The sequence below is a fragment of the Cupressus sempervirens genome, chromosome 1 (genome assembly GCF_028749045.1).
Source record: "Cupressus sempervirens isolate cs-2001-9-10 chromosome 1, ASM2874904v1, whole genome shotgun sequence".
NCBI lineage: Eukaryota > Viridiplantae > Streptophyta > Pinopsida > Cupressales > Cupressaceae > Cupressus > Cupressus sempervirens.
This window is the reverse complement of record NC_143118.1, coordinates 330,090,154-330,162,242: the sequence shown is the minus strand read 5'-3', so window position 1 is coordinate 330,162,242 and position 72,089 is coordinate 330,090,154. Positions and strand designations below refer to the sequence as shown.

General features: G+C 34.5%; 1 protein-coding gene, 1 long non-coding RNA gene and 1 pseudogene across 2 annotated transcripts; 1 reads left to right on the top strand and 2 right to left on the bottom strand.

Moving 5' to 3' along the window:
- The first annotated feature begins 22,902 nt into the window (after window positions 1–22,902).
- LOC149577510 (LEAF RUST 10 DISEASE-RESISTANCE LOCUS RECEPTOR-LIKE PROTEIN KINASE-like 1.4) lies at window positions 22,903–28,741 on the top strand. The gene is made up of 7 exons (XM_089788084.1): window positions 22,903–23,056; window positions 23,223–23,329; window positions 23,526–23,698; window positions 23,990–24,116; window positions 24,257–24,467; window positions 26,254–26,367; window positions 27,386–28,741. Exons 4-7 carry the CDS (start codon window positions 24,054–24,056, stop codon window positions 28,567–28,569), a joined length of 1,572 nt encoding a protein of 523 aa, XP_089644210.1. The 5' UTR covers window positions 22,903–23,056; window positions 23,223–23,329; window positions 23,526–23,698; window positions 23,990–24,053; the 3' UTR covers window positions 28,570–28,741.
- A 1,922-nt stretch (window positions 28,742–30,663) lies between these two features.
- Window positions 30,664–34,167, bottom strand: LOC149577509 (uncharacterized). The gene is made up of 2 exons (XR_016352931.1): window positions 32,281–34,167; window positions 30,664–31,936 (listed from the first exon to the last, which is right to left on the bottom strand). It is a non-coding gene; the product is annotated as an uncharacterized LOC149577509 (long non-coding RNA).
- A 13,093-nt stretch (window positions 34,168–47,260) lies between these two features.
- Window positions 47,261–48,245, bottom strand: LOC149577508 (13S globulin basic chain-like; annotated as a pseudogene).
- Between the last annotated feature and the right edge of the window lie 23,844 nt (window positions 48,246–72,089).

Sequence of the window (72,089 nt, the reverse complement as noted above, 5' to 3'; positions counted from 1 at the left end):
GTAAAGATATATACTTTACAAAACTCGATAAGGTTATGTAAAGCATAATGGTCAAGCTTGGATACCAAGCATAGCCAACATTTCACTTTTAAATAACCCAATCAGGTTTTTGAAAACCCAATTAGGTTATAAAAATTTTACTTTTTTTGGGGGTTTGTCTACTTTTTTGTACATCATCTTGGTGCAATTACCGATACAATGATTTTATGTGGAAACCCAATTTGGGAAAAACCACTAGTAACATCCTACTCATTCTCACTCTTTTGAAGTGATGCCTTATGAAAGGCCAACCCTATTAAAGGTTACAATGCACACTATTAAATGTGACTTGGTTAAAGGATTTCAATCACCCTGTTAGGAGTGAGCCTTGTTAGAGGACTTTAGATCACTCACTTGGAATGTCACCTGGTTAAAGGATTTAAAAATGATTGTTAGGTCAACCTTAATCCAAAGGATTTACCCTTGACTGGTACAATTATTAGAAGGTAATAATAAGGCTTGATTTGATAACAACTTACAACTCACTTTGCAGATTATAAATCTCTATTTCAGTCCTCCATTCTACTTGGCTTTCACACACTTTAGCTTTGATAGATTTTTCACCCTTCAAGCATCCATACCTTTAAGACTTCTTGTTTTTCTTGACAATAGAAGTCTCTTCTATTTGGTCATTGAATGACGTAATACCCTAGACTCCTTCTCTTGCTTAGGTCCTCACACATGACAATCGTTTCTTTTGACCAACCATCTCTATAAATAGAAAATTAAGATCTTTTTCATTCAACTTCTATCATCCATTTTAGGGTTATGTGGGATTAAGTAGGATTTAATGAATCTTCCTATCTTTTCATTTTATTCCCTTCTAGAAACTTCTCCTTCAATCCTCTTTGAATTTGCCTCAAAGTGATTCATCTTGAATTCAGTGCCACTAGCTCATCAAGGTTATCACATGGTTCACACAATCTAAGAAATCAGCCTTTTCTACTTAGATTCATCAAATTCATCATCTTTCTCATAATGTTGTCACTTGGCAGTAACTTGCATCTAATGCTTGACACATGCTATGTCGTCATCCACCATCAAACCACTTAGCACAAACTAAAGTTTACTAGTGCTCAACATCAAATAAACTTTACTTGGCTTATACTGTATCACTTGGGATACACTAAAATTTGACTTTTCTTGGCTCCAACTAATTTTTTATTCATCTTACACTAACATTGCTTAGCACCTACTGTATAGACTGTTAAGCTTAGCAGACTCAATTCATTTTACTTGTTCTTCTAAACTTAATTAGTGTATCCATCCTTTGCAACCTTAAGTAGATAATCAATCCACTATGTTATCACTGTCTCAACTAATCTTTGCACTCCTTTTTCATAATAACTCAACCTTTCCTCTAGGTGTTATTGTTATCTCATTTGATCAAAACCTCCTCATCAATCAAAAAAATGATAGTACTCAAATCATGTAAGAAATTGTCTTACCAAAAAGTAACAGGTTTGACATCAGTGATAAAATAATGATTGAAACATATTCTCATACTTGTATCAATCTATTTTCAACAATCTCTCTCTTTGGCATTGATGGAAAACCAATTCAACTAGTACAACCAACAATAATACTAAAAAGAAAATAATTTCTTGTATTGAAATCTCTCCCTCTATCAGTAACTTCATCATCTATATGTGTTACAAAATTATCTTTTGATCAACAGACAATCAACTGATCCTTATGACTCCCTCTTGATCACTTCTTATATCTCCCTTAGCATTATCTCCCTCTTACTAGGTAGATGTAATCATTTTCTTCTCTGTAGTAATTATCAAGTACACTATCTTCCTCTAAGTAGATATTCTATGTTCCCTCTATTTGCATAATATTTCCACCAATATCTCCACCAATTATCTCCTACAATCTCCCTCTTTGACAACAATGCCAAAGACTTGTAATCTTAATATGTAGATATGAACATTTTTAGTTTCTCCCTCTACCACCTAGCTTGTGATTGATTTGTAGCTCCAACTCTTTGATTACTTTAGGTAGCTCCTAAAGTAATATCCACTACATCAATGTGTAACATATGTCAATCATCTTGTTTGATGTAGGGCACTTCTCATGCTTCTTAAATAGTCTTGGATAGAGTATCACCCCTAGTTTACCTCTTAGATACTCATGAGCATCCTTAGGTAATGCTTTTGTGAAGATATTAATGATTTACTCTTTTGTATTAACATATTCCATCTTCACCTCTTTATCTTGAACTAACTCTCTTAAGTAATGATACTTGATTGCAATGTGCTTAGTTTCTATGCATCACAAGATTCTTTAATATATTTATAGCACTTGTGTTATCACAATAAAGTATCATAGGTTCTATGATTTCCTCCTTCATACCTTTGAGTAGTTGTTTGATCCATACAATGTTTGTACAATTTACTGCATTAGCAACATATTCAACTTCAGCAGTAGATTGAGATATGTAGTTTTTTTTTCTTGCTAGTCCATGTAACCAACCTTTTTCCTAAGAAAAATGCTCCTCCACTAGTGCTCTTTTTGTCACCAATATTTCTAACCCAATCAGCATCAATGTAGGCTCTCAATTCAATTTTTTTCATTTTTCTTGTTGTATAGACCATAGTCTTATGTTCTTTTCAAATATCTCATTATTCTCTTAACAACCATCAAATGATTCTCCTTGGGATTAGTAGAGAATCTTACAACTATCCCAACAGATAATGCAATATCAAGCCTGCTATGTACTACATATTGTAATTTTCCAATCATAAACCTATACAATGTTTGATTCACCTAAGTTGAATCATCGTTCTTTGATAATTTATTTCATGTCACTATAGGTTTGTTTACTGGCTTGGAATCTTCCAATCCAAAAGTTTTCAATATCTCCTTTACATATTTAGACTAAGTAACATATATACCATATTTCATCTAATGTATTTGCAAACCCACAAAAAACTTGATCTCTCCAAACATAGACATCTCAAATTCTTTCTTCATTTCATTTGCAAAAGCTTTACATAAAATATCTTGACCTCCAAATATGATATCATCAAAAAAAATTTTAGATAGTAAAATACCTTTTCCTTTCTCATTCTTTAAGTACTAATTGTTGTTATCATCATTTCTCTCAAATCCAATCTTCACAAGATAATTGTGAAGCCTTCCATACCATGCTCTTGGTGCTTGTTTCAAACCATATAAAGATTTTTGTAGTCTACATACAACATTTTTTTTGTTAGCATCAACAAATACTTCTGGTTGTTCTATATAAAACTCTTGTTCTAATATGTCATTCATAAATATAGATGTAACATCCATTTGATAAACTTTGAAACCTTTGTATGTAGAGTAAGCAAGCAGATTCCAATCTTGCAACAGGAGTGAATATTTCTCCATAGTCTATCCCTTCTTCTTGTGTAAATCCCTTGAAAACTAATCTTGCCTTATTCCCTGTGACTTAACCATTTTCATCTAACTTGTTTCTATGCACCCACTTGGTGCCAATCACATTTTTATAGTCTGGTCTAAGAACTAGAGTCCATGCCTTATTTTTCTCAATCTATTCAATCTCTTCTTTCATGGATTTAATCCAATTATATCTTCTAAGGCATATTTCACTACTTTAGGTTCATGCATGCTAAGAAAAAATGTATCAATTCTCAACTTGTTCCTTGTCACCGGTCTTGCATCTTTATCTCCAATGATTTGTGCAGTAGGGTGATGTCTCTTGACATACTTTACCATCTTGGTTCTGCTCTATTTTCCTCATTTGGTCTCTCAACTTTTGAATTTCTACGTATGTCTCTATCAAGTAGTTCAACATCTCTTTCATGTATAGTAATTTCAGAATCAGAATGTGCCTCAACTTCATTTTGTAACTCAACACCTGATTGTAGCTCAGTTCTTGAATGAAAATCGACATTCATATATGTGACTTGGCAGTCACTAAAACTTGATGTTGATTTGTAACTTGATTTACAACATCTTCATCAGTAGGCATACCTTCATAAAGTATACAAATGATTTGCATTCCTCTATTTCCTTCATAGGTTCATCCTCATGTACTTCTATATAATCATCAAATTTCACATTTGCACTTTCCACAACTTTGTTAATGTTAGTATTTAAACACTTATAAGCTTTACTTCTTGCGGAATAGCCAAAGAATATAGCTTCTTCACTTTTTTCATCTAGTTTACTAATCTTAAAATCTTTGAGAATATAACACTTGCTTCCAAATACCTTAAAATATTTTACATTGGATGAGTATCCATACCATAGTTCAAAAGGTGTTGAATGAGTACCTTCATTGACTTGCACATGGTTCAAGGTATAGATAGTTGTACTTATAGCCTCTCTATAGTATTTCAAAGCAAGATTCTTCTCCATCATGAGTGTCCTGGCATAGTCCATTACAAATATGTTCCTCCTTTCAACAATTCCAGTTTGTGGAGGGGTCTTAGGGGCAGATGTTTATCTTTTGATTTCTCTATTATTATAAAACATCTCAATCTCATTGATGCAAATTCTCCCCCTCTATCAAATCTCAAACATTTTAGAATTTTACTTGTTTCTGTCTCAACTCTTGATAAGTACCACTTAAACATTTGGAAAGCATCATATTTTTATTTCAAAAAAATAACTATCATCATCCTAGAATAGTCATCAACAAACAACATAATGTACTTATCACCTTTTTAGTTTTGCACATCAATTGGTCCATACTAGCCAGTATGAACAATCTCCAAAATTAATTTAGAGGTATGAGTCATACTCTTAAAACTTGACTTTGTCATCTTTCCTAACAGACATTGTTTGCAAATTATATTGTTAGGTTTCTTCAACTTAGGCCAACTTCTTACTCTTCTCATGTTATTGATACTAACCAAGTTATCAAAATTAATATGACATAACCTCTTGTACCATAACTACACATCATCAAATTCTATAATTAGACAAGTAGCATCATCCATATCAAGATAGAATAGATTACCTCTAGTTTGATCACCTTTTCTAATTAGTTTTCCATCAATATCATATATCTTAGAAATCTTGTTCTCAAGCACACTCAACAAATTATAGTTAAGTCCTTCAACATAATAAGCATTGTCACATATAAAAAATTCTATGAGTTTGATAGAACCTTTTCCTTTTATCAAACAAGGTGCATCATTACCAAACCTTACACTATTTCCATCATAATAATTCAAGGTAATGAACTTACTTTTATATCTAGTCATGTGATATAAATACCCACTATCAATGATCCATCTATCATTCTTGCTCACATAAGACACTAGTTCAATTGCCTCATCCTCATCATAATCATCCTTAATTGCAACATAGACCACTTCATCATCATGATCATCTAATCCATCTTTGGTTTCCTCTTTAGCAATGTGAAGAGCATCCCACATTTTCATTGCACTTTCACAATCCTTTATGTCATTGAACTCAGCATAACTTAGGGTAGAGGCAATCTCCAACATTGTCTACTTGTGTTCTTTCTTCTTTTTTAGATCTTTAATAGTTAGGGCTCCAGTATGATCAACATGCTCAATGATGATGGTAGATTGTGCATGATCTCCAAGACCTCCTAGGTGTAGCTTCATTAGACTTTTTCATGTAGGAAAGTTATCTCTATTAAGCTTGGCTACCTCTCTTTTTGACATCTTGATCTTTAGCTTCCAGTACCTTCAAACGAGTCCTCTTAAGAGATGACTCTAATACCAATTGTTGGAATTCTTTAGAATTATTGAGAGTGGTAAATCAGTCATCTAAGGTCCAGATGTACAAATAAAACTCTTTACAGCTTAGTGAACCCATATCCATAAAATATATTCATCATGCATGCATCAATTAGATCATTCAATCACTTAAACTTGTAGGTTACTGTCAAATCAACTTTACAGAAATCTAAGCATGAAAAATAAAAAATTCAATAACACATTTGACATAATAATTTTACATGGAAACCCAATTTCGGAAAAAAACCAATATCATGCTACTCATTCTCACTCTTCTGAAGTGATGCCCTGTGAAAGGCTAATCCTACTAAACGTTACAATGCACATTGTTAAATGTGACCTAGTTAGAGGATTTCAATCACCTTGTTAGGAGTGAACCTTGTTAGAGGACATAGATCATTCATTTAGAATGTCATCCAGTTAAAGGATTTACAAATGACTATTAGTACCTTAATCCGAAGGATTTACTCTAGACAAGTACAATAATTAGAAAGTAACAATAATGCTTGATCTAATAACAACTTACAACTCACTTTGTAGATTAAAAATCTTTGTTTCAGTTCTCCATTTTTTTTGGCTTTCACACACTTCAGCTCTGATAGCTTGTTCACCCTTCAAGCATCTAGACCTTTAAGCCTTCTTGCTTTGCTTGCCAATATAAATCTCTTTTGTTTGGTCACTGAATGAAACAATACCCTAGACTCCTTGTCTTCCTTAGGTCCTCACACATGAAAACCTTTTCTTCTGACCAACCATCACTATTAATAGAAAATTAAGATCTGTTGTCATTCAACCTCTATCATCCATTTTAGGGATAGGTAGGATTCAATGAATCTACCCATATTTTTATTTTATTCCATTCTATAAACTTATCCTTTAATCCTCTTTGAATTTGCCTCAAAATGGTTCATCTTGAATTTTGTACCACCAACTCATCAAGCTTATCTTCCACATGGTTCACACAATCCAAGAAATCAAACTTGTCAACTTAGATTCATCAAATTCATGATCTTTCTCATAATGTTGTTGCTTGGCATTAACTTGCTTCTAATGCTCGACATCCACTATCAAATCACTCAGCACAAACTAAAGTTTATTGGTGCTCGGCATCAATTAAACTTTACTTGGCCTATACTCTATCACTTAGCATACACTTAAATTTAACTTTTCTCAGTGCTAACTAATTTTCTACTCGGCTTGCACTAACATTGCTCGACACCTACTATGGAGATTGTTAAGCTTAGTAGACTCAATTCATTTTACTTGTTCTTTCAAACTTAATCAATGTATCCATCCTTTGCAACCTTAAGTAGATAATCAATCCACTATGTTATCACTATCTTAGCTGATCTTTGTACTCCTTTTTCATACCATAACTCAACCTTTCCTCTAGGTGCTATTGCTATCTCATTTGATCAAAACCTCCTCATTAATCAAACAAATGATAGTACTAAAATCATCTAATCATCTATCTTACCAGAAAGTAGCAAGTTTGACATCAGTGACAAAACAATGATTGAGACAAACTCTCATTTTTGTATAAATATGTTTTCAACACAACCGACTGCCAACGATGGATCTATATGAAGTTTGGTCATCTGATGGTGAGTCATCTTCCTTAACCAATTTGCAACTTCTTTCCATCAGTGTGTTGATTGATTTGTAGTTGGCCATATTGAATTTCTTCAACATTTCATTGGAATATTGTGTTTCAAACAAGAATAAACCATGTTCAAGCTATGACACTTGCAAACCAAGTAAGAAGGTAAGTTCACCAAAAAGTGACATTTCAAATTTTGATTTCATTATGTTAGAGAAATTTTTTGATAGTTTATCATTGGTGGATCCAAAGATAATATCATCCACATATTTTTCCACTACCAAAATATCATCATTGAAAACTTTAATACATAAAGTGCTATCTACACTACCACAAGTGAAACCATTAGCAGTGAGATGCTTATCTATCCTAGAGTACCAAGCTCTAGGAGCTTGTTTTAAATCATATAAAGTCTTTTTAAGATGATAATCAGGTTTACCAAAAGATTCAAAACTTTTTGCTTGTTCCATATAAACTTGCTCTTCTAAATAGTCGTTTAGGAATGTTGTTTTAACATCCATTTGATAAACTATGTTTTTTTTTTAAAACTAGCATATGCAAGAAAGATTCTACTGGATTCTATTCGTGCAACAGGTACAAAAGTTTCACCAAAGTCAATATCTTCCAATTGAGTATAAGCCTTACATAAAAATCTACCTTTGTTCCTTACTACTTTACCATCTTAATTTAGTTTATTTCGAAACACCCATTTTCCACCTATGACATTTTTATCATCAGGTCTAGGAACAAGTTCTCATATTTTATTTTCCTCAATTTGATTTATTTCATCCTACATAGCTTTTAACCAGCAAGTATCTGTCAATGCTTCAGTCACATTTTTAGTTTCAAAATTTGATATCAAACAAAAATGTTCAACAATATGAGAATGCTCATTTGTTTTGGCTTTTCTTCTACTTAGGATCCCCCTTCTACATCTCCAATAACTTGAGAATCAAGATGTCATTTAGCAATAACTCTAGATGGAGTTTTAGTCATTTTCAAACCAATATTTGTTATTTTAGGAGTTGAACAACTTTCTTGTTCATTTGCATTAGGTGTATCTAAATCAACATCATCTGATTTTTGATCAATAGATAAGGTTTTCATTCTTTGAAAAGAAATGTTTTCAAGATCAATTTTTTTATTGTTGTGTAACAATGAACTTTCATCAAACACCATATTTATAGCTTCTACAATCTTATTCAATCTTTTATTATAGCACTTGAAATCTTTACTATGTGCAGAATACGATCCAAGGAATATTCATTCATTAGATCTTGCATTACATCTTTCTAAAGAATCATTGTCCTTTTTAATGAAACATTTACATCCAAATATTTTAAAGTTCTTTACATTTATTGTTTTACCATGCCAAAATTTAGAAGGAGTGTAAGCAGTCATTATTCTAATCTGAGCCATGTTTAGAATATATATGGTTGTATGAACAACTTCTTTCTAGTATTTGTTGGGCAATTTGGCTTCACTCAACATAGTTATAGCCATTTATTTAACAATTATGTTCTTTCTTTCCATAATAGCATTTTTTTGTGGTGTACAACAGTCGAATACTGCCTCTTAATGCCATGTTTTTCACAATATTCAATAAATTCTTGAGAAGTGAATTCTCCACCTTTGTCTAAATTTAGACATTTCAATTTCAATTTATTTTTTCCCTTTCTACCATTTTTTCTAAAGATTTTGAATCATTCAAAAGCTTCAGACTTGTGTTTCAAAAAGGTTACCTAAACCATTCTTGAATAGTCATCTACAAACAACATAAAATATTTTTCACCATTTAAGGAAGTAGTCTTTAATTGGACCATATAGATTGGTATGAACAAGTTATGGTGGTTTACTAGATGAGTATTCTTTAGTTTTGAAGGATGACCTTGTTTATTTTCCTTTTACACACTCTTCACAAATGTTAACCGGTTTACTGATTAGAGGTACACATGTAACCTTTTTTATTCTTGTTGATCCTAGTAAGATTATCAAAATTTAGATGTCCCAATCTCTTATGCCATAACCAGTTGTCTTCAACTTGACTTACAAGACAAGTATTCACTAGTGATGATTCATGAACTATTGTATCAATCAAATTATAAAGGTTTCCACCTATTCATAAGCCACTAGAAATGACTTTATTTCTTTCATTTTTGATAGAACAACCTTCAACATTGAAGGAAATTGAATATCCACTATCGTAAATATAACTAACACTTAGAATATTATGCTTTAAACCTTCTACAAAATGTACATCATGAATAGGTGTATCCTTTTTCAAAATGATTGATCTACAACCTGTGATATATGCACCTAAATTATCACCAAAATGAGAAAAACCTCCATCAAAATCTTCAAGAGTTTTGAACATGCTTTTGCATCCAATCATGTGGTGTGAACAACCACTATCCAAAACCCAAGTTGTAGATTTGTGGATAAACAACATTGTGTAGCAATTAGAAAATTTTCACTAATTGGTTTCCATATTTGTTTTGGTTTCAAATTTAGTTTACACTAATTTTCATAGTGCCCATAATGAAAGCAATTAAAGCATCTGACTATTTTCTTAATACCATACTCATTCTTACTCAAATTACATTGATATGCCTTATGACCAAAAATATTGCAGTTGGAACAATATCCTTTAAAAGGATATTATGAGCTTTGTTTTGAAGTTTTATTTGTTTCAATATTCAAAATAGATTGATCAACCAGTTTTTGCAAAGAAATTAGTTTCTTTTCTTTTTCATCGACTAGGAGATATTGAGTTTCAATAGACTAATTTGCATTTTCTAATTCAACTTGGAGTCTTTTATTTTGAATTTCATGATTTGAGATCAATTTCTTTAATCTCTTTAGTTCTTGTAAAGATTGAAGAAGTTCTTCCTCAAGATCAACTTCATCATCTGAATCAAGTGAAGATTCTAATTAACTAGATTCTAACTTGGGAATATTTATTATTTTAGCCATAAATAGCCTTTCTTCTTCCTTGTCTTGATCACTTGACTCTTCATTTGAGTATTATGTTGACAAGAGACTCTTCTTTTTTAAAATTTTAAATATTTTATTTTGATTGCAAGTTTTCTTTTTGGAAAAATTTTCATATTTCTCAACCTTATCATTTTTATTAGTATGGGGACATTTCACTGCAAAACATCCTAATTGGCCACAACTAAAACATTTAGGTTTTCCTTCATACTTCTTTTTCAATTTTCTAACCAGCAATGCTTCTAAAGCATTTGACAGATTTGTATCATTTTCATCTTGTTTCTCAACCTTAAAGGCTATCTCTTTTATTGAAGTATTGGTTTGATTGCCAATTCTCATTTCATAAGCAATTAAAGTTCCTTGCAATGGATGTAAGGTTGTTTTTGAGAGATTTTTCTTCTCTTCCAAAGTGGATATTATTGTTTCAAACTTAGGTAAGACAAACCTTATAACTTTTGAAACAATGTCACGTTCTTCAATTTTATCTCCTAAGCTTCTTCTTGCATTTACTACCTCATCTACTCTTAGAAAGTATGTTGCTATGTTTTCATCTTCACTTTTCTTTAGATTATCAAACTGTGTTTTAAGAGTCAACAATTTTGACTCTTTGACCTTTTCATCTCTTTGATAAATGGTTTCTAATATAAACCATATGTCATTTGTAGATTGACAATATACTACTTTAGCAAACACATCTTTAGTAAGACCACATAAAAGAGCATATATTTCCTTTTGTCCAATTCATATGTAAGCTTATCATTTGGATTAGTAGGCACTATTTTTGGAATGGTATATTGATTAACAACAACATCCCACATTCTAACATCTAAGGAATGTACAAAAGATTTCATTATAACTTTCCAAAATACATAGTCATTTCCATCAAATAATGGAGCCCGATTAAGAGAAGCTCCTTTAGCCTGAGCCATTTATACTTTCAAAAATCCTTGGAATAATTTCTATAGGAAGAGCTAGCAAACCTAGGAAGGAGTTCCAAGGTCTGATACCACTTTTTGGAAGTAGTTGTAGTTCTAAGAGGGGGGTGTCAATCAAAACTATGTCTTCAATTACTTTGAGCTCTTTTTACATAAAGAAAAATGCATAAGTAACACTTCATTCATATCATCTTTAAAAAAAAACTTTGCAAGATATTAGAATAAAAAAGATACAACTCACAAAAGATAGAGACATGAGATTTGTGTTGAGAGGGAAACCCTCAAAAATCCTTTCAGTTTTGTTGTAGGGAGAAAAACCACTCCATTTGAATATGATATTTTATTGAGTTAGAACTCCTTTTACAATTGTAGGTACAACTACTTTAGGGCTACAACCTTTCTTTCCATTTCTAAAATTTGGTTCCAATATTACATACATATATAATTGTATGCTTTCAATTTCATACACCTATACATGTAGATAATCTTATAAATGAACTTTCAAATTCATCTCGGATTTTCTAAAAAAAAAAAGTGTCTCTACTACAAAGTATTCAACCTATTTTAGAACATCCATCTTCATTCTCTTAAATAGAGAAGCATTTTAAGTCAAAACGATACCTATCTCAAAATTAGTTACTCAACTATAACTATTTACAAAAAAATGTTTCAAGATAGCATTGTAGAACTTCAAGAAAAACATTATTCTCAACAAATAATTCTCACATTGAAGATCAACAGACATGTTCTCTGAAATTATGTTTACAATTGTCAAAGAAAATTGTTAATTGATGTAGGTACAGAAAACAACATTGGAGCCATAATAATAAAAAATAGTTTTCTTTAACCATTCTAGTCATAATAGACAAACATTTTTCAATCTAAATTTCTATTGATAATGGTCATTTTCTTGTATATAGAAGATGAAATAAAGAGTGTCGAACATTCTCTTTCAAATCTATCATGTTTATTGAGAGCAAACCACAACAAACTACAAAATCCATATATGGCTAAAGGAGAAAATACAAGAACATTTTCAATCTTTCCAAGTAACATTCAATTGCACAAAAACCAACCTTTTCCTTTTCTCTTTTACAATCAGCAATGACCCATAATGAAGAAACTATAGAGAGGATGAATATGCATACCTGAAAAAATATTCTTTTGTACCTTTCAATTTCAAACCCTTTCTGGTTCTTAGCAAATGTACTCTAGCATTAGACATAGAAATTTCATAAACAATTCTTTTAGCATAAGAAAAACAAACCAAATCAGCATGGATGCAAGAATATATGTAACCCATCATTTCAATCTTAGAAACTAAAAATCTTCAAGAAGATTCACCCTCAAAGCATTTTCTCTGTTATTAATGTATGCCAAAAAAAAATCTGAAAACCACAATACCAATTTTTGCAAGAGAAGGCTTTCAAACAAGCTCAACCATGCTCTGATGGTGGCAGCAACCTGATTTAAGGTTAATGACAGATGAAACTTCATTTTACTACCTAAATGAATCAAGAGACTTTTTCCTTAAGTAGGAAAAATTTTCATTTGAAGTCTACCATACCATTTTAACACGTGGAGTCATTATGCCCAATAACACAACTTGAATTTGACTCATGATCACAAACTCAATCATGAGCTAAGTATAATTAACTATCACTCTTATATGATATGTCATGTCAGACTATTTTTCTTTGTGATTCCATTTTACTGCTATTACCAAGGATTTTTAGCGCTAGCATCAAGGACATAATTATTACTAATAGTTACTCCATCAAGATGTTGAATGCAAATATTTTAAATTTTTTTGAATTTTTCCTTGTTCAAATTAGGGGCCAACATGGATATTGGTCAACACTCTATCTAAATCACCCAATAGTTCCTCAAAGAAGAGTTCACGACAAGGTTGTCTACAAGATCTCTATCCTCATAAATGTGTAGAGAAATAACAATAAGCATTAAAAATAATATCTACATTTTCTTGAAATCTATTATTACTTAGCACATGAGATATATTGGTTTCCCAAACTATGTAGTAGTGCCCTCCAAATGACTCTATTCCTAATAGGAACAAATTGCCTAATTTTGTCCATAGTAATAGGAGCATTGAACACCATCAACCTATTTGGGTAGCTAAGTTTGATAGGGGTATCCATGGCAAAGGTGACCAAAATCAAAGGGAACAAGCATATATAAAGGGGAGAAGGTAGCAAGATGAAAAACCTACTTGTAGAAGATAATAAATGCTAAAAAGATGAAGGGAGAAGGAAAAGACATTAATTAGCATATCAACGACAATTCAAGTGTGGAGAAAGGACACAAAACTAGCCCAATCTAGAAAATTGTTTGGCATTAAATAAAATTAGAAGGACGTTAAATAAATGATACAAAAAGAATGATAGTAATATTAGATCATTATAAATTATTTTGAAGAAGACACTAATTTAACAAGAACATCTTATTAATACCATTTGCCCCACCATTTTCCAATTTATCCACTAAAGTATTACCCTCTCTCTATATATTATTGATTGTTATCTCTTTAAATGCTTTAGATACTTCCAATACTTTAGAAAGTAATGTCCCCAATTTCTAATTTGACACTGTCTACTTACAAAAGACATTGATAATGATAGCAGAATCTCCCTCTATTTCCAATTTATTGATTTTTAATTTTGAGCTTAACCATAGACCTTCTAGAAGAGCTCTTATCTCACCCTCATTATCAGATGCACAACCAATAGCTTTAGAGGATTTCTCTATAATGTCTCATGCATGGTTCTTTAAACAACAACAATTACCATTAGCTCTTGGATTACCTCTGGAAGCCCCATCAAAGTAAGTTTAAACCAACCAACTGGAGGTGGGCATCATTTACACCATTTTTTTCTTAATGCTAGCATTTTCGTCATCACCTAAGAAGGGGGAAGTTTGAAACCCAGCCAATTATTCCTCATCTTAAACCATCCCAAAGGGTCATAGGATGAGAGAATTCATTATTCTTAAACAATTGTTCAAGGTTCTATAATCAATGCCTCATCATTATCTTTTTAAAAATCTCCATGTTTCATTCCTTCAATAACTCTCATAATATAATGGATAGGGAAACTATCCAAAGCCATTTGAAGAAGTTATCGGAATTCAATTTGGGGCACGATTGAAAGAAATTTAAGATAGAATTGGGTGAAGCTAACTTAATATTTAGTTTTCTAAAAAAATCCAAACCCAACAAAAGTATGCATAGTCACAATTGAGGAAGTTATGGTTTGTATCTTCTTTAGCATTTTCACATAGCAAACATCTACTTGGCCCTTCAAAGCTCATCCTTTTGGATTTGTTAGTCATTAAGATTTTATTTTGTAAGGATAATCACAAGAAGACTCCTACCTTTGGAATATAGTGAGCATCCCAATATAAGGTTTATGGGATAGAAATCTTAGAATTATTCCTAAGACTACTTAAGTATTTATAGCCACCCTAAGGGTTATACTCACCTATCTTGGATCCATCCCAAACTAAGACAAATTCATGCTAAGTGAAGGAAGTCCTTTTTGATAAAATTCTTTCTAAGATGGTTACTCATGAGGAGGAATATTAAAGTTGTTAATATTTGACATAGATCCCAACACTACTTTCCATAATTTTTCTTGAAAATTCTAGATTTTTCATCTTTATGATAACCTGATAGCCTCCCTAGGAGTCAAACTAGAATCAAGCAATTTTACCATTACCAATTCTCCAAGTAATCTTATCCTGAATTAAAAATCTGCAACCAAGCATGAAATTTCAAAGGCTGGACCCCCTTGGAGGATTTCTAGTTCTTAAAAGACATACTGGGTCCACATTCATCAAGTACATATCATATAAGATTCTAGCCCACTTTAATTTGTGGAATCTAAACATTTTTCAGATTAGTGTAGCCCCCAAGACAATTTCTTGGTCCTTCAAATTCCTCAGACCAAAACCTCCTTCATCCTTGGGCTTGTAAATTTTATCCGAAGCCATTAAAGACATCTTTTTCTTATTTTCAAATCCTTACCATTAGAGGTCCCTAAAAATCTTATTAAAAACATCAATCCTTTTTATAGAGAGACAAATAGTTGATAGGGATACTAGATAGGACTGACTTAAGAAGGGTTATTCTATCAGCTGAAGATAACCATTTACCCTTCCTAGAATTTATCCCAAGTTTAATTTTCTCCAAAAGACTATCCCAGACCATAGAGTTCCTTTTACCCAAGTCTAGAGGAATCCCCTTATCTTTATAGGGGAAGGAGCCAATTTTTATTTTCATAATCTTACACATATCTAATTGAGTAGCAATAGGCATATTGAAGAAGAAAAATTCTTACTTGGAAAGTTTAATCTCTTGCCCCAAGGCCTTCATGTAACTCAAGAGGATATATTTGAAAGATTTATCTCCTCCTAGACTAGCTTGACCATAATGCATTGTATCATCCACAAACTATTGGTATGTGGTTATATCTTTATTGGATCTACAATCCCCAATGATCCCCCCTAAAGCTTCTGACATTAGAATTAAGAGAATGCGAGAGGTGGGGTCTCCCTGTCTAGGTTCCCTAGATGAGAACCTAAAAAATGAGGTGTTGATATAAATTCAAATATCAAATGAATCCAAGATTTAGGGAAGCAAAATACCTCTAAATAGTTGCAAAAGAATCTCCAATCCACCTTGTCATAAGCCTTACTTATATCAAGTTTAATTAGCATTCTTGAATGCTTATCATTTTGTAAAGAATGGATAGCCTCCTAAGCAATAATAATAACATAAAAAAGGGTAAGAACCTATAGCACAATGATAACTTGTGAGCCTCTCATATGGGAGGTCTTGGGTTTGAGTCTATTCGAGATTAACACATAATAATAATTAATTACAATAAATAATAATAAATAATCAAGGCTTTAGTCTATTTCCCATCAAAAGTAAAAAATAATAATACCATCATAAATTGATCTACCCAGGTGAACAACTCTATTTTGTTCCTCGCTTATCAAAGAATGGAGAAGTTTAAGAATTCAAATGGCTAGAGTTTTGGATAACAATTTATAAAGAGTATTGCAAAGAGCAATGCACCCAAAGTCCTTAAAGCCTTCAATTGAGTCTTCCTTAGGGATTAATGCTAGCTAAAATGGTATGGGTGATGTATTTAAGAAGGTTGTCATATTTCGTAACTCCTTTCTGTGCCTTAAATATTTCATCACCTATGAAATGTCAACATTATTGGAAGAAGTAGATAGGGAACCCATCAGGCCTTGGAGCTTTATCAGGATGCAATTGGAAAAGAGTTATCATTACTTTCTCCTTAGAGAACTTGTTATAATATTATTTTTCTCCTTTGAGATAACATTAGGGATGTCGTACAAAAAATGAGTTTTGAAAAAATAAAGATGATCGCTCTAAGGTTATTGAGAATTCTTTCATAAAAGGATACTACTTCATTTACAATATCAAAGGATTTATTCACAACAAATCCATTACTGGCTTTGATTTTAGTGATTTTTTCAAAGGATCTTCTTAGTTTGGTGCTATAGTGAAAAAAATGTATTTCAATCTCCTTGCTAAAGCAAGGTTTCTCCTAATTTCCATTGCCAAATTATTTCTTCTTTGGCTAGAATATTCTCTGGTTGTAATTAGAGGACCTTATCTTTCAAATAGAAAGCTTCATCCATGTCAAATTTCATCATTTTGAGTTGACCGTCCCTAATTCAGATTCAATAGCCAATTTAAGTTTTATAGTTTTGAGTTTTTGGACTACCCTATAAAGTTTAGAGCCTAAAACCTTCATATTATTCCACCAATTCTCTATCATATTAACTAGTGAGTTTTCTTTGAACCACATTTGTTCAAACTTAAAAGGGTTTATGGAGGGGGTATCCTCACCTACAATGTTTAATAGAATAGATTTGTGGTTATACCTTGAGAAGGGGAGGGTTTGTGCCTCAAAATAAGAAATAGAATCTTCCAAGTTACCAAAGATATATAAAAAATCTATCCAATATTTTGGCAATCTAGATAAATCCATTCCTTTAATTATTCCAAGTAAGAGCATTATATTTTTTTTGTAATTTCTAAAAGAGTTGAACTCTTAATCCAATTAGATAATTCAATTGAAGCTTGAGATAATTTAGATAATCCCACTCATTTTTTTTGATGGGTATGTGATAGCAATGAAATCACCCCCTATAATGTTATAGATGTTAAGATCGTGGAGGTAAAGGTCAACCTCCTACCATAGGGATCTTTTTTCATTATTGTAGGTAGGGCCATAAATGTTGATCAATTAAAATTCCAAATTCATCTTAATACCAAAACACTCATCTAATTTCACTTAATGAAAATAGGGTTGATGGAGGTAATGCATGGATTCCAAATAATAGCCATCCCTCTTGAAACTTGTATAGTAGATCTTCCAATCATATCCCTAAATATTAATTTCATTTTAAAGGTATTAAATTCTTCTTGGTTCATTTTAGTTTCTTGTAATAGGAAAATATCTGGTTTATAATTACTAAAGCTATACTTTAGTAAGTGTTGTTTGTTAGGGGCATTAAGGCCCCTAACATTCCATGTAATGACTTCCATTGTCTCATGGGAAGGAACTTCCCCTTCCCTACATGAAATAGTTCATTTATTTTTGCTTGCCCCTTGGCCTCATCCACAACCCTCAATTCATTCAAATATTTCCTTTATATTTTCTCATTGTTTCTTCTAAAATTAGGAGATGCAAGTTTTTCCTTAGATTGGTCAATGTCATTCGTGTTTTCTTCACTTTTTATTTGAACCATATCATTTCTAAGGCATTCCATAATGTAACCCTCTCCTCCTAATTAAAGGAGACACCCAACTATGATTTCCTTTAGATGGTTCAATTCCTCACTCCTTCTTGTGTGAGGCATTAATTAAATCCTCTATTAGTTTCTTCCAAAATGCCTCTCTTTCCTCAAAATTTAAACTTGAAAGGGAGGAATGGATCTTAACTAGATAGTCAGATTTCTCAAAAACTTTCATAGGAGATAGAGGGACTACGAAAGCCTTAGAAGTCAATCTAGGGAAAGTGCCTCTGGCTATAGGGGAGCTTCTCTAGAAATACCAATCAAATCCACTACCCCATCTTCATCCCATGGTAAGGTATCTATAAATACCACCTAGCCCAATATATGCTCATAAATAGAATGATCCCCTAACTCTAGGAGGAGGAGCTCTTGTAGAATGAGAAGGATGTACCATTGGGGACTCTTCTCTCTAAAAAGGGGCCTCCACAATCTCCCCTTCTTTCACTAAAGATTCCAGAGGAAGGTCTAGGGTTTTTGGAGAGCCATCCCTAGGAGAGGAAGGGCCAATTTCATTAAAATCAAATCCCTCTCCTTGAGGATTAAAAGAGATCAGAACATCGTTGTTAGAGTTTTCATACTCGACCTTAATTTTAATAAGATATAATCCTCTCAGATGTTACAAGAGATGCACTAGGGAGGATACCTTAGAAGGTTACCAGTTAATTTACCCAAAAAGACTTCTAGGTGCAAATAAAAAATGCAATGATTTGTGATAAGCCTTAGACTTTACATTTTAGCTTGAGATAAATTCATTTCAACCAAGAGTTTGACATTCGTGGAAGAAATTAAATTTTCTTCTAAACCCTTGTGAATACCTATTGAACCCCCATTTTGTTTTAGAATATCAAGTTGTAAAAGTTCTATAGGAAGATAATTAAATAAAATTCATTTTAAAACTTTCATGTGATCAAAAGAATTAGGGTTAAAATTTGGAGACCATCTTCTATTGTCCATCTAAGAAAATAGGGAGACCATGTAATAATTTTTCCCTAGGATCTAAGTATTTACAATGTAAAATGTAAACATTATTATCAAGGTCCAATATGCTTACTTGATCGCCAAATGATTCTTCCATCCAGTCATCAATCCTAGTTCCTGACGAGTCACAACCACACCATTTTGCAAATAGCTCTTGATTTGTAATGGTTCCATAATCCATTAGTGACTTTATTGCTCAGTATTAGGGTTTGGGGTTCTTGAGTAGGATCACTGGAAATCATAGGAGGGGGTGACTTAGATCCATCCATGGCCCTATCCCTTGGTTGAAGTATATTCTATCAAATAACGATAGGTTTTTGCAGCCCGAGAGGAGCAGGTAGAGAGGGGAGACATGTCGAAGTGCTAGAATGACCCAGAAGAGTAATATTTGTCCATGTTACCAAGGGTGAGATTTTAGTCAGAAGAGCCCATAATTTCTTCCCCGGAGTAGATTTCCTCTTTTGATTTACACAAAATTTATCCAAAACAATTACATTCTCTCTAGCTTGATGCCCCCCATTAGCGAGTTTCCTACATTTGGAAATAGGATGAGCATGCCTCGATCCCAAATGAAACTTAGGGTTTTGTTCAAGAGTTCCCTCTAGATTTTTTTGTTGAGTGCCAATAATGTTTCTTTACTATGTTTTATCTTTATTTTAAATTTAAAAATATAGAAATAAATTATTCAAAAATATATTATTTTGTATCACTTAAAAAAATAGCACCCATAATTGGATGCTTTTTGACCTATTAAGCCCCATTCTGGTGATGTTAAGGTCTAAATGTCATTATACTTGGTATTCCTGACATCCCTATGAAATTTGAGTTGAGTTTACCTAGGACAATGATGGTGTGTCCCTTGGGTTTTGTGCCCACATTTTTCTTGAAGCCTGATATCAAGGTCTTCTTTTGAGCTTTTAAATTTATTGTTAGGTTGGATCAAATTTGAATCCTAAATGGAAGACGTTAAGTATAAAAGGACATATTGTCCCATCACTTAGTAACAATAAACCAAGTGTAAGTTATCTATCAAGCATTCAAGGCAACCAAGTTGTGCAATTCAAGATTTGAAGGAAAACATCTAATTCACTTGATCTTCAATTCTCAATTTCTTCAAGATACATCAAATCAAAGGTATTATTCTCCAATTGATGCAAGTTTCTATCTTATGATGACCAAGTAGGGGAATTATCAATCAAACAAGAAGATTCATCCATCCTTCTCTATGTGGCAATCATAGGTCTAGGCATTTGAGAAAAGAATCTTGATTTTACATCTCATTCCAAGGCCAACTCTTAAAATTTCAAGCACATTTCAAGCATCTTCATGGATTTAACCAATTACTACATCCATTCATGAGGGTTTCATACAAGGTGAATCAACACTTTACCTTTCTACATTACCTTATTTTATGCAATTTCAATCATATTTCAAGGTTAACTCCTAAATTGGGATTTGACCAAGGAAAATTCCTTTCCATAACCTTTTTCTCATTTATGTATGCACGAATAGGTTGGTGAGGTGTGATCCTTGATCGAGTAGTATAGGTGTAGTTACATTATCAAAGAAAGTTTCAACAGAAATTTCTTGGTACATGTTGCTATTGCCAAATTGTCCCAAAAATTCTACTTGTCCCAACCATTTTTCCATGAAATTTTGGAGCAAAAATTTATAGGTCCTATTTGTTTGAATGTGTAGTTCTAAGACTTTGATAGTCAAGAAATTCATGTTCAAAGTACAATTTTCTCCTTCCTATTTCTAGATGTACTTATTCTCTCTTACTTTTCCTTGTACTTACTTTATTAGATTAGAGTCTACTAAGGAATATTAAAACCTCACTACACATAGATCTTGCATTGGCAACCAATCTCCTTTTAATTGTGTTTATTAGATTCACTTTGTGGGGGTTTTGTATTCCAATGTATATAGAATTTGGGTTATACTAGCTTCTATGTTACTTACCACATTTTCCCCTATGTATATTTAATTATTCCTTTTTAAATTTAATTATTACTCAAACTATTTATATTCCTTTTATATCATCTACTTCCATTCTAAATAAATAATTTCATAAATTTAGGCAAGAGCCTATAGAAGTAACTTATGAGCCTCGTGTGCCCCACGTGTGAGCTCTTGGGTTCAAGTCTACTCGAGCTTAACCCATAATAATAATTAATTATAAGAAATATTAATAATTAATCTAGGCTGCGCTCCATTACCTATCCAAAAAAAAAACATAAATTTAATTATACATGTATATATAATTTTCTTAATTATAGTTTTTGCTTTTAGTTCCTATTGTTTTCTTTATTATTTCTATTATGTCATGTATGATAAAAGTATTTTATTTAAAGCTTATATGAGACATTCATTTGATCAAAGGATATTATAAAGTTATTAATTTTTTTGATAGCATAACTAATTAATTTCAATGTTGATAATCTAATAAATTCTAGATTATACATATGATGTGTTTATAAATAGTGACACTTTTTTCTTTAATTAAAAATATTTAACTTACAATCAAACTCATCGACCCATATTTCATGAGTAGTGAAACACATGAACCCATATCCCATAAGAATGAATGAAACACTTAAACACTTATTGGATCTAGGTAATGCTCACAGAGTTGAAGCATTGAGACTTCACAAGAGGTCACCCATACCAATACTACTCCATCTCAAGCGCATTAGATCCACTCTTCTTACGACCCCGGTTGCAAAACCTTTGCCAAGTGGTGTGCCCTTATGAACCATTAGAAAGTCCCTTAAGCTCATCGATTGATAAGTTGGACATATTTTCTACAACAAATCAAATTGTGATATTGCTCTCAAGATTCAACTATGTAGTTTTTTAAGTCAAACTCATTGACCCATGTTTCATGATTAGTGATTCACACAGACCCATCTCTCATGGAATCAATGGAACACATACTACTAATTGGATCCAAGTGATGGTCACAAAGGTGAAGCCCATCCAAATACTACTCCAACTCGAGCATGATTGACTATGGAGTTCCCTCCATGATTAAAGTCACTTTGCTTGTAATCCCATTTGCAAAACCTTCATGGAACATTGTGTCATATGAAACATTCAATTTTATCATGCATATATTTATAAACTTGATATTATGTTGACTTATATAATCATAACATATTACTATGTTTGTAATTGATTTTTAATCTATAAAATTTCTACTAAGAAATTGTAATGCTATGGGATTTTTTTTGCTAGTCTATTTGGTGTTTGGTTACGTCTAAAGATCCATCACTCTTTAAAAAAAATTATAACATTGATATATTTCGAAAAAAAATTATGAAGATTTAATTTCACTTTAATTTTTTTCACCTTTTTATTTCTACCTTACAAAGCAGAAAACATGAGGATGTTTCAGATTATTCAATTAATTATATTGAATTTGATTTTGATTTTTGTAACTAGAACTTTCTATTTTTTACTGTTGGAAAGGTGATTTTTGAAAATTTTTGAAACAGCAATTTTCTGTTTTGTTAACTAAATTTTTTTCCCCTTTCAGAACTGAAAAATCTTACAGAAAAACCAATTGTCATCTCCTAGAATCGTCTTACTTGATTTGGAAGAGTTAAAAAGAAGAATAATAGTAATTCATGTTTAAAGTTAAACAGTTTAGTGCATTAATTATATTAAGAAAACAATAGTTTATCTTTTAGAATTTGGTAATCCTTAAAACTACCCTATATAGATTATAAAGATGCATTGGAATGTGGGGAAATGTAAAATCATTGTCTTTTCTCCTTTCAAACAGTAATAAATTGCTCTTTCTTCTTATTGTTGTTGGCCTTTCTCGTTGATTCTGCTCCTCCTGCTCACGCATTTCAGTGGTGGTACTGCTGACTCTCATCCAATCCAATCAAAGGCAACTAATACAATTTTTCCAATCTATGGTAATACAAACTCATTTGTTTCAATTTCAGCTTTTGGTTTTGTTATAATACTGGGTAAATTTAATGATTAGTGATGAGCTACAGGAGTTTAAAATTATTAAAAAGTGGGTTGAAATATTGTACAAAGAAATGGAAGTATAGTATATTAATGGTAGATTATTTGCAGGGGTTGCTTGGTATAAACAAGACTTTTGGGATTACCTTGGAGGATATGTCACTCAAGTTTCAGAAAGAATATACAGAGAGGGATTGGCATCTGGTAGTTGCTTACAGGTTACACTCACCCTATACGACTCTTTTCTAATTTGTTATATTTCTTATGCTTTTCAAGTAAATTCTTCCTATCTTACATGCTTTTCTAATTTTTCTCATCACAAATGCTGTCATTAACATGTAAAATGCATTGAACTTATGTTTTTATCAATATAAACTTTGTTGACTTGGGACTTTTACTGATTAAAACAAACAGGTGAAGCGCATTGATCAGACTCGTTGCACAGGCAGCATTGTCAATCTGGTGGTGGTAGGTTTGGTTTGTGCAGAACAAATTGAATTTCTTATAAATTTTAATGCTTACAGTCTATTCTTCCCTACTGTTCTCAATTTGCAATTGCCCGCAAGCATTGACATCATATACGAAAGGTTTGCAGGACTCTTGGCCTTATAAATTTATTTTATAAAATGTATGTTATTGTTGTCAAACAATCCATAACAGTATTACATATTTTTTATATTAAGAATTGAACAATAAATTGAAATATGTTTAAAATAGTCCTGTGAAATAGGAAAATGATAGACTAAAATAGTATCATTCCTACTCAGGCTTGAGTTTTTTCATATATGGCAATAACATGTTTTCTTCCCAAACTTTCAAACGAAAACTATTCTAATTTTAATTTGCTCTAAGTCGGAGGTTCTTTTTTGGACAATCAGAGTGCCTTGCCACTATCCTCAGAAAAACATAACCATTTGGGTGGAAAATAGCAGCCATTCTTTCATGCAGCTTGTATTTTGGTATGTCCAAGGCAACATAGATATTGTTGGAATGCAACTTAGGGAGGTAAATACGCCCATTTTTTTAAAATCTATTATCTTCTCTTTATGTATCTATGCATACACATGCTTGTATATTTTGTGTAGGGTTCACTTTTGATCATAATGAAAGCTATTTAATATGTGACTGTGCAATTCTTATTGCAGGAGAAAGAGGTGAGTTGGAGAGACATGACACATAGAAATGGGTCACCTGTGTGGTGGATAAATAGTGTTTCGGAAAAGAATAATTTTGTTGTTCGTTTAAATGTGAGTGATGGTTTCAGTTATGGATGGACCAGTGCTTCAACTGTCATACCAATTTCTGATGCATATGCTTGGAATGCTGGAGTTGAATACGACTCTGGATTTCAGCTTGGTTAGATTTAAAACCTGACACTAATAGCTACATTCATCTAAGAATTTGTTTGTTATAGGCCTTTTTATAACAGTAAATCTTTCTATAAATAATAGTTCTAACTGATTGTCATGAGTAGATTGAATATAAAATAATGCAGAGAATAATGTCTTCTAGGATTGTTTTTAAGATAGTTTTCATCTTTTTTCAAGTGCTTATATTGCTGTACTATTTTCAGTAGTAAAGATTATATGTTTAAGTGTTACTTTTAAATAGTTGTGAGTAATATCTAGATTTTGAGAAATGGTATTTGTATTTAAAATACAAAAGTCAACCCTAAATTTCTAGATAGAAATTTGTGACGGTGATATGGAACAAATTTGTGAAAAGATAGATTTTATAGATTACATGTTAAAAAACAATGAATCAGTCAATATTAAACATTCAAATACTAGTAGTTCAGGATAATGTGAAATAATTATAATAAAAATTACTTTTATTCAAATTCATGAACTGAAAAGTAAAAAGTTATAAAATGATGATAAAAAACACAATGAAAAATGAAAATCCTCGTGACCAAAAAGGGTAAGGCACTTGGTTTAGTTTACCATGACCATAAAATATTCACTTGAGCTTAGTTTACCATTACTGTAAATAATTCATTGTCTTCATTAGTTTGAAGAAGTAATATAAAAAGTCCGTTACAACTAGAAGTCATATAGAGAAGTTACCGAGACTCAATAATGTGAATATTTAGTCTTAGAAATTGCCTTGTTCTCGCTCCTTAACAATTGGTATTTTCTTAAAAGCTCTGAGTCATCCACATATAGATATATTAGATTGTTAGATTTTACATGACCATGCATGGAAGGACATGATGAGAAACATGCGTTGTCATGTGTAGAGAAAGTTGTTTGCTTGAGAGTTGGGTTGGATGAAAATGTTATAAGAGCACACAATTGCTAACTATAATGATGTGCAATATTTCCAAACGGGTTGCATAGCTACAGTTGGTCCATTATCTTATTTTTGAGAATCTATGACCCTTATCATGTTTTCAGTGAGCACTTTGTATGATCCACATATTGATGATATGTTAATCTTGGCACACATGTTGTGGTAGTTCAAACTTACAAACTATATTGTCTTGTGTGCTCCTGATACATTCAGCCTTGAAGAAACCCTTTGAAATCTAGTGTTTAACCATACAATAGGATAAATGCAAGATAAGTTCAAACTTCAAACATATCATTATTAGAATCTAGTCCACTAATATTATTTTTCATAGCAAGGAACGAACTGGTCATATAATTTTTCTAAACGAATCAACATGACAAGAAGAACTCCTTTATAGCTGTTGCAATAAAAATTAACATTACAAATAACAATCTTTCACAGTTTTTGTTTTTTTTTTACAATCTTTCGTAGTTATTGAGAGTGAGATTAACACCAACGAATTATTTTCACACATATGGTAGTGGGAATGGAATAAATCATCTATATTTTAATTTCAAGACTTGTTTGTTCTGTCCCCAAAAAACCCAATTGCACATTCAGGGAATGCAGCAGAAAGATATGTTAGTTTCAGTCAATGTGACACAATATTTGCCAAAATGGGAGTTGATTCTTTGTTTTAGGATTTGCAAGATTTATTAGTCTCAGCGAGTCTGTTACAATTTTTGACAAATGGGTATTATTTCTCTGTTTTGTAAGGATTTAAATTTTTTAATAGCAGTCAGGTACTTCATTGAATTTTTGTGAGAACGTGCTATTTTTCTGTATTGTAAGCATGTGCAATTGCTTGCAGATCTACCTAAAGATGATGCTGCCAGCCTTAGCTTAGATCCAGCGGTTGCTGTGAATCCAAGCATTTTCTCTTCTGGTATCCATCACAGAGACAAATCCTACAGAATCATAATAGGTAAATCCCTCAAATTCCACATTTCCAGTTTCAATGAAATCAATAATATGTAAGAAGCAGTAAGTTTCATAATGCATTCTAGCCTAAAAGAGGTTGCTTTTCTTCCTGAACGACTTATCACAGAAGAAGGTAATGAAGTTCTCCTGCCATGGTTGCGAGAAAATGAAATTCTATGACAGTGAAATTATTCTCAATTTAAAACAGAATATTTTGAAACAAAAATTTATATGAAGTCTTTAATAAAACTCAAGCTTAAATCCTCACTTGCCAAAAGTTCCAGTTAAAAATGTAAAACTATAGGCTTAGAAGTCTCCCTCGATTACTGCGTTTAGACAAAGAAAGTTTTGAGGAAAATCATGAAACTCTCTGTTCAAATTTTGTTTTCGGAATTTGGTTGTGTTTAAAACAAAAAATTTGTCAATGCTTCGGGTCAAATTTAGTGAACCATATATTTTTCATCTCCTAGAGCTCTTTCTTGTTCTAATGATGGTTCACTGGATAAGACCCAAAACAATGGGTGTGACCCAAACAATCAAATTTCAGAAACAAAAATTGAACATCATGGATTGTAGAAACCTGCCAGAACTCTCTGTTGTTCAGTGCAGAAGCACAATATAAGGGCATGTACTGTTGAGGGAAATTGCAGGTGAAATATAAAACATACTAGAGTGCCATGGATGCCACAGCTTCTCTGTTCTCAGCCCAGTGAAACAGAAAATTTTGTATCAGTGTAAATTTTGTAAGAGATATTTAGAAATACGATTCTAAATACTTCTGAAGCTGAATGTCTGCAAACAAATGCTAATTTTGATTCGACATTAATGATTTTCTCATCTGATTTTACAGAGATCTTCTCAGCAATAATTTATACTTAAGCTTTCGTTTCAATTGATATTTAGAAATAGGATTCCAGATACTTCTGAAGCTGAATGTCTGCAAACAAATGCTTACTTTTGACTCCACATTAATGATTTTCTCATCTCTGATTTGACTTTGTTTTGGTTGTTTGGTAGCTCAGGTCTGTCTGTTGTATTAGTATTAATGATAAGCACTGCAAGTATGGCAGTATTTCTGGGTTACAAAAAGGATCCTCCTGCCAAACCAAAGCTTGAGCAGAGTTGTAAGATCCAGCAAATCCAACTGGGCACTTTTGGAAGCAAGAGGAGCTCTCCTCAGATTTTCAGTTATGAGGAACTTCAACAGGCAACTGATAACTTTGATGCAATGAGAGAATTAGGTGATGGAGGGTTTGCTTCTGTGTATTTGGGGAAGCTCTGCGATGGCCAATTAATGGCAGTGAAAAAACTTTTCCATGACAACTACAAAAGGGTGGAGCAGTTCTCCAATGAAATAGAGATTCTTTCTTCATTAAACCATCCCAACCTTGTGCTCTTAATTGGTTATTGCCAGGCTCGCAGCGAATTACTTCTGGTTTATGAATATGTCTCAAATGGAACCTTAGCAGATCATCTGCACAGAGAAGCCAAAGGAAAAGGCTTGAATTGGGAAACCCGTTTAAACATAGCCCTAGAAACTGCCCAAGCCTTGGAATATCTTCATTTCAGCACAAAGCCCCCAATTCTTCACAGAGACATCAAGTCTTCAAACATTCTTCTAGACCACAATTTCAGAGCCAAGGTGGCAGATTTTGGGCTTTCTAGGCTGGTGCCACCAGAAGCCTCCCACATTTCTACAGGCCCTCAGGGTACCCCTGGTTATGTTGACCCTGATTATCACCGTTGCTATCGGCTTACTAAAAAAAGTGATGTGTACAGTTTTGGGGTGGTTCTAGCAGAGCTGATTTCTGCCAAAAAGGCCCTGGATTTAACAAGGGATAAGAAAGAAATTGAGCTTGCTCATTTGGTTGTGTCCAAGATTCAAAGTGGGGCTCTGTATGAGCTTGTGGATCCAAAATTGGAGATTAATGTGAAGCCCCAGGTTAGAGACATGGTGTGGAGGATGGCTGAATTGGCTTTCAGATGCCTTGCTGTTGAAAAGGATGACAGGCCTAATATGATGGAAGTGACTGATCAGCTTCGGGATATTAAACGGTTGGGTTATGATGGGTTCACTCGAGAGAATCTCAGTTCGTATAATTCCTTTAATGATGTCCCTCAGACTAAGAAATTGCAAAGTTGCATGGATACGGATATGGATACAAATACAGATATGGTATTGGGTACAGATATGGCCATTTTTTAAGACCCCCAATATGGATACGGCTGGACACGACATTACTAAATAACATGTATACATATATTTAACATAGTTTTCTAAGTTATTGTAGGAGATTTTCATTACTTCAAAAGTAATATTGACACATAAATGCTACACAAATATTTGTAAGTTAATTCAACGCTTTACAATATGTAAACATAGTAGAGTTGCATTAGAAGATAACCCAAAAATGGGTTGCTGAAATAGAATAACATTTTATTTGTCTTTCTCATCCGGTGGAGGTTTTGTTTATACTAATTTTTTTTAATTGCTTTAATATAGTTTTTTTTACATTAAAGGGAAGATATACATCAAATTAAAAAAAAAAAAACAAATCCCATAGTATTTGGTATGGTTCAAAAGTCAAGTTTATTAGACAGACATCGGTACAATATTCGATGTGTATCCGGGCAGTATTGGATACATTTCCAAATTGGATATGGGGATACGTGTGCCCAAGGAGGGACAGAGGAGTTTCCAACAACTCTGAGAAATTCGTCACCCATATGCACACTGGTTCATCCACTTCTGTTCAGGAAAAGTAGAGGGGCAGAAGCACTTCATCAGAAAGCAGTGAATGAAAGGGTATGTGACATTGTATCTAAGGCCTTAACGATGTAGCCATTTTTATTCCCCACAATGTAAAATTTGGATTTACATCCCAAATTTTATTCTCCATTTTGACATAAGTGTAGGCCCATTACGACTATTGTAGAAATTTCAGAACATTGTAACGTTGATCTTCCTATATACTGCACAGATATTGCCCCTTGTACGGGCTTTTAAACAACTGCAAAGGTTTGATTGTAATTTGTGCAGCATTTATATCTATAGGTGGATTTGAAAATTCTAAGATCTTTCAACCAAATAAGCCATGCACAAAGCCAAAATTCACCAAATGAATAAATTTAAAGCAACATCTTATCTACAGGCATAAGGAATTCATTTTATCAAATCCAATGGCTTTTCTAAAGCACTGGAATTCAAGACATTCATCTACTAACAATTTTTAGTGCTCAGTTTGTACCAATCTAAAGCTCCATTAATATCAGCACCCCTGATGAAGTTGATCACTGTTAAAGGGACTGATGGTGATGAAAATCATTGCTTCCAGCAGCAGACTTAGAATGGATTGCAATGTGATTAGTATTGCAGAAGGTAGGTGCAGACAAATGCTTCTATGAAGTTCCGGGTATAGCAGATACCCTAAACCCTTTTGTAGGCTTAATACTTTAACCATGACTCTCCTAACATAAATTCGCTGTCCTCGTAACTTCTGTGAACACCAATGACTGTCTGGCGCTATGTCCAGACAGCTTATACAGGGGTATCGTCATGTGGCATGGTGAGGATTTGTGGAGAACTCAATATTGTATGAAGCGAAAAAAGAAAATGGCCAATCTATCCACCCTCTTTATAAAAACCTGGGCCATTCCAAAAAGCTGTGATTTATCTAGATCATTCATGATGGGCGGCCAGGTATAATTCCCAACGTTCAAAGCATATTTACTAATTATCACCATGGTATTGTGACTAGGAATAATAACTAGCGCTTGCACCGAGTACAGGGGCAAGGGTATAGTCAATAGTTGCATGAGATCACCCATATTAGAAATGTGTCAGCAAGCTACCATGGGCAATGAATTATATGGTGATATATTTTGTAACATTCTGTGACATGGTTGATTACAACTTGGAAAGCATTTCATCCTATTTTCCTTGTTTGAGCTTAATTGATGCAACAAAAGCTGAAATTTTTCTCTTCCCTTGATTGAGATCAAACAAATGAACGAAATGCTTAGGATTAGAATTTTGTAGTTGTATATTTCAATCCAATATTTATTATTTTCCTCTATTTGTGACTGGGACAACCACATAAAGAGAATAAATATTTTTGAAACATACAAACATAGCAAATCTTTTTGATGCATGCAGACACAGAAAATTTCATCGAGTTAGCTATGAGATTACATGTGTGTGGCCCTTGAATAATTGAATACAAGTACCTATCTATATACAAGGAATGAAAAAACATAAGCGACTATAGCTTGTAAGGTCTAAAGAGTTGCCACTAAGATCTTTCATACGAAAAAGCATCCAAGATTATTGAATCTCAGATCTCTTTTATTGCAATCGGTGCAGGCGGCTTACATCAAATTACTATTCATAGTCAATGATTACAATCAACAGCTTTCCATACCATCATTTATGTATTCTCCACCATTGCAACCCGCCCCAGGCATCTGCTGTAAACATCGAGTTCAACTTCTTGTATTCAATTAGAACAGGGGTTTGAAATGTACGAGAGAACATGTTTGTATTATGTTAACAATGTTATCTTAACATGGATGCTTGGGATTGTCATTGTGAATGTTGTTGTTGCTTGTTATCTTATCTTTCTCCGCCAAGTGAAAGAAGATTTAGAAAAAGTTCACGAAACATCCTCCACTTATTTGATGCAAAAGATATGGAAACATATTAGAGAGCGAGATATGAAAGTCTATTGAATATGTACATTCCAACAGTGTAGGATATGCTTTTCGAACTGAGATTTCTCAAATTGCTTAGTCAGCATTACAAAACATGCACTTGATAAAGCATGGAGAATAATGAACAAAACCTCTTTAGATACTCATAGAATCATCTGTACATAAACAGAATGAATAGAGCAGCAGAATCTAACCCTAAGAAAACGACTTGTCATCAATTTTTCATCTCTGCCCTACCCTGCCATGAAGCAATACTTAGAAAGAAACACACTTATTATAAAAAGGCCTCAACTTAGTGACGTAAATTCATACTGTCAATATTCTTATAACTTGTGCAACTCATTTTTCTCACTACTACTAAAGAGTTCCTTGAAAGTCCTAAAAATTTGAACCAAAATGGAATTCACATGCTAATAAAAATGGTTTTAGATAGAAAATATGAAGTCATAGAGTTATACAGTTGTACATGGCATCTCTATTCAGTTTATATCGCTTCAAAACTCAAAATCTTATAATCCTATGAAGTTGGAGTTACATACATCCCTATTCAAAATGTTTTTTCTTACCTTTTAGTTGAGATCAGAAGAAGCTAAGGCAATAAACAGAAATGGGCCGTTCACCACAGTTACGTAGCGGTGATGTCCATGCCCTGTTTGAGAAATCCACTTGCAAATGTGATTAATCAACGCTGTGCATATCCTGCATTCATAGCATTTCATAAAATTACATTTCTTTGAGTCATTTTTGTCAAACAATTGGCGTATCTTGTCGATGTCAGCTTCCTTCCTGGGGTTCCGTTGAAATTATAGGAGGAAAAATTTAAAAGCTCATGGCTTATGGATAGTGAAACTGCCAAACTATACCTGAATTACAAACGACATATATGATAAATTAACGTTGAAATTTATATTTTATTGAAATGCGTATGATGTATACACTATGACGAGCAACAGCATAGCAAACAATCTGATAGATTAGACACAGATTGACCACTAATCTGGATAAACATGACGAGTGCCTCAAAAGGGCATCTAATAACTAATGCTTACATCCACTAATTCCATTATCATAATCTCCATGCTTTCGTCTAAAATACTAACATGTGTATTGTGGACAAGAAAACTACTGAAGCTGACCACCTACCAATCCTTTAATTTCGAACACAGATTTCCATCTAGTGACAATTCATCCATGGTTTGCAACTCACCCATCTAACAAGTAAACTTGTGTACAGCTGAGCTCCATCCAATTTTACCGTGTTCCATAGCATCATTAGAATTAACCTTGACATCTCTCACATAAATTTCTTATTCACTTGTTTTTTTCAAAAAGAAGTCTTGTCACATGCTAACAACGCCAAATGGACGACGACTTTGACCAGGGGTGGAGGAATATTCCAAAATCGTTAGCTATGATGTTTTGGCTTCACAACAGCCAATTGCATTAGATTAAAAACTTTCAAAACTTTCTTTGAAATCCATTTCAAAAATTACCTAGTTTAATTTATTGCACATGAGATAATAGCTCTTTGAGGTATTTTCTTAAACAGATGATGTACCCTTTCCTGCTTCTACATTTCCATACCTTGCTCCTAAACTCCCATTTGGGCATATGCATGAAGGATGCTGGCAAAGGTTGCCGAATTGCATTAGAAGCTCTCTTGGCTTCGTGGTCGGTGTGGAGCTTCTTCGAATGACAACATAGCATTTCGAGGAATTGCCTCTCAGGCTACTTGAGTTTGAGCCAGGTAACGCATTTATTTATTGCATTCATTTTTTAGAGGCTTTAGGCTCAATGAGGACTGTAAATTGATTTGTTTGGAACTGACAAAAAAAGAAAGGTTGCTAATATCGATACTAGTTCGATCATCTTCATTTTGTCAAACAGAACAGTCGAGATTGAAAAGAAAGCAGAAGAAGCGAAAAGAATATTAGATATGGAAGGAACTGAAGCTCTTCGAGCAATTTTGTCAAACAGTTCACTGGCATTGTCTGAGCTACTGTCTTGCAATGGAACCATCAGACATTTTCATCATATTTTGCTCCAAGTACAAGAGCCACGCCGTAATCATCTACTATCCCTTTTACTGGGAAGGCATAAGAGTTTGAATTGCTAGACTCGCAGATCGATGATTAGCCCCCACAAATTAAGATGGATGCCATATGGCGGACAATCGTAGCCTACAAAAGCTTCATTATCTCCAAGGAAGAAGAATTAAAAAAATGCAAGGTTTCGTAATTTGGAGCCTTTGAATCGATGTGCCAACAAGCATGGCATGAAGAAGAGATGGTAGGTTTACAGGAACCCCGCAGTCCGTCTCATTGGCCAAGGGATTGGATCTGAAGGATTTGGGGTGTAAAATTCAAGACTGTGCACACCATTTCCTCCAACAATTATAACCCTTCCATCGGGAAGAATTTGATTTCTTGCATAACAAAGTCCTTTCAACTCTTCATCCTCCAACATATTCCAGTCACAGAGCTCCTCTGACGAACATGACACAGACTTAGAGAGATCAAATTTCCACAATCTATTGCATAAATATATTGATATGTTTTTCGATTCGATTGTGTAAAGATTTTTACCATCAACGTTTCGAATCACACTACGTAATCTATCATGATGAAAGAGAGCAAGAGATGCCAAGCAAAGTAATTCGGAACATTGATGGTAAAAATCTTTACACAATCGAATCCAGAAACATACCAATATATTTATGACACAGACTTCCTGATCGTACGAATTCCTTACAAGAAATATTACAGACAACAGTTGTCGGTAGTGGTCGGAGGCGGGAGACGGAGATCGCCAAATTGGTTTCCGTCCAGTAGCGTGAGACAAAACCGGCGACCCCTGCCCCCTTGAAAAAACCGATCGGCTAATTAGCCGATAGGCTATCAAATGAAAAAATTTGCCTAGAGAGCGTGATGTCTCATTCTAGTTTTTAAGTTTTGAGGCGTCAGCAAAATACTAGACAATAACTTTCTAACCAGGGACAAAGAGATATGGTAGAAGGGGACGGACGCGTTTCTTTCTTTCATGTGATCCAATCTGATTTTAATTGAAGATAAGCTAATTTGAGAAAGGATTTTTGGCTGTGATCCAATCTGATTTTAATTGAAGATAAGCTAATAATTAGAAATTTTCATGGTTTCCATGCTCTTTATTGCTTCAGGTTTGACAAAATCATATGGAGGATTTGCATCAATAATTGCCTCCCAATAAGTCATTTGATTGATATAGTAGAGGCATCACACATTATCAAACCACAATTGAGGAGATGTCCAATAATTACTTGAGCATCATGCGCTTATATGACTGGCTTTCCATGATTGTTCTGTTGAGGTAAGAATAACATAGCTCATCCCTTCAACCACATATATTTGGATTCAACTATCTATAAATCTTTGTTTTAAGGACTTTGGAAATCTAATAAGTTTAAAAGTTGCTTGAGTAAATTAATCTTGAACACTTTAATATACAGGGATATGATGCATCTGTGTTGTTTTATTTGATGGAGGAGGGCTTTCTTTAGAAATAATTGACTGCAAATCTCAATTCACTCAAGGGATTCCACATCATTGATGAAATTAAATGAAGACTGGCATTGGGTTAAAGGTCTGCAACTGTCGTACATTAGATTCTTGTATCCTTTCACACATTGCTGGTTTATCATGTATCCTTTCACACATTGTTGGTTTCTCATCTTCTACACCTCAATACCACAATGAAGTAGTCTCTCTATCATTCAACTAAATATTCATAGTAACCCCATGTCCCCATGTGGGGATTATTTTGCTTAAGAGGAAATGATACTTTGGAATCTTTTCCTATTATGGTCTTCATTGCAATTTTTCCTTCTTTTTAGGTGCCTAAATTTTCTCTTCCAAACTTAGTTTGCAACAAATATTGATTTTAAAAATTTATTTAAAATAAGTTGCTTAAAAATAAGCAAAAATTTACCTACCCTAACACCATGTTCCCATGCGGTTGCTTAACTCTATTTTTTGCTTTAATTTAAGCAAAGGGAGTATTCCCATAGAGAATTAGAATTGTGGAAAAGGGATAATATTGAATCTTTTCCTACTTTTATGGAGTGGCTATTATTTAGGGAATGAAAATAAGCTATTAAGGAAAAGGGGGCTATCACTATAAATTTACTTCCCTCTCTTTTTTTTGTTTCTAAATTTTATTTTATTTTTTAATCACTAAATTTTCTCTCTAATTTTTATATTAAAAAATAATATTTAAATAATTAGCAACAATAGTAGCAACTACATAGGGCTATAAGCACCCCAAAAATACTCCTTAAAATATTATGCAATGGCTGCTAGACTTATTTAGCCAAATAGTTGTGAGGCCTTGTTGTAAGAGTTCAAATTTAGAAGTCATGGAGCTTACTCTGCTACAAATTGTGAAGAACATTATCTCATATTTTAATAATATCAATTTGTTGAAAACTTATATTAATAATTAAAAATCATATGAAAATCTGATAGCATTGATTGTTGAATTTATTATTAGGGAAAATACTATTTATATCTTTCAAACATTTTTCTATGTTTTGAAGTACAATAAAGAAGAGAAATACTAAACATTAGATGAGATAAAAAATTAGTAAAGCCAATCCACAACTCTTCCAAGGAAGGAAATCTTAGTAGATACTCGACATCAGTCATCTTTATTAATAATGGTAGTTAGGGTAGCTCATGTATTCACAATGACAATCTATTATCATTGTCATATCATAGGATAAGATTAGGACATCGAATTAAACACAAGTCAATTAATATATTTAATTATAAATCAAAGTAATATGGGAAAATAAGATTATTTGAGTGACTATCCCATTAACAATTCTCAACTATTGGATGGTAAATATATTCGCAATGCCTTATCTCCCTATAATGTATGTCAGAGAGCAATTCTCAAAGTGCCATTTTTTTATTGAGAAAATGCAAGACTACAAATAGATTCAAAAGAGGATAGCAAGAGGCCAAAAAGGGAAGCTATGAACAATAGCATTTGGCAACAACAATATTGTCATGCTATCCACAACCATCTAGAAAACACAATATACACCAATTACTCGAAACTTTATCCCATACAATTAGGTTTTGTTGTTATGTAGAGGTTACTTTGTAGTAATTAATTAAGGCATGCCACAATTTTAAACTTTAAGATTTGCTAAAGTTGCTTGGAACAAAAGGCATCATGTTTATAAATCTACAAAAGGTAGAATTTGATTTAGTCAAGTTGATTGATGGTCTTCACATTGTCATTTGAACCCTACAATACTTGTGAGCCCAAAAAATAACCTAAAAGATTGAGACCTAAAACAACTTCTTTCCACCGTAAGGCATGACTGAAAATAGTTGGAATACAACTAAAACATCATTTCATTTCCTCTTTGTTTAACTACAATCCAATAAAATATGTTTCAGACTCTCATCCTAATGATAAAAAGGGCATTTTTTTTGGTTGAATCCTCATACATCTCAACTTGTCACTAACTAGTAGCTTGAAATGTAAAATTTTCCAAGCCAAAACATTCATTACTTTTTAATTTATGGCATACAACTAAGTCGCTATGGTTAAATAAATTTAATTTCTCTAAAAAAAAATTCTATGAAACTTCTCAAACTTCATAGTGTATATAGTTAATTGGGGTACTCTGTTTCAAAAGGTTTCATTAAATGGAAATCAAAGAGTATAATCTTGCATTTTTGGTGTTGTACACTTAAAAAGTTCTTTAAAAGAGATATTTTTTTTTACCTTTACTATTATTTCTTACAATAAAAAAAATCTACAGTCTAAATTGTATAATATTTTAAAAATAAATAAATGAAAATTTAAGAATTTAATCTATATGATCTACATTTCTTGTGTTGTAAATTTTTTTTAAAAATATTAAAAAGAGAGATATTTTTAGACCCTTGGTATTATTTCTTATAATGAAAAAATCTATAATGTTTTATTTACAAAATATATATTTGAACAATAATTTCTAATATTTAGTATCAATTTTGCTGGTAGTAAAATTACTTTTCTGGCACAATAAATAACTAAAGCAAAATTCTTATATTTATACATTCTCTTTTAGCTACTAACATAATATATTTTTTGGTAGGGAGTGGGCAGCCAATGTGGCAAGCCACATATAATATATATATTTTTAAAATAACATTGGCTCAAAGGCTTGTGGAGGAAAGAACCAGTAATAAACCTCTAATAGTTACCTAATACAATAGAAAGAAGATAAGCGAGTCAAAGAGGAAGGAAAAAGTTTGTATGACTAACACATAGTGAGGAAAAAAACCCTTATAAATATGGGTATGTAATGATAAGCAACTCAATAACTTGCATCAAAACCAAAAATATGAAATTATGCACAAAGATGTAAATAATATATCTTGTTAGAAAAGTATTTAGACATTAATGTCTTTGACATAATATATGCACTGTTGTCTCCACACAAAAATGGATGGGAGTCAAAGATGTAAGAATAGTCTGCAACCATAAGATAATACACTAGCACTTGTACCTAATAGGTCCAAGGATTAGCTTATTGTAAAATATTCTATTCATGTTTATAATATGCTCTTACATACCTAGGCAACAATCACCAAGGTAAGGGGGTTTGTGCACCATTATTAATGAGACATCTTTTCTCCCACGACAAGTGTAGAGAGATTGATCTAAGATATGTATGAAGAATTTCCTCTCCAAGTCTGGCGTGCAATCATGGAATAAACTTTTTACAATGGGATAAAGACTAAAACAAAAGAAAAACTCACAAAGACTCAGAAAGACACATAGCTCTAAAGACTTAAGCGGTTTTAACCTCCTTTCACTTTGTTCACAATATTTTTAGAAATTAATGTGTCTTGGATTGTATAAAGGACAAAAGAGTATAGGTAAAATAAATTATCACTTCAAATTTGACATTAAATTTTACATTAGAATTCTTAGTAGTGTATCATTTTGTTGGATCTAGATTAGTTTTATAAAAAATGTGATAGATATAATGTCTTCAAGAATTCCCAATAAAAATAAAAGAGAATACAATATATTCTTTTTATGAACAATATCATGCAAACAAAATCTAAAATAATAAAAATACATCCAACAATCAGGACAAAATGCGTTGTTAGTTAAGTTGGACTTTGATAAAGCTTATGACAGAATGCAGTGGAACTTTATTATAAGGATGTTGTAGTTGTTGGGGTTTGGGCCCAATATTTGTAGGCATGTTAAGATGTTATTTATAGATGCTAATGCTCAATTAAGGGTCAATAACTCGCTGTCTAATCCATTTCCTTTACAACGCTCTATAAGGCAAGGTTGTCCATTGTCTTTGTTCTTGTATATTTTAGCTGTCGATACTTTTGGATATCTTTTGCATAAATATAACCAAATGGGTCTTATTAAGGGCATATCTATTCCCAATAATTCAATGGTAATCAATTCTCATTTTTCTAATGATAGCTTGTTGTTTATTCAGAACTCTGAAATTGAAATTGAACATGTGATGGAGGTTTGGACTTGTATTGTTCTATGTCAAGCTCTCAACTTGCACAACACAAAACAAAGTTCTTGATGATTTAGTCTGATCATGTACCTCCTTGGATTCCTAATCAATGGAAGATTATTAAACATGGACAAATTACCCATTATCTCGGTATTCCCTTTGGTTTGGGGGTCACTCTTCGTGACATGTGGAATTGGTTCCTTACTAGATTGAAGAATAAACTTTTTAATTGGGGCAACAAATATCTTTCCTTAGTTGGGAAAATACAAGTGATTAATCAAATTTTTTTAGCATCACACATGTATTATTCTTCTTGCTAGATGTCATCTACCAAATGTTATGACAATCTTACTAAGCTTATCCGCTAATTCTTGTGGGCTAAGTGGGATGGCAAGACAGGGTTTAGGGCTACCTCATGGCTTTACTATATTCAACCTAAACATAAAGGAGGATTGGGACTACTAGATCCTAAGATGCAAGGGGTTTGTTTATCTGCCAAATGGATAGTTAGAGTTGTTTCAAGTGATGAACCATGGAAGAGCCTGGTATGTAACAAAATTGCTCTTGCTGATATGAATAGGAGGTGGCATTCTATGGGCTGGTTGGATAAAATTCTACTTGCTCCTTTTTTCCGTATCAGAAGTTCTCCGCCTTTGCAATCCATTTGGTGGGCTTGGCAGTTAGTTTGCAGTTCTTTGGAATGGAGAAAAAGCTCCTCACAACATGGTTTTAGCTTTGCCAGTTCTTCAATTTGGTGGAATAGGCTTGTTCAATACCATGGACAACCCTTAGTTGTATGTTTCCCTAAACAAGCTTGATATCTTTTCAGCAAAGGTATTAAACATTTTAGTGACATTTGGGACTTTAATACTCTTGACTGGGCTGCTTGGATAGATATCAAGGTCTGCTTCGGTCTACTTAACAGGATTGAAGGATTTTTAATTTTCATCAAGTTGTTAGTGCCTTAGGATCTCCTAATGAAGATGTGTACTCCCTTGTAATGTAATGTTCTCAAGGATTGGTGGTGGCTGGAGAATTTTTTTGTTTTCTAGCTTCCCCTTAAAAAAATCTACCTTCAAATTCTCCTAGCCTTAAAATTGAATCCTTGACTTAACAATAAGTGGAACTATAGGTTTTCAGAGAGGACATAGATCAACTTGACTTTGCAAATTTGGAAATCCAAAGCGGAGACAAATGCATAGATTTTGTCGTGGAAATTTCTACACCAGAAATTACCAGTTGGTGATAGATTAAGATTCTTGTCTGTGAAAGCCAATTCTTGCCCATTTTGCCATCAATCTGAAAATTTAAAACATATCTTTTGGAGCTGTCCTAGAGTAAGAAAGAAATGGAATGTTATATTTCAGCATTTTCCTACTATATTTTATCATACTTTGAGAAGGAAGGAGGCAATCTTTGGGATTGGCTTTCATAAGAACATAGTTTCAAATTCTATGTGGCAATGCATTTTGTTACATACATGGAAAAGTAGATGTGGAGCTCTTTTTACTAATCATTGTTTGCATTAGGAAATAGATATTCTAGTGTTTTACTCAGACATGTTGTTTGAACTAGTTTATCTATGTTCGTAGCTGAAGATTAAGCATAAAGATGGAGCAAGATATCAGAGACAGTTGGATGAGATCAAGTATCAGTTTTTGCAGCTACAAGGAGGTGAAATAAAATGCTCCATGCAGCTTCAACAACTTCTTCGCTTTAGAGTCTAATTGTTGCTATTTATGTGACAACTTGTCAGCGTCTAGTTCTTAGGCCCTTCGGCTGATTATTTGTTTCAGTAGGTCAATTATTTTAAAGCCTTATAGCTAGTTAAAGTTTTGTTGGCTCAGCACTTTTAGTATATTCTAGATATTATTAACTATAACCATTTATTTGTATTTTTATCAGCTTTCTTCAATAACAAAAAAATAAATAAAATAATAACTTAATCATACAACGTTTGAAAAGTTTTGATAAATTATATTGTAGAGAAATTATTGTTTATATATAGATTATAAACAACCTTTTATTATTTTCAAATATTTTCACAAATAATTATTTAAATATAAATATTCTTAAATAACTTATTTATACGAGATTAGTTCTTCTAATTAAACATTCATAATATATAACTAATTTATTTAGAACACAACTTGTTAAAAATCTTGCAAATAGAAAGAATAAATAATTAAATAAAATATTATATTTCACAGTTACATTGAATTTGCAACCCGCCATGGAACTTCTGTGTTGGACTGCTTGTCTGGCTTCTGTCTCATATAACGGGTCGATAAATAACTTGCCAATGAAAGGAAGGAATTCATCAAGACAGAAAATTGATAGAACAACAATAGTAGAGGAGGAGATCAAAGGTTGATCCATCTAACCCAAATTGATGAACAACGATCAATAGTGGGATGTTCACCAAATATTCAGCAAAGTTATGTAGCAATTTTGTGCAGGAGAAAGAACAACACAGGTATATTATATTGATTTGGGAGGACACTGAAGTTATAATAATTTTGTGAAGAATTAGGTGTGATTGGTTCGACAGTTGAATTTTGTAGTTGGTGCAGAAGAAATTGGTGGAGGAGAAAGCCATTTGATTGCAAGATGGAGAATCGTAGTGAATTGGGTCAAGGTAGAAGGCAGTAAAATGAGTGGGGGGTTGAAGGAAGGTGCAGTGCCAAGGGGAGTATTGAAGGATGTTTGGAGATGGGCACGAAAGCGTGGAGCCCAGACAGGACAGGAAGCGCGTGATTTTCTTCTGTAGGCTTTGCTCCACTCACTGTTACAGGCAAGAAGTCCTTTATTTGGCTAAAGTGTTTGAACATGCATTTCAAGATTGTCTGTCAAATAAATAATTATGTATATTCAATGGACATCATCGTTGCTGAAACTTTATTCATTTAGTAAGTGGTTATATTTCATTTTGTCCCATTTTTTCATTGATATATTTGTTATCCTAAAATGATGCAGATCATTTTCAATTCTTAAAATATCGGAGTTTAATCTATTGTACTAATTTTTTTGGTCAATTCATATTTGGTAGTTTAATCTTATATTCTAATATATTTTCTCAACTGTTTATGACAGACTATTAAACTTATAAAAACTTAAATCTGTTTGCAGCTGCTAGTCTATGGTAAAATTTCTCACAAATTTACCGATTGCCAAAGTTCATTACACCCTTTAACCTTGGACATTGGACATTGGAAAATATTGCATAAATGTCAACTATTTTGAGATAAGTTTTCTCTCTCTCGGGCATAATTGTACATTTATGAATGAAGGATAATATTCCAGTGAGTTTCAAAATATGGAATAAGAGGTTATGTAGGTCCTATTAAAAGGGTAGGATAAGATAAGATAAATTTATTAATGTCCAACGGGAGACCAACAAGGGTCTATGAGACTGAAAACTTATTAAACACGAAGCAAAGAACCAATAGATCACCAAATAGTGGTCAAGAAAGAAAACAAAAGAGAAAAGAAAACTGGATACAAGACGTAGACTAAGGGTTCTTCCTAGGCTATAAGAAGTCCATCACTGCAGGATACAGGGCCAGATGAGGGAGAGCATGTAGCTGTCTTTGAAATCTGCTGGTGGGCTGACACTGATGAAGATGAAGATGAAGATAATCCCTATGGGGTCACATGGATCTGGAGTGAATAGTGGTGGAGGTATACAAGGTTCACTTCACACCTCACCCAAAGGGCAGGGGTGAGAAGAAGTTTGTAATGAGTTGCTTTGCAACTTGCTTGAGGGGGAGTAGAAGCTATAGGGTGTGATCACGAAGCCGCATCACCTCCTAGAGATAAAGCACCAAACATCTCTAATCTATGTAGCTGAAGAAGGAGGTCGATGAGATGCACTCTTTGAATAAACAATAGAATCTCCCTCTGATCTCGTAATAAATAGGGCAATGGAAAATGAAGTGTAACTTAGTCTTAGTCATGACCAATGTGCATAGCCTACAAATACGGTCATCTCTATCAATGTGGTGGTTTGTTTGGGCCCATAGACAGTGAGAACCAACCCTGAAAGATCCTAACATGAATCAAAGAACATGGCATCAACTTTGAGATAAATATCTAGGTCAAGAAATGATCCCATATACTACATGTCCAAGAAGTGCTTAGTATAGAAAGCCATCGTTAGACTTAACCCCCTAGGTGGGTTAGTCCAAGTTGTAATGAGGTACTGTCTGTAGATGTCAAGTTTGACCTGCTCGTTCAACTCCTGTCTGGAAGGGAGAAGATGAGTAGGAGTGTCTAACGAGAACTGAAAGGGGGGTAGGCAATCAATGTCTATCCTGATGGAGCTCAGAAGAGATGTGGCCTAGGTGTACCAGTAGCGAGCTCTCACAAAGGTGTCAAATTTGACAAGCACAATTAAGGAGTAGTATGCAAGGTAAGAATATATTTCCCAACCCTCTGTGGAGTCTGCAAAGCAAAGAAGATGGCGGAGAAACCATATTAACTCAAAAATAGCACCCAACCTAAAGGGATGAGCTTTGAATTTAGCTAGAATGATATTGTGGGAGATGGAGTGATGACATCTAATAATCTACCGAAGGAAGAGAGTTTGATGGTCCCCAAATGACCGAACCATACAGAACAATAGGTGTAACCAGAGAGTCCAAAAAGGATAGCTTGGACAAGGTGTCCTAGAAATGGTGTCTGAAGCACCATCTCTCAATCATGGGAAGGAAATCCATCTCTTTGCTAATCCTAGGCTAAATGGTGAGTCTCAAACTAAAATGAGGACCAGAGAACTTGACCTCAAGGCAAGTGTATGAGGATGTGACCTCCATCTCCTAACCCTAGAAGTAGAAATTTAAGTGTGAGGTCTTTGAGCAATTGAAGACCATGACCCGAGTCTTCCTCAAGTTAATCACCGGCTGTCTTGAGTCACAAAAGAAGGCTAAGTTGTCAAGAGTTCTCTAGAGACTCTTGGGTGAGGAGGCAAGAAGAATCACATCATGCACAAAAAGAAGGATGGAGACTAAAACCTAATGTAAGTAACAACCATCACCTAGAAGGGATGAGTCTCTAATAAATCCCTCAAGCTCATTGATGTCGATGCCAAAAAGAGTGGAGGAGAGGCAACACCCTTACTTTAGTGCTTCGAATAGGATCAGAGAGTCTCACTATAGTCCTAAATTTTCCCTCAACACACTCATAGAGTCTCATAATGGTTGTCAAAAGAATCTATGATATCCCAATGTCTCTTAGCCTCTAAAAAAGGGAAACTCTAGGTACAAAATCAAATGCCTTACAAAAGTCCACAAAACAATGGTAGACTTTCGCAAAGCGATGATAAGCCTCCTCAATGATCACTCATAAGGTCAAGATATGATCCATAGTTTGATAATCTACTCTGAAACTAGCTTGACATCTAGCCCTACAGTTCATCCTATTTAGTTCCCCCAAAAGAATAGTATTCAGTGTTGTGGCGTAAAGTTTGGCAAAGGTATGCCAAATCATGATGGTCCTGTAATTTTTGGAGTTAGAAATTGACCCCGTTTTATGAATCAGATGGATCATGTACCCCAACCAAGCCTCCAGAAAGTTAGTACAAACCACTCTATTAAAGAGCATGGTGAGATAGGAGCCAATCATCAGGCTACTGAGCTAGAGTAGTTCCACCTAGAAGCCATACTCATTGACAACTTTACTACATCTCATAGTTCTGATGGCCTCGTGGATGATGGAAGTGGTAAAGATACAATAGTGTGAGGGTGAGATGAGGTGGAGAGGAAGCTAACCTAAGATGTCATAAAGGGTGGTGATGTGTGAGATGAGGGAGCACAGGTTGATGGAGGAAGGTGGGGTTGGATACCGTGAGAACAAGGTGCACCAAAAGAGCTTTGGGTCCTAGCTAGGCATATCGTATAAGGATATGCACTGTGAAGCAATGTAAGCACGTTTTTTCACACAAAGAAACCGATGATAGGAATGCCAAAAACTAGTGATAGCTAAAGGGGAGGTCTCAAAGGTTAAAGTCAAGCAATGGTGAAAGGCTTTACAGTCGGCATCGAACCAGTGGTTCATAGGGCATGTGCTGTGGAACTTGGATCTAAGGATAGGGTTGTGGAGGATGGAAAGGAAAGCCAACTCCCAGATGGTTGTGGTCAAGAGATCAAACATGGAGGAGGCATGGTCACACTCAGAGAAAAAAAAGGCGAGAGGAGTCGACACAGGTGGAAAGTGAAGAGCTCCCCATCACCCTTGGCAAAGCAGAAATGGAAATGGCTAGGAGTGCAATCCAAAGCAATTGGGGGGGGGGGTGTGGGTAAAGGTGTGGAGCGGCCTTTCCCATATAGGGAAGGTGGGACTGGCAAGAGGGGGGGTAGAAGCAAAGTGCAAGGTACAAAAAAGCATGGTCGACAAGTGAGAGAGGGTGAGGATGAAGTTGCAAATGTAAGAGATGAAAGAAGCACCAGTGATAACGTAGTCAACCACACTGGCACCCCTGTAGTGTGGCCAACTGGTAAAAATCTCAGATCCATGAAAACAAAGAAGGCCATTTAGAATAACTAGATCAAAAGACTCACACAACTAGAGGAGGTGACAACCATAAATAGATAAAGGTCCATCGTGATCCTTGAAAATATGCTAGAGTCCCAAACTAACATGATCAAGTTTAGTAGTACAAGTCTAGTCTGTGCCTCAGTCATGTATACGGGTCTATTGTTCCCTACTCTATGCATTGAATTCACCTAAGATAATGATGTCACCCAAGGCACTAAATCTGGAAATGTCTCAATCTGATCAATAAATGGATCATCGTCCTCAGTATTGTGAATGGCGTAGGGTGAAGAGGCTGGTGGGAAGTAACAAACTACGAGGAAAGTATCTCACTGACAGTGTCTGTCATGACCTACGTGGATCCACACAAATTTGGCATGTGTGTCAGAATATACCACAAAAGTAGCACTGAAGGGTTTGTCTCTAATATGGGCCCTTGTACCCAACCCGAGGAGCGAACCTCATCCTTGAAGACTAAAAACTACTAATAACCATCAAGACCCAGAAGGGGATGAGCATAACTCTCATGGGTCTTTGTGATAGCTAAGATATCAGCCGACCCAACAACATCCTAAAAAAGACCTAGTAATGACCAAAAATATATGTTACCATTCTAGTAGTTAACAAGGAGAGAGCTAGAGGGGGGTGGGGGCCTCTTGTCAAACTGTTGGCATGATCATCATTTGGCCTTAGTGGCTTGGCTCAATTCCTACTAGCTCAGAGGAAAATCTTGTATCACTGCTCTAAGATTCCTGGTGACTGCCAACTTACCACTGCGTATGGCCTCCACTACAAGGTTCCTAGCATGTTTGTAGTAGGAGATTATTTATTTTTATGGTATCATGTGAGATAGATACAATGATCTTGAGAATAAATTTTTTGTGCTTTTAGATGGTCTCTTAGGTAAGTCAATTTATAAGGTGGTGATGCTAAGTTTTAGATTTGTTTAAAGAAGTCAATTTTTAATGTATATTTATATGGATATATTTAATTCTAATTTTTTATCTTGACTACAAAATATATAATTATAAAACAAAACTATGTAAACATAGAAAAATTATTTGAAATTACTAATTGATATTAATAAGCATTAAACATTATATATATATATACAAGCTTGTTTGTATATGTTTGATATGTTTACCTATATCAATGATAAAGTTAATATATCGAAAACATAATATAAAAATTGTGAATAAATTAATAATTCATATTTACATGTATTAAATATAGTAATGTATATGTAAATATGTATATGTCATATATTTAATATATAAATATTTTAAAAATTATTTATTCATTATAGAAATATATTTTTTATAATACACATCGTCATGATATCTCATTTTTGTTTAAACATAAGAATAAGTATAATTATATCTTTAGTTTCAAAAAAAAAATTTGATAGAGAGAGGAGTGAGGGAAAGGAGAAGAGGTGAAGATGAAGAAGAGGAAGAATAAAGGAGTAGGAGAAGACAGAGAAGGAGAAGGATAAGAAAGAGCAAAAGAAGAAGTAGGGGAAGGAGGAGCAGAAGAGGAAGGAGAAGATGCAAGAGGAGGAGAAAGAGGAGGATGATGAGAAGGACAAGAAAGAGAAGAGGCAAAAGGAAGAGAATGAGAAGAAGAAGAAAAGAATTAGGAGAGGGAAGACGGGAAGAGGAAGGGGAAGATGCAAGAGGAGGAGGAGGAGAAGGATGAGGATGATGAGAAGGATGAGAAAGAGAAGAGGCAGAAGAAGAAGCAAAAGGAAGAGAATGAGAAGAATAAGGAGTAGGAGGAGGGGCACAAGGAGGAAGAGAATGAGAAGCAAAGGAGGAGGAAGATAGAGGGGAGGAGGGGAAGGAGCAATAGAATATGATGAAGAAGAAGAATTGGAATATGGTAGTGAGGAGGAGGAGGAGGACAAACAACAAAAGGAGTAGAAGGTAGAGGAGGAGGAGGAAAAAACAAAAAAGGAGTGGTAGGAGGAGGATGATGAGCATAAGAAGAGGTGGAAATGTAGGAAGAAAAAAAAGGGAGAGGGAGGAGGAAGAGGCAGATGAGAAGATGAGTAGGAGGTGATAAAGAGGGAAATAGGATTCTATATATAAAACTATGATCTCATATGATGCCCTTCTTTCATTCACTACTCAGATTCTCTCTGCCCTCTACGAGGGGGAAGAATGAGGAAATCATGCTCTCTATTCTACCTCAACTCATGTGCTTCTCCCCTTGATATGTTGTATGCATTCATCACCACATCCTATAGCATCACCTTCAGCACTAAATTCCTTCCAGTAAAGCTTGACTGGATTGGATTGTGCATCAACCACAACCCTCAATACACTTTCCCTTCTTATGTTGCACAAGAAAAGAAATAAATTCAAACTCACTCACCTGTGGCATGTGGTGAAGATAATCCATTTGAATCACTAGTCGCCAACCCTCTTCATTACAACATAAAACTGAGGGATGATCAGGAACTACCCTTCTTGAACTCTTCCATCAAACACTCGCCTTCCCCAATTTTTTGACAACCTGAATTTGGGCATTAGATATGGTGGTGTAAATTATTGCATGGCATGCCACCCACAATGGTGTAAACATTACTTCCTAAAAAATTGCTCAAAGTTAAACATCAAAATTCAACTGTTTGAAACTTAGAAAATAACTCAATTAAACATTTTGAAGAGAAATGAGGAATATTAGGCATATAGGATAGAGGAAACCTCTCTTGATGTCCAAGTTGAGGTGGGCAAGAGCATGGAGTTTGAAGTGGTTAACAATGTTAAGTCTCCCTCTATCTCTCACAAAGTCGTTGGCATCATCCGGGCGATCGACGTTGTGGCACATGCGCATGTTGTAATAGAATCGATGAAGACCACCTAGATTCATCCCCTCCCTCTCATCCTCTTATGAGTCCTCTTCCACTATATTGAAAAATAGGGGTGCCCCTCTTCCTCTCTATCATGGTCAACATGGCTCATTCACCCACACCATGAACCCACTCTCTCTGTTGTTCTCTTGAATGTTGATCACTACTTGTCTCCTCACTCCCAATGCCTGATCACATTGATCCTTGCCAAAACATTGCCTCCATATTTCTCCCCTTCTCCTACCCTCTCACTCATTTCTCATGTTGTAGGGGATCTCTCCAAAAGGAAGAGTGTTCGTTGCAATTTTGGTTTGATTCGAAATGGGCATGGATAGAAAAGAAAAAGAATTAGAAGTTTATTCAAGATGAGCAAGATTGCAAACAGGAACCGAAAAAGTAATTTTGCAAGATGCAATTTCGATTTGATTCTTAATGGGCATTGGAAAAGAAAGAGAAACATGGATGAATCAAGTGAAATGCTTACTTGATAATGTTTTTCAAGTTGCATCTAATGGTTGGAGGCATCAAAAATGACCATAGTTTGGAGATGTTTGTAACCATCATTGTACCACCAATAGGCCACCCCTGCATAGATTGCTACCACATCTCCTCTTCTCACTCTTCTTATCTGCTACGAGCTTTCTTCTCAAGCCCGCTCACACTTGTTCCTCAAATGCTCTTCTTCCCTTCCCAACACTTTGAAATGCCTTCCTCATGATAGTGATATCAAACACAGCTCCGTGGCCTCCCTCCTCTGCATGTCAGGCGATCTCTGTAAGTTACACCATGGCAGGGCAACTGGCTATCTGATGAGGAGATAACAAGGAAAAAGCCTATAATAGGCTCAATATTGGATGGAAAGAAGAAACTGAAAAAAAACTACAGGGAAAATACCAAATATGAACAGCACCTTACAGGTTACATGTGTTCATTCATGGCAAGCACATAGGGATGTTGTCTTAACAAACACATGTTTCTTCAAACTGTAGCCCATTCTTGCAAATGGTCATGAAGAGAGTAATGTACATTCCTCCTACCCACTCTACACCACACTCAGGCCACTTCACATGGTGTTCACGTGAGCAAGAGGCATTTTTGCCCAAATAAACTTCCAGAGGTTCTTGTGCGAGTTTGGCTTCCTATAGCAATAACTTTTAAACCAAAAAAACAATGCTACTTCTACTTTATTCAGAAACCCATAGATATGATATGCATCCCTAATCAATTTGTAGAGTGAAAAAAATAAAACCAAAACCAAGTAGCAAGAAAGCACTACAAATATTATTTATTTCATTTGTTCAGGGCCGGATAATAATCTTCTCAATATCTCAGTCTTTCTTCACACAGAAAAGAAAATCTCAAATCATACTCTCCCAAAAGATTTCAGAGAGAATTTATAAACAAAGCCAAACAGTTAAGAACTAGTTTTGGCAACCATTAGACTCGTAAAGGTTTTGTTTAAACCTTTACTAAAGTTATAACAAATTATTAAATTAAACCCTAAAATTAAACACCACCCCAAATGCAATGCAAACCCTAAAATTTAATAATAACACAAAAATATTTAAACACCATCTCAATTGCAAACCAAAAATTCATGTGCCCAACACTTGCTCCTGTAGCATACTCTCGGGGGTGAATTTTGTCTTGAGTCCTCTTAGAGACCAACTATTATATATCCCCACCTTGCCCTAAAATTTCTATTTTCGACAACCAAGTAACTTCAGAATCTAGAAGGCCCTTCCACTTAACCAAATACTCCATGTGTACTTTGTGTCTTGTCCTCATTGCTTACCTATTATTGATGATACTTTCCATCTGGGGTGTCTCTTTAGAAGGCAATGCTTGAATCTAGTCATTTGATTCATGTGATGTTGCTTCTATACCAACTTCTTTGTTTGAACCTTTATACAATGTGAGATCCGAGACATTAAATAGAGGTGAAATAGCTACATCTGGAGGCAATGCCACTTTGTAAGCATTTTCTCCGTACTTTTCTAAAATTTCACACGGTCGAATCTTCTTCATCATCAACTTTGTATGGCTGCCCCAAGGTAACCGATCTTTGTTCAAGTGAACCATAAACATGTTTCCAACTTGGAACTGTACATTTCTTCTTGTCAAATCTGCTTTAGCCTTCACCTTTAGGTTATTTTGTTGTAGAGTTTTCCTCACGTGCTCATGCATTTCCACCATTGCTTCAATGAAGTCTTTTGCATGTACACTCCTTTTCTCCACACCATCCATATTTCTGAGTTCCAAAACTCCCCTTGGATGTCTCCCATAAACAACTTCAAAGGACTCATGCCTATGCTACGGTTCACTGAGTCATTATATGAAAACTCTACTTGAGGTATGATAGCATCCCAACTACCTCCATGTTCTCGTGTCAAGCACCTCAAAAGGTTTTGTTGGGTGATGCGACGCGCTCCCCTGCCCACAGGTGGTTAATTATGTGGCGTTCCATGTTCACTAAAAGTCATGGCTTTTGGTGCAACGGCAAATGGGCCCTACAATTGGTATCAGAGCCTGGTTTTGGCTTGGTCATGGGTTCAAATCTCTCCGGTGCCTTCCCGACCCGCGTAAGCACCTGGTATGCGCGTCGAGGGGGAGATTGTTGGGTGATGCGACGCGCTCCCCTGCCCACAGGTGGTTAATTATGTGGCGTTCCATGTTCACTAAAAGTCATGGCTTTTGGTGCAACGGCAAATGGGCCCTACAGGTTTCCCAAGGATCTATTAACCACCTCAATTTTCCCATCCATTTGAGGATGATAGGCTGAACTAAAAGATAAATTTGTGCCCAACTTCTTCCATAGGGTTCTCCAAAAGTGACCCATAAACTTGCTATCCCTGTCAGATACAATGCTCAATGGAAAACCATGAATACAAACTATTTCCTTAAAGAATAGTCCTATAATATAACTAGCATCATTAGTGGTTCTATATGGAATAAAGTGAGCCATTTTACTGAATCTATCAACAACCACAAATATGCTGTCATAACCTGTCTTTGTCCTTGGTAATCCTATTACAAAATCTATACTCAAACACTCCCAAGGTCTGTTCGGTATGGGTAAAGGCTGATAAAGTCCAACATTTGTTGATACTCCCTTTGCCCTTTGACATACCAGACAACCTTCCACAAACTTCCTAATGTTTGTTTGCATCTTAGGCCAATAATAAAATCTTTGTACCAATTCTAATGTCTTGTTGAGTCCAAAATGACCACTAAGACCTCCACAATGTTTTTCTTTAATAACATTTTCCCACATAGAGCATTTGGGAATACATAGTTGGCTTCCCTTAAACAACAATCCATCTTGCACAATAAATTCAAAAAAATTAGAATGAAAACTATCTTCCAATTCAGTGCAAACCTCATATGCTTTGCTGAAATCTCTATCTTCCACATACATTCCCTTCAATGCATCTACACCCATGCTTTGGATTTGTACTTCTTGCACTGTTAACACTCTTCTACTAAGTGCATCAACCATCTTATTGGCTTGCCCTTTCTTATGTTTGATTGTGAAAGTATAAGCCTACAAACTCTTAACCCGTTTCATGTGCCTATGGTTGAGTTTTTCCTGCCCATTCAAAAAACTAAGAGCATGGTTGTCAGTATACACAATAAACTCTTTAGGCAGAAAATAGTGCCTCCATTTTTTCAATGCCTAGACCATGGCATACAATTCCAAATCATAAGAAGAATATTTCTTCTTTGCCTCATTTAGCTTCTCACTAAAAAATGCAACGGGTCTACCTTCTTGACTAAGAACAACCCCTATTGCAAAGCCACTAGCATCACATTCTACTATAAAAACTTTATTAAAATATGGTAAAACAAGACCAAGATATTTGGCTACCTTTTGTTTGAGTTCCTCAAAAATCTTATTTTCTGCATTATTCCATTCAAATTTTGTGTTACCTACTCCTTTGATGGTGTCTAAAATTGGTGTACGAATGTTGCTAAAGTTCCTTATGAACTTCTTGTAGAATGTGGCCAAACCATGAAAACTTTGAACCTCTCCAACAGCCCTTGGTGTTGGCCAATTAATGATGGCCTCCACTTTAGACACATCCATTTTCAATTCTCCCTTGGATATCACAAATCCAAGATACACCAACTCTTGTTTCAAAACGTCACACTTCTCCAAGTTTATCTTCAACTTTTGCTCCTGTAGCCTTTGAAAAACCATCTTCAAATGCTGCAAATGCTCTTCCTTATTCTTGATATACACCAAAATGTCATCAAGGTAGACAACAACAAACTTCCCAATGAAGTCGTGCAAAACTTCATTCATTAGTCACATAAATGTACTAGGATCATTAGATAAACCAAATGGCATAACCAACCATTCATACAACCCTTCATTAGTTTTAAAGGCTATCTTCCATTTGTCCCCTTCTCATATCCTTATTTGATGATACCCTCTTTTGAGATCTATTTTAGAAAAATATGATGCTCCCCCTAAACAATCCAACAAATCTTCTATTCTAGGAATAGGAAATCTATATCTTATAGTTATCCTATTAATAGCCCTAGAATCAGTACACAACTGCAACTTACTATCCTTGTTTGGAGCAAGAACTGAGGGTACAACACATGGGCTAAGACTTTTCCTTATCAGCCCCTTGTCAAGCAACTCTTGTACTTGCCTAGCAATCTCTTCATTTTGTTGTGGTGTCATCTTATATGTTGCCTTGTAGGGTAGCAATGCTCCAAGAATATGATCAATCTAGTGACTTATGTCTCTTATTAGTGGTAGAGACTCAGGCATTACCTTAGCAATGATTTCCTTGTACTGGTTCAACAACTCTTCAACTTCTTTTGGGCCTGTTGTCCTATGCTCCTTCTTCCTATCTTCATTAGGCTTCAACACCAATGCAAAGCCTATTCTATCTTCTTCAAGAGTATTAATGAACTCTTTCTCACCCACCATCAACACACTTGGTCCAACTTGACCAACCCCTTTCTCTTCTCCTTCAGAATTCAATCTGTATGTTACTCCATCCTTTTGGAATCTATAAGAATTCTTCTCACCATCATGGCGTACCTTCTTGTCAAATTGCCAAGGTCTTCCCAGCAAGAGGTGGCAAGCATCCATGGGCAAGACATCACAAAATATTTTATCTTTATATTCCCCTATACTGAACTCTACCCAAGCTTGCTCATTCACAACTTCCTGTTGCTCTTTGTTCAACCAACTAACCTTGTATGGACAAGAATGTGGAAGTCTCTCTAACTTCAATTTGTTTACAACTTTGAGTGAGATGATGTTATCTATGGAACCTGAATCAATTATTACTTTGCACAACTTACCTTTTACCTTGCATTGAACTCGAAAAAGAGCCCTCCTTTGAGTAGTATCTTCTTTTAGCAATTCCTTAAGAAGTGTCCTCCTTAACACGAGACTTTCTCCCCGAGCCTCTATCATCAACTGAACTTCAGGTGAGTTCCTACTCACATTATCTTCCTGCACATAAGTGACTCTCCTTTCACCATTTTGAGAAGTAGATGCCCTTTGTGCACATTTATATTTTGGGTGTCCTATTTGACCACAACTGTAGCACTTCATTCCTGAGAACCTAGATCCTCTACCTGATCCATCTGACCTTCCTCCATTAGATCCCCTTCCATAGTAGCCTCCTCTGCTACTTGAGTCACTCGCTTGCTCCTTAGGGTTAGACTTACCTTGGGACCTCTGGCCTTGTCCTCTATTGTTGAAGTTTCCTCTTTCTCGATCATTCCTTCCACTTCTCCCTCCTTGTTGTTGATCACTGTTCCTCTTCAAATTCTCTTCAACCTTAAGAGCAAGTTGAAAACACTTCCCCAATGTATTTGGGGCCAAGAGGCTAATCTCCTCTTGTATGTTCATTCTCAGACCATTTAAATATCTGGCCACTCTTTTTGGTTCCTCCTCTTGTTTCTTTTCCCTAAGAGTTAACCTATGGAACTCCTCTATATAGGTATTCACATCCATCCCTCGCTACCTCAAGCTTTGTAGCTTTTTGAACAACTACACTTCATGATCTATAGGCAAAAATTGTGCCTTAATTTCTTCCTTCATTACTTCCCATGAAGAAATCATGCTTTTATTATTTTGTATCCTTTCTCCTTGAATATAATTCCACCATGACAGAGCAGATCCTCTTAGTTTTCTTTTTGCAATCCTTACTCTATCATTCTTTGGAACTTCATTCAACTCAAAGTGATTGGTCATTGCTTCAATCCATTCAATCACTTCCTCACTATTGAGACGACCTCCATATGTAGGTAGCTTGTCAGCAACATCTCCTCTTATTGACTTTAAAGCATCAATGAATTCCTTTTGATCTGCAGGCAATTCCTTTGGTAGATCTTGGTGCTGTTCTCCTTCTTTATCTCCACTGGTACCTTCTTCCACCTCATTCTCCTTATCCTTGTTACTGGACTCCTTGAACTCCTTGAACTTCTCTTCCAGAAGTTCCTCCATCATCTTTTTGATGGCATCTGGAATCATACTTTTTGGAGGCATGGTGTGAGCCTCAGCTTCAGCCTATGATTCTTCTGTAGACATACACTTCCCAACAAGATCTTGTCTCACTCTGATACCAATATGATGAGGAGATAACAAGGACAAAGCCTATAATAGGCTCAATATTGGATGGAAAGAAGAAGTTGAAAAAAAACTACAGGGAAAATACCAAATATGAATAGCACCTTACAGGTTACATGTGTTCATTCATGGCAAGCACATAGGGATGTTGCCTTACCAAACACATGTTTCTTCAAACTGTAGCCCATTCTTGCAAATGGCCATGAAGAGAGTAGTGTACATTCCTCCTACCCACTCTACACCACACTCAGGCCACTTCACATGGTTTTCATGTGAGCAAGAGGCATTTTTTTCCCAAATAAACTTCTAGAGGTTCTTGTGTGAGTTTGGCTTCCTACAGCAATAACTTTTAAACCAAAAAAAAAATGCTACTTCTACTTTATTCAGAAACCCATAGATATGATATGCATCCCTAATCAATTTGCAGAGTGAACAAAATAAAACCAAAACCAAGTAGCAAGAAAGTACTACAAATATTATTTATTTCGTCTATTCAGGGCCAGATAATAATCTTCTCAATATCTCAGTCCTTCTTCACACAGAAAAGAAAATCTCAAATCATACTCTCCCAAAAGATTTTGGAGAGAATTTATAAACAAAGCCAAATAGTTAAGAACTGATTTTGGCAACCACCAGACTTGTAAAGGTTTTGTTTAAACCTTTACTAAAGTTATAAAAAAATATTAAATTAAACCCTAAAATTAAACACCACCCCAAATGTAATGCAAACCCTAAAATTTAATAATAACAAAAAAATATTTAAACACCATCTCAATTGCAAACCAAAAATTCTTGTGCCCAGCACTTGCTCCTACAACACTATCCTCCCTCCAAGCAACTTTGTGGTAGATAAACAACCTCGCCATGCTATAGAAATTTCTATTTATTTTCCCAGCCAACATTTTCATAGGGTGAACCATTTGCCGACCCAAATAGGACACTTCCTAGGAAAGGATCTCTAGAGAAGTATCCTATCAGCTAATAAGATCAAATACATCATGACACATTCTAGAAGAGATGATAGCATGAGTTGGACAATAAAACATTGAAGCCCATACAGATTAACATCCATGTATGCATCGCAAGCAAGAAACATTCCTTATAAAAAAATTAGAAGTGATAGACCACACTAGATCTAGTCAAAAGAGTTGTACTCAGAAAAAAATGACCTTTAAATGTCAAGGAAATAAGAAACCAAAACCAAGAATGAAAACTACCAGCAAGACTCAACCAACGTCATCCAAAAATAGCTAAAATTGGTATCCCATGATCATGATTTATAGAAAATTAAGTCATCAATACTAAAATAAAAAATATTTTATTTATTATCTATATTTGCATACTACTATTTAAAAATTCATTATACAAAAATAAAATTAATTAAATTTAAGAATAGAAATATAATAATAAGTTAACTTAGTGAAAAAAAATGTTTATGTTGATAAGAATAATTTTTTAAAATAACGAGGTCTTGTTTTATATAAAAAATCTATTTGAAAATTGAATATGTTTTACTCTAATATCAACAAACAATTTGTCCTATTAATTTCTATATGTTATTATAAAAAATAATGTTAATAAGCAAAAAATTAATTATGTTTAACATTTTCCATTAAATTATATATTTTTAATATTAAATTTAACAAATTATCTACTTTGTTGAAATTGCATTCAATAATGATGAAAAGAAGATTAATTTGACAATATAATAAAGAAAGACATTAGTTTGATACAAAATACTTTGAATTATTTGCAACACAATCTATTCAATATATTACTTTTAAATAAACTATAGAAGGTCATTTGTAATTTGATGTGACTAGTCGTGAGTAGGTACACATCCAAGAAATAAGAAACAATACTGACAAAAATTAATACTAACAAACAATTGAAAGTACCGCGTGCATGATAGATGACATAGAGGCATCGACATGGGCATCCAACCAACAAATTTTGTGATTGGATAGTCACTACCAAGAGAGACTACCAACATGACATGACTGAGAAAGAAGAACTTGAGTACTCCAAAATGAGGAATTTGGTTGTATAAAAAGCCAAGAAAATGAACCACATTGTTAATTTTTGTGCACCTTAGTACATGATGCAAATATGATAGATTTACACATTGTGCAAGCAAGGAAATCACATAGAAATATCTAAACATGACTGAATGGTTCATATGTGAGAAGCAATCTATTTTGTATGTCCACCTGGAAAAATCTTATAGTGTGCTATCAATGAAATAAGTAGCAGTCTAGCAAGTGGAAAAAATTAATATCCTCTATCAAATTAACATCATTCCAAAAACTAAACTTGAATTCAATTTCAAATTTGATAAATGAATAATGTTTATGTACATTCAATGTCAATCAACATAAATTTGTACCACTAAGGTGATGAGATATTAAATATCATCTCATGATGAAGGGTGTTCTCCTTAATATTGCAAACACATAATAGAAGTACATAAACAACAACAATTTGTGAGAGCAAAGTATGGGCTTAGATTATTATCTCCATATGTGGAATTATAGAAATTTGAAATACAATATGCCAACCCACTTGAGTTCCTTCCATACAATAATTTGCAAGATAGAGCTACAAACTATCACCTAGAACTATCCTCGACAACCTACAAGCCTTCCTTAAATAGACAATTTTCCACCACCTAAGAAGGTTCTATATTAACCCTAACTCTTGATGTTGAACAACCCTAAAATTACATATAGAGTCAACTCAAAACAATTACAAATTTTATTTCAAGAATTTTTGGTAGCCCAATTTGGAAGACTATAACTTGTGAACCCTTGAGTCAATTCGCTATTATGACCCCATTCTTAAACCCTCAACTCCTATTGTACAATGCCTAGCTCACATAAGCTCTAGTTGGTTGAGTGTCAGACTCCAACCAGAGCTCTAAGGCCTTTAAAATTGAGCCTAAAGTTTTTGCACCAAAATTTCACACTAAAAATCCACAATAACTTTATGAATACTCAATATATGGTAGTGAACCTCAACTAACATGCTGATATATCTAAGATGAACCTCCACCTCTAAAATTAGTACATTCTAAGCTCATATGACTAACTCACTAAGTAGAAAGATTCCTTAAATAGAAACTTTACACTAAGACAACCCTTATTCAAGAGATAGAAATGAAATATTTTTGGGTGATATAAGATTGTTCATATACCCAGGATGCTCTTGCATCATAATCATACCATAGTATGCATCAAAACCAAAATGTGATCCTCCACATGTAAGTCCATCAACAAAGAATAAATTGAACAAGTACTGGTCAATAAATTATATCCCTACATCATGAAATTCAAATTGTTTGAGCCCCATTTATTCCTTTAACTTCCCCACTTATTCCTTTAACTTTGGAAAATATGACACTTGATGATTGTGGATAAAGGAATTTGTTTCAATCTTATCACAACCAAAGTTTACAATGATGTTTGCAACCTTATTTTCCTCTTGGAGTGTATGTGATAGAATAGATTCCAAAAATGAGACCATGATATTCCACATTTGCTTAACAATTAGAGCTAATCTCCAATTTGAGGATTTCCAATAAATGCACACAGAGATAATCAAATTTGAGTCACCTTCTATGTGCGTCTTGGTGAAATTCTTAGATTGTTTGACAACTCTTTCTCTCTCATCCTGATGATGGATCATGTAGTGTGATTCGAAACGTTGATGAAAAATCTCTACACAATCTAATCCAAAAACTTAGCATTATAAGGACAAGCTCATAAATGAATGCCTAGGCCTTTCTCATATTGTTTTTACATAGAGGAATGGAAGATGATTTGAAAGCCTGCATTTTACCCCACTAATCTTTGATGTATACTCCTATGCCTGAGGCTCCGAACTTGCTACCTAAGGAACTGTCAAAGCTGATCTAAAACAAAGCCATAAATGGAAGATGCCATTTAACTTCATCTCTATTCACAACATGAACCATGGATCCAAATGAGGATAGAGTAAATGGGGGAAGTGATATAAATTTCCATCATTTGAGAAATGAATTGTCCCATTGTGAAAATATATTCAGATATAGCCAATTCAATTCCATCAAGGACCAACTCGATAAATGAAATAGAGTTTCAAAATATTTGTTTATTTTTTTCCCACTATATTAACTAGACTGTGGAAATTGGATTGCATTTCCAAATGCAAGAAAAGAAAGAATTATGGTGAATAATTGGTCAAAATTGGAACATTTCTCATAATTTGTTTGGGAGAGCCATGTGCAAACCAAGCTTACATGTGATAGCTAACCAATAGGCATGAGAAAATGGACATTGGAGAAGAAGGTGGTCTATTATTTCAAAATATTCTTGGTAGAGAACACACCTAATAGGTTGTGTAATGTTGAGTTTTTTAAGTTCATCAATAGTTATTCTTTTTTTTTAATGCAAGCCAGAAAAAAGTAACTCGCCTTTTAGAGCACAACACTGTTTCAAAAAAAGGTAAAAGCCCTAGTTGGTTTCTTTTACACTCATTTTATAGAAGGTGGAATAAGTCAATTTAATGGAATAATGCCCATTATTTGAAGGACCCCAAATAATTTCTTTATGTTTGTTTGAGAGGAGTACCTTTCTCTCTAATATATTTGTGCCCTCGAAAATATTTTTGAAATGGGGAAAGAGGAAATAATGATGGATCTTTCCATATGACTTCACCGGAGATCAAATCAAAAATACTGACATAATCTATTAGGTGAATGACCCAATAATATTTTAAAATGGGAGAAACATCTTTCAATGTGACACATGGATTCATGGGAGGTGGGAACTATTCCAAGAGTCTTCCTAGAATCTGGACTTTTCTCTATTGTTGACTTCCCAAGTCACATATTTAGTAATTAATCCTATTGAGGCAATCATGAAGTCCCACACTATTGATCCCTAAGCTAGGGGCATAAATAGTAATGATTCTCAATGGATCTTGTGTGTCTAAATAATGTTTTTGCATGAACTGACACCATTTAGCACCATTTAGTTGATAGATTGTGATATATTTACCAAATAAGTCTACACCTGAATACTTGATTTCTAGATACCGTATTGAGTAGTCCAACACCACTAGAGGATGAAATATCAGCAAGTAATATAAGAGATATCTTCCTTTCATTAACATATTATCTTTCCAAATGAACTCCTTAACCATTTTTTCAATCTGTTTAATAATTCTTGAAGGGGCTTTGAGTTTTGAAAGATAGTGATTTGGGATGGGTAAGAGGATTGTTTTCATAATTAGAATTCTTCTTGAAAGGGATGACCATCTAGATTTCCAAGTGGAGTCCCTACTTTTGATCCTATCCATAATGGATTTCCAATAAGTTTCCTTATTCGAGCCCATAAAGAAAGGGACACTAAGATAAGTAGATAGAATATCTTCTTGTGTGAATCCTAGAATATGGATAATTTTCTACGAAACTACCTTGTTGGTGTTGAGAAGGAAATATGTTGTCCTAAAACCATAGTGTATACGTCTAGAGTATGTTTTATTTCTCTAGCCTCCCTAATATTTTACATACCAAACAATAAAGTGTCATAAAAAAACAAAGCATGAGTGATGGATATCAATGTACCTATAATTTGTGCCCATGTCCAAGCTCCTTATTGATGCTTGAAAGTAATAATCTTGTTGAAAGCTTCAACCATTATTACAAATAAGGATGGGGATAATGGGTCACTCTTCCTAACACCTTGTGTAGACTTGATAAAATTCCACAGGAGTGTCATTTATGATTAATGAGAATAATGAGCTTGACACACAAGCCTTGATCCATTTGCAACACTTAAATGAAAAACCAAATTAATTGAGAATATTGAATAGAAAATACTAATTCAAGTTGCCATAGGCCTTCGATATATCTAATTCAACAAAAAATGCTAGAGAATTATTTGTTGTGATAGAGTGTAGGACTTTGTGAGTGATGAGTGAACCTTCCATAGTTTTTCTACTTGGAACAAAACCTCTTAGTTCAAAAGAAAAAATCTTATGTTGGAAAAATGTTTAGTATTCCTCCTGGGATTTATGACAAGGGCTTAACCTTATCCTATGTAGTGTGAGTTGAGTGATTGTATCAATCATTAACAAATCTATCTTTTGGTGCAATGACAACCCCACTCTAACAAGTGGTATCATAGCTTGGTCACAGGTTTGAATCCTTAGACCCTTAGGTAACACTAAGGAGGAGGTTGTTGGAAATTTTTTTAGCATTCCCCTTAGAATTATGAAAAGGGATTGACTTTCTCCTATGTACTATAAGTTGAGTGATTGTATCATGCATTGAAAGATTGGTCTTTTGGTGCAATGACAACCCCACTCTATCTTCTTAGTGATGAGATATTACAATCTAATGCAGATGGTCATCATAAAGATTTTATAAATGGTGTTGCATAGTGAAATAGGTCTAAAATATGTGAATGTATCAAGAAATTTGACTTTCTAGATAAGAGAAATATGGTGGTGTTGAAGTTTGTAAGCATTGAAGCACTACTCTTAGATTCTTCAAGGGATACAAGTATATCAAAGCTTAACATGTCCCATTACTTTTGGAAGAATAGTGATGTCAATCTATTAGGACCTAGAGCTTTATCAAGAGGTAGAGATAAGAAAACCTTATGAATTTCCTAAATTGAGAAAGGAGTCATCAATTCTTGATTACTACAACGGGAAATTAGTGAAGGAATAACATCTAGGAGTTTATCTTCCTAACCAACATTAGAGGGAAGTGAAGAAGAAGGGGAAAAAGGCTCTTGAAGTATGATAATCCTCCATCTTGAATTCAAACATTTTTTTTGTTAGAGTCTAATAGCTAACTGCTCTTTTGTATTGTTCAAACATATGAAAGAACGTCGTGTTCTTGTCACCATCTCTAAGACAAATCTCTCTCAAATTTTGTTTCCAATATTCCTCCTCTCTTTTGATAAGCTCTTCCCATTCCCCTTGAAGTTGGTTTTGTTTCTAAAAAGTCTCATTATCCATTCTATTGGAGAAGATGAGGACATAGATATCCTCTAGTTGTTTCTGAACTTTTTCCTTTTGCATAAAACATTTATGAAAAATCTATGGTTCTAGTATTTGATATGCACTTAACATTTTGCATTTTCTTATGGAGTTGAAACATTTAAGTGCTCTTCTAAAATGGAGAGTGTATCCACCATTAATGGATCAATGATAGAAAATGAGAATGCCTAAGACACATTCTTTCAAATTTGAAAGAATGTCTATGGCAACCAAAAGAATGTTGCATCCCTCTTGATAGTATTCAAAAGAACTAGGAACTAATCTAAACCAATAAGAGTTAATAGTTGAGACTAAGAATAAATGCTTATGAATTTCTCTCTTGAAAAGTTGATCAAATTGGAAAACTCCAAGCTTCTGAATGGTTTTTTTCAACTGACTAGGTAGCTCAATTAAAGATAAATATGAATGTTCATAGGGAGGCCTATGCTAGTACTTTAATCTACAATTTTTTTTGAAAGAATGCAATCCACAAACCAATGTATTTTTGGAATTTTCTAATTTTTATGATGAATGCAAGTTCTGACAATGTAGGTACTTGAATTCCTATTCTAACCACGTATTCAAAAGAAAATAACAGAGTTAGGGTAAAAAGAAATTGAAACTAAATTGCTGAAAATGAAATTCCTAATGGACATAAGTCAAAGTAACAATTTGTTTCTACTTATTAAATCTTTGAAAGGATCAAGTAGAAACCAATGAAATAAGGAGAAACACATTCTTAAATCCACTAATGCAATCATCAAAGGGAACAATGAAAACTACAAGATGTTTCACAACTCATCAAATCATATATACATGAGACATGTGCATCCACAAGACAAACTGCTATGTAAGAACTTGAAGGTGATCCTTTCTCCAATTCATCCTAATAGAGGAATTTTTTACCAAATGAAAAACACTGTAACTAATTGATCACACAAGCATTAACATACAATAAAATAATTGGCTTCATCACTATTCATGAATGTAAAATTCATAAAAGAAACACACATTCTAGAAAGAACACTACATAAAAAATGAAAGCACAAATAGCATACTTTATTACATCCAAAATATCAGCCTTGAATGCATGTTACATCTCTTTATTTATAGGAAACACCATCCTTAATGCTATTTTTGGTTCTAGGGCTTTTTCTTTATAAAAAAGCATGCTAAGATCATTAATTTTAAGAAAATTATGTACAATAATACTCTTAACTAGGCAATAAGTAGGTTTGCATTCTTTAATTTATTAGTTACATGGTGTGTGGATCTTTACATAACTCAAAAACTCCTAAAGAAGAAGAATATAAGACAACACAAGTTTATAGATGATCCAGGAGTCTATGGTACTTCTTTAGATGCAAACTTAGGCTCCATTATATGTCTCTATCAATTAAACTGTTGCCAAAATAAGTTTTCGGTGCATGAAACACTCATAAAATAGAACTGATAGTTAACAATTGATGCCACTACAACTAATTCAAAACTATCAGTGTCCATGCACACATTTGTAAAATAATGCACTTTTGTAGTAGCACACTTGCACACCTTTAGAGGTGACCTAACTAAAACTGGAAAAATTTGTCTAAGTGTCAAAATTTCAATTTTTCAGGTTCTAGGTTTTGTAACCCTTCCACCAAAACAAAGTTTGGATGTGTTTCCTTGAACCTTTTAATTATGGAAGTGATTTCTAGAGTATCATGCAAGTCTAAATATTCATACTTTTTCCTCAACTATTAGCAATACTTGCTAACCTCTTGCCTAATCCCTACAAAATCCTCCAATTTGGAGTCTAACACTATGAGTGCTCCCTCAATTTTGAAAATTTGTCTAGCATCATCTTATGAAGATGCAGTCTCAAACAAAGCTCAGAACTGTTGCACTACTTCTTCACTTGGACACAATTGAGTTATAGATTCATCTTCAAAAATCTCCAAACTAGTCGCATTGTAATACTTATCAACTTCCAAAATTTGATCAAGGGAACTTTTCTTCACATCCTAAATATCTTCACATAACCCTATCATTACCTTGTTGCTAGCCCCTATTTTCTATATCTAATCATCTACTTTGTCTAAGTCTATTATTGAATATATATCTAACATCATCATGTATCTCTAGCCTTTAATTATTCAAAATTCTTCTAGGTCTTTGGCCTAGGATGCTACTTTGTCCATTAACCCAAAATCCCATTGTACTTGATGTAGGAGCATCCTAGGATTTCTTACAATCATGCATGTAGGGGGTGTTTGGATTTGGAGTTGAGGACTCAGTCACCAGAGGAGTGGTGCTTAGTCGCTAAAGAGCTCGATAGATAATTTTGCTCAACACTCACTATTGTGCTTGACATGTATTGGTTTCTCAACATGTGTTGGATGCTTGATATGTGTTGGTTGCTCAGCATGTGTTGGTTACTCGTAAATGCTTGGGAGTTTTCTAAAACTTGATAGTATGTTGTGTCGACTAGAGTTCTTGGTGTATTTTTTGCATGTAGCATGTGATCGTGACATAGATCGATATGGGAGCTTGTGTGGATCTATTTGTGGTCTTAGTTATCTCTCCTATGTGCATTTAATCATGGTTGTAAAATTGGGGCTTGTCCAAAGTATTTTCATGTAGTTATCATGTGCTAACTATAGGTTAATGTAAGGGTTAACATTTTATATTTAATGTTTGTTGTGAGTCGACTTGTGTCTTAAATATGCATTTAGTACAAGGGGTTTTTATTTATGTTGTACTTGCTAGGCTGACTTGTGGCTTAGTTGGGTATAAGTAAAGGATCTTGTGGAGTCTTCGGTCATTATCAGCCAGCTTGGAGAAGAGGATGAAGTGTAGGAGAGAACTTTGAAGAGCTAGTAGGTGTGGGTTGGAAAACTAGGAGATTTCTTGGTGTGCTTGCAAGCAAAAGTTAAGATTTCCTTGGTGGTTTTCTTTGAGAGTGCAGATCTAGAGTAGCTAGGGTTAGTGTTGTGAGTTGGATTTTATGGAATCTTGCAGAACTATTATTGTAATTTTTGTTGTATTTTTCCCTAAACCAGAAGGCCTTATAGTCAGGCATATTGCATGTAGTCAATTATTTTATGAATAAAGAGTTGTGATTTGGGATAAGATCTTGCATTTTTGTTGTGTTTCCATTGGGCTAGGACATCTCCTTTGGGGATTCTCCTACCTTGCACTATGTTAGGTGATATCAGAGAAAAGCTTATTCCTAAGCATGTAGACAAATCATCGAAGCTAAGGCACTTTGCACCAGGATCATGGGTTAGAGAAGGTTGATCTTGTAGAGCCGATTGACCTACTAGATTTTTGGATCTATTGCAAAGGGTTTACAAAAATCTTAGAAGATTCTTTTGAAAAGATTGGACCCTAGGAAATTAATGATCTTAGTGATGTTGTGGAAGAAAGGATTTTAGAGAAGGTTAAAGTAGATTTTAGATCTGAGATGGAGGAGGTTAAAGCCAGTTGTAGATCTAAAATAGCATTGATGAAGAGTGATATGATTGCTGAAATTGTGACTGCTTTAGGTGTCATACCTGGGCATGTGGATACTAAAGGTAACTATGAGGAAGTTTCTGAATAATCTAAAGTTTTTGGACAAGTGGTGAGGACTGAACTAATTGTGTGGAGTGACCTATTAGAACTAGGGCTGGCCAATTTGCTCAACCTAGATCTCAGTTAAAGTTAAATCATAAGATGGAGGTTTCTAATTTCTCAGGTACTTTGAATCCTAGAGACCTGATTGATTAGATTGGAAAATTAGAAAACTACTTTGAGCTTGAGGATATTAAGGTTCTACTTAGAGTAAGGTTGGGACAATTAAGTTGAAAGGACATGTTTCCCTTTGGTAGAAAGAATTGCAGCAAGATCAAGAAGAACAAGGTGAAATGAAGATCTCTAGATGGAGATTGATGGTGACTAAAATGAAGGCTAAGTTCATTCTTGTTGATTATGAACTCGAGTTGTTTAAGAGGTTGCAAAATCTAAACTAGAAACATATGTCTATGAAATATTATACTGAGGAGTTCTACAAGTTGACTATTCAGTTTGGATATAGAGAATTGTCAAAGGAGAAGGTAGCTCGGTACATTAAGGGTTTGAGATTAAATATTCAAGATCTGAATATTTCTTCTATTGAGGAAACTTATTAGTATACTTTGAGAGAGAAAGAGATGTTGAAGAGGAGACATCAAGGTAATCCTCAAGGAAAGGAGAAGCAAGATAGCTCGATACAAGATAAACTAAGTGTAGAACCTATTGATTAGAAAAAGAAGATAGGGGGAGAAAATGTGGCAAAGAAGGGCATAGATCTTTTGAATGTATGATTAGTAGAAAAACTATAGTTGTGAATGAGGTTGTAGTCTAGGATAGTCAGACTGGGAAAGGAGACAATTTATTGGCTTGATGAGTATTGTTGGGTTAGAGAAAACTAGATTCTTGTCAGAGGACTAGTTTGTTTAGGACTTGTTGTAAATCTAGTGGTAAAGTTTGCAAGGTGATTGTGGATAGTGGTAGTACCAATAACCTTATTGCTGAAGACATGGTTTAAAAACTTGGTTTGAAAAGATTAAGACATCCTTACCCTTATAGGATTGGCTAGTTGCAAGGTGAGCATGCTTCTGATGAAGGAGTATCCTAGGCTTTCATGCAATATTGAATGTTAGGGGTGTTTTCCTTTGGAGTTGAGGAATCAATCATGAGAGGAGTGGTGCTCAGTCACCAACAAGCTCGATAGATATTGTTACTCAACACTCACTATTATGCTCAATATGTATTGGTTTCTCAACATGTGTTGGATACTCGACATGTGTTGGCTACTTGATATGTGTTGGTTACTCGACAATGCTTGGGAGTTTTTTTGACACTCGACAATATGTTGGTGCCAACTAGATTCTTGGTGCATTTTACACATGTAGGATGTGATCATGAGGTGGATCAATCTGGGAGCTTGTGTGGGCCAATTTTTGGTCTTGGTTATCTCTCCTATGTGCATTTAATCATGGTTGTAAACTTGGGGCTTGTCCTAAGTATTTTCATGTGTTATCACATGTTAACTGTGGGTTAACATTTTGTATTTAATGTTTGTTATGAGCCAAATTATGGCTTAAATATGCATTTAATGCAAGGATTTTTTTATTTACTTTGTAATTGCTAGGCTAACTTGTGGCTTAGTTGGGTATAAGTAAGGGGTCTTATGGAGTCTTTAGTCATTATCATCCAACTTGGAGAAGAGGATGAAGTGTAAGAGAAAACTTTGAAGAGCTAGTAGATGTGGCTTGGAAAACTAGGAGATTTCTTAGTGGGCTTGTGAGTACAAGTTAAGATTTCCTTGGTGGTTTTCTTCTAGAGTGCAGACCTATAATAGATGGGGTTAGTGTTATGAGTTGGATCTTGTGGAATCTTGCAGAACTATTATTGTAATTTTTGTTGTATTTGTCCCTAACCTAGAAGGCCTTACAGTCGAGCATATGACATGTAATTAGTTATTTTATGAATAAAGAGTTGTGATTTGGTATCAGATCTTGCATTTGTGTTGCATTGTTGTTGTGTTTCCACTATGTGGTTATTTACTGGGGGCTAGGACATCTCCTTTTGGGATTCTCTTTCCTCGTGCTCCATTACTACTATAGCAACCAACCTATTGACATTATCATCTATACCTAGAAATTGGTCCATATTAGACTCAATAATTTGTACACCCCTATCTTCAAAACTATGACACCACCTCTTCCATGTGTCCAAAAATAAGTCATCTTGTTCTCTAACAAGGGCTCATTTGTCAAGGGTAGCTAATAGGGTTATCTCAAGATGGTTAGGTCTAATAGGCCAACAACCTCCTTTACATAATCTTGTAATAGATCATACTTCTTTCTCAACTCCAAAATATTTATCTCATCCTCATCCAAGTGCCAAAACAATTGTTTAAGTCTTGTGATAGTCAAAACTTTGGTTGTATCCTGAGTGGCCTTTCCCAGTAGTACTTCTTTCACTTGGTAGTCTTTGGAGAAATATCTTCATGATGAGGGCTAGTTACTTAAGATCACCCTGAATATGTGTCACTATCTTTAGTGCCTTCTTCAACACCTCCAATCCTTCTACCTCTGTACATTCTACATATTTTCTTTGGAGAGTCAATACCTCTCACTTCAACTATGTCAAAGTAGTACCCATGGGAGACATATAGTGACTTGATGATGAGGTCATTACTGAAACTAGCATTTTTCCACTGTCACTCCTCTCTGAGGTTCTCTCTATTCTTGATGGTTCAACTAACAGAGTGGTTATTTTCATCTTTGGAGGAGAGTTCTCTAATACATGTACAAGGGGTGATCATTCCCTCTCTCTAGTGATTTTTCCTTCCTTTGAAACCTCATTAGAGTGGAGTTGTTGGAAGTCATCCCCATTAGCCATCTAACTAAAAGATCCAATAATTGGTAGTAACAATGGGGTGGTTTCCTTCTTGGATGATGGAGGTGGGGGAGTAAATGGTGGTTTTCCTATTGGTGGAGGTGGTATTCCCACTAGTCCTTGTACAAGTGGAGGCAATTGATTCCAACCCTCATCCAATGAGTCCCTCCGCAAAGTGTCCCTTATCACTCTGCCATCTAAATAAGTCCTAGTTGGCATAAAATAAAACTCTAAGAGGTCAAAGATATTAGATCCATCTCCTTCTATAAACCCCTTCCATCTCTAATGTTCTTGGTCTATAGATTCTTCAAGTTGAATTGGCTATTCTAGAATGGAGGTTGGTGTTTGGGTCACACTCCTCTATCTATCCTCTTCTATGATCCTAGTTGACCAGGTTTTCCTATTGAATGTGAGATATTCAATCTCTTTCCCTTTCCTAGTATCTAGGGAGATGGAGTACTCTTCTTCTTCTTTAGCTTACTCCTCTTCTCTCCTATCACCATAATTTTGGTCCTAACCCTCTTAGGTACTAATGGAGAGGCTTCTATTTGGGTTAGGGATTCTCTAAGTGGAACTTAGGCTTTCTTTTCCTAGGTATGTGATTCTTCACTTTAACCCTCTTTAGGTCGGGGTTCCTCCTCCTACATGACCTTCTTCCTCTTATTCCCCTTGGCCTTATCCCTAAAAAAGTATGCTAATTCCCATGCATGCATATACACAATTTTTGGTTTTATTGAGGACTTCTCTTGGTAGGTTGGAACTTTGATTGTAGTTCCCTTACTTTCTTGGGTCTTGTCATAGCTTGGAATTTTGACACATTAGGAACATGCTCCAATTGGAAAGGCTTCCTCACCCAATCCTTGGTCAATTTAATGATATGCTTGGCTTGATGTTGTATGTCATCATTCTCTTCCTAACCAATCTTGATGTTCATTATGATCCTCTTGAAGATTTTATCCCTATTGTATAGTGGGTCTAGGACATTAGAACTATCTTTTTTCCATATCTTCAAAGGAATATTTAGATTGAGGGCTCTTTCTATGAGTTGTAGACTCATCCTACAAGAGTTCCTAGTTTTAACATTGTAGTCATCTACATAGTTCATTTAGTGATCTTTAAAGATAGCATCAAGCGTCAATTTCTTTTTTATGAGATGCTGGACAATCCCAACATTATCAAAGTAGGGTCACAACACTGGATAGTCATCTAAGGGATACTTATCCCATTCATTCTCATATGTGGCTGTATCTTTCATTTTCTTTACCTCAAAAGCTTCAATGGTAATAGGCCACACTCATGCCTTCTTGTGTTTCTTTCTCACCATGTCATAGGTAGAGGCCAATTGCCTAGATATCTTTAATAGTATTAACGTATTAGATGGATAGCAAGGAAACTTCCTTGGATATAGGAGGGTCTCTTCTACCTTGATATATGTAAATGTGTTGAACTAGATAAAGTAAGAACCCACTTGTGCTACTAAGGAAACCACTTCCATAGATAATATCTTTGCATAATCCCCTTCAATGAATCAGATTCAAGAAGAGACAAATCCATCTTTCACCAATCAGTATTCTAGGTTTTTGAATGGGAGTTTCTTCCATACCAACTGGGGGTACATTATATAGGGCTATACATTATCATTTTGCATGCTTCCCCTCTTCACCAATCTTGGGTAATCTATTAGTTTGGCTCCTAAAATATGCAAAATATAGGAAGTCATGTTGAATCAAGGGCCAAACTTCACATAAATGAGTTGTTCATCCAAGTTGTTGCTAATGATTGTTTCCAAGTTAGTTGCAAATCCTCTCCTATTGATTGTTTCTTTGAAGTGAACCACCCATGTTTCTAGGTGACTAGCTATGGGAAGTCCCATGACTATGCTCAGTAGGCCTATGTTGTAGCCAATTTCATCTATCCTATACCCTCTGGTCATGTCAACCTTTCTAGTTCTTTTATTAGCAGGGGGTAAGGAAAGAAGGTACTTCTCTTGTATGATGTCTTTCACTTCCTATTCATTCTCCCTTTACCACCTATCCACTATGTCATAGGTTATTTTTTGGAATTGATCTATAGGTGTAGGTGAAAAAATTTCTCAATATTGTTAGGGTGTATGTCCAAGACCATCTCCACTATGAAGCTTCTCAAAACCTTATCTTCTGGAATATAATGGTGGGCTAAGGCCATGATCATTTCTAAGGATTGTGTAGATACTAAAGGAGAAGCTATGTTCAACAATCTACTTAGCATTAATGGTGATGTAATCTTTGATCTCTTCCTGTATTTGTTCCATATGACTAGGAATGTGTTCCAATCTATGTGTCTCATCTTTATATCCCAAACCTCTGAATGTTTGGCCAGGAATCATGACCTATTTTGTGCACCTTGAAAAACTTGAATGTGACTAGTTTTGGTGTAATCTTTTCTTCTATAGAGGATGATGAAGATTCCATTTTGACTTGAACAAGAGATACATGTCATTATATAAATGTCAAAAGATTGAAAATATGCTAACTAGCATTAACAGATTGACAAAAAAATCATGAAAGTTGACAAATACTAATAAACTTGATATAAGGCCTATAAAGAAAACATGTGCACCTTAAGCATCGGGCACACCTTGCACATTAGGTGCACCTTGTGCATGATGACCCTAAAAGGGCTTGATGTGCACACATGCGTAGTAGTGCATGTGCACTTTCTATCTTGGTGGGTTGAACAAGGGGCCTAAGTTATTTCAAGTGTATGATGTGCACATATCACACCATGTGCACCTTGTGTAGATGCACATGTACACATGTGCACCCACCCTAAGTTTAGCTTGGGGGCTTAGAAGAAGCACATGTTGACAGGTGTGAAGGTGTAACATTAGGAGATCCAAAATGAAAAATGAGCATAATGCAGGGGGATCCCATATTTATAGGGTCTATGGTATCAAGGTGTGTAGCTAGTGCACTTGTGAGGGTGTACAAGTGAGCATCAATGCCCCTCAAGTGGTTGGTGTTTAATGCACTAAGTTCACCCCTAATAGGTGTGCATGTGTGTAAGTGCACATCTTCTTATGACTTGAAAAAATGGATTTTATGGCTCTCTTGCCTCATTTGGTGTCGACCGATTGGACATCATAGACTGACCTTGACCCAAAGGGGGAACCACCTATAGAGGGGCTTGAATAGAGGCCCTTTTCTGGAGACTAGAATCCTTTTCCCTAAAATAAAGAGTGGGTCCCCCATTTTCAACTTAAAAATGGGGTTTGTGTTGTGATTCCACAAAAAATACCCCAATGAAAAGGAATGAATGACACCGGCATTTCTTTATTAGAAAACCATCATTAGACATGTGTCAAGTTAGGATTTAATTCCTGGTACTTATGAGAGGTTAATTAGGGCCTTGGCTTGAAACTCAAACCTTTGACCTTTATGCTTAGTGTGTTCTTTAGTGAGTTAATTTCACCCATGTTCCCTAAGCACTTGTCACTATGAGCATTCAATAGTTTTAGAACAACCCTTTACTAATTGGAGTGAGATTCTAGAGTTCTCTCATAATTTTTCTTCTAACCACTACTGATCAAATGTGCGAATCTATTCAAAGGGCTCTTAAAAAGACATAATTGTTTGATTTTTGTAGGTCTTTTGTAAACTTTGTAGGATTCATGTGTTTCCACTTGATATTATCTTAGAGCTTACTTTATTTTGGCAAGGTTGTAATTAAGTACTACTAATTTTGTTTGACCCATTTATTTTGAGGAGATTCATTTATGAAACCCCTTTTTCTTTTCTTTTGTACCCTCCCATATGTGTTTAGACTGTGTGGGTGAGAGGTGGAATTTTATTTCTTGATCCCTTATTTTGGATGTCTTGTATGTTCCTCTTTTAGTGTACTTTGGGAAACTTGAATGCCAACAAGTGGTCTTGGTATGATCATGAGAGAAGCCCTCTTCTGCTCAGGCTAGACCTAGCTACCATATAGTTAGGTTATGAGAAACTTGGTTACTAATTTCCTTATGTGAATTATTAATGTTGAGAGCAATAATTCTAGTGTCTGAGTTGCAAGCTCCAAACCCTT

Coding starts and splice junctions, on each gene's coding strand:
- LOC149577510 (XM_089788084.1), top strand. CDS start 24,054: ATGCAGCTTGTATTTTGGTATGTCCAAGGCAACATAGATATTGTTGGA. Junction 24,117..24,256: donor TTGGAATGCAACTTAGGGAG/GTAAATACGCCC, acceptor TTCTTATTGCAG/GAGAAAGAGGTGAGTTGGAG. Junction 26,368..27,385: donor ATCCTACAGAATCATAATAG/GTAAATCCCTCA, acceptor TTGGTAGCTCAG/GTCTGTCTGTTGTATTAGTA.